Here is a 62,112-nt window from a genome sequence, read left to right as displayed (position 1 = left end):
TCACGATCAAGCTGCTTCTTTAAAATTCTTCCTTTTTCAAGGACTCAGTTAATTCCTCCTTAGCAATTCTACACTCAATTTTTAGTTTCTCAAACTCAACAAACTGAGACTCAAGCACATATTCCTCTCACTCAAAAACAAGTTGTTTTCTTTGATTTTAGCATTTTCTTTAGTGAGGGACTTAAGTGTAACACGCAAATGATACAATTCTGTAGACATGTCATTTATTGCATCATTACACTCAGCTTTAGATAAATGTGCAAGGTTTGTAGTAATTACCTGATTGCTTGAGGAACTTGTCTCTGTTTCATCAGATTTGGCCATAAGGGCTAGATTGACATAGCTGACATCCTCATCTTCATCCAAACCATCAGCTGCCCAGTCATTCTCTTGTGTAATAAAAGTCCTTTCTTTCTGTTTGAGTAGATCAAAGTATTCTTGCTTATAATCCACAGACTCAAATCTCTTCTTACTGGAATCTGACTTTTTACACTCATTTGCAAAATGCCCTGCCAAGCCACATTTGAAACACTTGAATTTTGACTTATCCACCATGTTTCTATTTGGCTTGGCAGCTCCAAAGTTCTTCTTGAACTTGAGCTTGGCAAATCTTCTTGAAAGGAATGCTAGGTGCTCATCAATGTCCTCCATGTCATCTTGACTCAAAGAATCTTCACTTTCTGCAGCTAGCCCTTTACCCTTGCTTTCACAGGCCTTTGAAGTTGATTCCACAGCTTCTATCTTCACTTCCTTCTCCTTTTCCAGTTCAGCCACTAGTGCAATGGATCCTCCTTTCTTCTTTCCTCTCTCCATTCTTTCATCTTGCTCTATTTCAAGCTCATAGGTCTTCAGAATGCCATACAGTCTCTCCAAAGTAAACTCCTTATAATCTTGAGAGTTTCTCAATGAGACTGTCATTGGTTTCCATTCCTTTGGAAGAGATCTGAGAAATTTCAGATTGGAGTCTTTAGTCTGATAGACTCTTCCATGCAATTTAAGAGCATTTAGTAGCTTTTGGAATCTACTAAAAATGTCAGTGAGTGACTCACTTTCTTCATTGTGAAAATGCTCATATTGCTGAATCAGGAGCTGCATTTTATTTTCTCTTACTTGCTCAGTACCGTCACAGATTATCTGTATTGTGTCCCAAACTTCCTTGGCAGTCTTGCAGTTGATGATGTTATCAAACATATCTGCATCAACACCATTGAACAGAATGTTCATGGCCTTTTTATCTTTCCTGACTTGTTCAAGATCAGGTTCAGACCATTCATGCCTTGTCTTTGGAACAGATGGTTCATTTCCTGTTGCAGCTCTCATTGGAACATGAGGGCCTCTTTCTATGCAGTCCACATAGGCCTCATCTTGAGAAAGCATATGAAGATGCATCTTTACCTTCCAATGATGGTAATTATCTTTATCAAGAAAAGGAATCTTGACTCCAACATCTTTCTTGTTCATCTTGCTGTATTGTTTTGATCTTTAAACTCTTTGTAGATTAAGAGCCTGCTCTGATACCAATTGTTAGTCCCTTAACAATATAGCAAGAATTACAGAAGGGGGGTTGAATGGAATTCTTGAACTTTTTCTTGAAATAAAAATGTTCAACTCGATTATAGATATATTTGTTTTGATTAGCACAATGCGGAATATAAACTTTAATGAATCAAAACAAGAGTAATTAAAAACAAGAGTCTTTAAAAACTTTCTGGTGGATTTAAACAATTCCACCAGAGATATATTTAATATATCGAGAGGACTCTGTGTGCAGAAATGCTCACAGCTGCTTATACAAAATAGAACTACTAAGAATACAGGAAATGCTAAAGATAATGCTTACAAAGATTTCTCTGTGTTTGTTTCTTAGCTCTCTTAGTTGTTTTTCTATTTGCTACTCTCTTGGTTTATATATTACCAAGATTACAAAGTCAAAAGAACTGAATAAATATAAAATCTAACAGTCTTGATCTTTGCTGCTTTTCATCCTCTATTACCCAGTTAATGGGCTTCCACAGTGTGTTTGTATCCAACTCGACGGCTGTGTGTCAGCTTTCACTATTCAACTGATGTTTGAATCTTGATATGATCATCCGTCGACTTTCATATCATCCGTCGATGACTTACTTGATCATCCGTCGACTGCTATTTTAAACATCCGTTGAAAGTCATTTGATCATCCGTCGAAGCTTTGTTAAGCATCCGTTGATAGCTATTTTGGCACTTGACTTCATTTCACTTATACAGAATTACAAGACATTGCTTATGTACAGTTAATCAACCTATTCTGCATATCTAGTTAAAGTCAACATGACTTATATACTACTACAGATTCTATACAAAGGTGCATACAACACTGTGCTACAAACTTATTATTACATAAGCTACTCACTCAATGGATAATAAGTTACTCATCCGTCGGAACTAAAACGAGTTATCTGTCGGGACTATAATTTTTATCCGTCGAGTGCTACATTATTTCACTAAGTAAAATTTACTTAGATGTTTTGTTTAGGTAATCATCAAGTACACAACATATTCACAACAACATATGTACCTTCCACTTCACAACCTACATACATTCATTTAACATCCAGCCCTTCACAACAACCATCTCACCTACTCCAACAGTGGTTACTAAATGCTCAATCCCAACCAACCATAGTAGATGACCTTCTGGTTGATCAACTTTCAGGTCTTGCTAACATCACACAACATCTGCTCACTACAGATATGACAAATCAAGATTGTCAGACAATTCTGATCACTTATAATGAAGATGTTGAGAAGCAAAAGCAGAAGATAGTAAATGAAGCTGAGCAGAATGGCACTGTGGATGCTTGGCTTTCTAAAGACTTCACATTGGAGATGGATCAGGTTTAGTAAGATTCAGAGAGGAATATGTTACCATTTTGGGGAGTAATGCCAATATCATCACTCCACAAGAAGTGTATGATGCAGTCAATGAAGTCTATAAGGCTCAAATCAAAGCTTTTCACATATTTGGTAAAGCACTGCAAGTGACTTTGACTGGTCATCAAGACAAAAACAGAAAGATGGTAAGGAAGAATATGGATGAAATTATCCCTTCACAAGTTGAGATCAAATCAAAATTTTAAGACCTTTGCAGAACAGATGGCAAGGTTTGATCTAACTACAGTGGTTGCAAGTGTCAAAAATTTAAGACAATCTTTTGTGGCTCTGCATGGAGTAGTTCAACAACATATTACAAATTCTAATGACACCAGACTCAAGTTGAATCAACTTCATCAGAGCATATATGAGCCTCCAGCTCTTTTAATGGAAGGAATAAAGGAAGCTGTGCAAGCCACTTTTGGCACTTCAGTATCTTCAAGCTCTCAGTCACAATTATCAACACCATCAAATCTCCAACTTCAATCTCTCTAATAGAAAGTTTTAACTCTACAGTCCTTAAATGATTCACTCACAGCTAAGGTACAAGCTCTCACTTCTTTAGTACAGAGTCAACAAAATGACATCAGGACCCTGGTGAACTCTCATAAACACCTTCAGATGTAAAACTCAGTAAATTTGGGAGCTATCATGGGTGCCTTAAATGTTCCTCTACTTTCTCTTCCTGAAGCTGTGAGGCCAGAAATTCCAACTCCACTACTCCTGCCTGCCAACAAGACTAAGGGGGAGATAGAAGCTAGGATTCAACAATCTAAGGAAGTTCGTAAATCTAAATAGACTGGAAAATTGACATCAACTCACACTGGTCAAAACTCTTCACAAGCTCAATTATCTAAAGATGTTGAGAAAGACAGACTTCTAAAAGCTGCAAAAGGACCTTATCAAGATCAAGAATTCAATGAACTTCTAACAGTCTTAAGGGTGTCTCTTCACAACAACTACATCATCTACAAAAGAGCATTGGCCAACAACATCAATTTTATCAGAGTTGTGATTGTCAAAGTTAATAACTTTCTAGAGAAAAGAATTGTTGTAAATGTAAATGGCTGTGGCTTGGACAGATGTCTGCCGATGTCTCTCTTAAATCTTCAAACTATGAGGGCATCCGAGATGGATGTAATTATTGACAGAGTTAATCCACTAATTTCAGAGGACACCCAACTGCTAAATGAACTCAAGAAAACTCAGATAACTATTTTTCCTAAAGCTTATCTTCATTCAAGTAAGGGGGTGGCCTACATCTGTTCACAATCTAGAAAATGCAAGATCTTCACAGTTCCAAAGAATTGTGTAAGAGGAAATGTGAGATTGATAATGTCTCTTGAAATTGATCTCAAGTCCAAAAAAACAAGAAAGTTGAAGATGAGGAGATGATCAGAATCTTGGGAAGATATCTTCAAAATATGGATACCATGTTGCCAAATTCACAATTCAACTTAAAAGATGACAAGAATGATGATGAGCAGAAACAAGATGATCAAAAACCTTCTAGCTCAAATCCAAGTCAATCTTCTAGAGCAAATGGTAGCAAAGAAAAGAAGCAAGGGGAGAAGAAGGGAGATAATAAGAAGAGAGGTGATGAAAGAAGAAGGAGGATGGTTCAGAATCAAAAAAAAATGTCCAGTCAATTCAAATCCAACCTGCTCAAATCACTAAACCTATAAGCTCTAACATTCAACTATCCTTGATCTCAAAGCCCAAGTTTTTGTACAAACCAACTGCAAACACCCTACTCAAAATACCAATCACATCCAGCCAATCCACCTTGAAGAAAATTACAAACCTACCCTCATTCAAGCCACCAGTCAAAACTCATTACAAATCTGTTGGAAGAAAACCAAAGAAATTGCAAGTTACTGAAAGAGCTATCTAGAACTGTTATGATCAATCTGATTTTCTGCCACTAAATTGGTGCATCACAGATGAAGAATACTTTCAACAGCTGGCTGAAGAAATACTCAGAGTATGGGTTATATCTTATACAGAAATCAGGATATATTATGATGATGACACCTTCACTCTAATTGGAAGTAACCTAATGGATACACTTTCAACCACAAGATTTCAAAAGAGTGATTAGCTTGATGAGCGATAAGGACAATATAACAAGAGCTTAGAAGGATGTATTATGTGTATGGGTAAGAGAGCGGGATGAAAGAAATGTAAGAGCAAAGGCTGAAAAGGAAGAAAAAGATAGAAAGTATGCAGAAGAACTAGCATGGCTTGAACAAAGATCAAATGAGCTCAAGGCAAAGGGGTTGAACATACTTTCTAAGGATGAACACTTTCTGAAAATAAAATTTGGCAGATACTCAAGATTTAGAGCTGGTTACATGAATGGTTATTCATTGGATGAGTGGCTCAAGCTTGTGGAAGCTCTAAGAGGTACTGAAATATAGAAGAACTTCAAGTGCTACTAAATTTTAAGGATCTTATTAGAAAAGAGCTAGGCTATGAGGATTTCATGTAATGAATGTACTTATCAAACTCATGTAATCACTTAATGTATAAAAGTTGTAATTCTAACAATTTTTATGTAATCTTTATTATTCCATTGTAACTTGGGGTTAGTCTTGTTACCAGGCATGAATTTGTGATAAGCAATCTTCTCACAAATTAGGAGAGATTGTTGTGCAAGACATGCTTGTATCATAACAAGAATAAGTCAAATTGACAGCCCTAAGAATTAGTTGTATGATAATCTAAATTTGTTGCCCGCAAGGGTTGGCTCAGTTGGTTAAAGATGGGAAAACTATCCTCTTGGTCACAGGTTCAAATCCCATATGAGGAGAATTTATGATTATGCCTCCTGAGTCAGAGCATGTCGCTTAATGCGGTTTACCTTGGTTCACGTGGTTTGCAAGCTATTGTGTGAGCCCGTAGGGTTTACCCAGTGTGCACCCGAAGGGTAGCGGCTGCGGGTTAACTACGATAAAAAAAGTTGTATTTTGTACTATATTATTTGGGTCTGTAAAATTGTCAAAGATTAGACTGGAGTATTTTTCTATAAACAGTCTCAAGCCTAAGAATAAACTCTGGAAGAAGATCAAGAAGATCATGGCTCATAGAAATTGTGAAGAAACTTGGAGTTGAATAATTCTATTTTGGAAAAAATATTCTAAGTCAAGATATCTACTAGTCACAGATCAAGTCATATAGAGAAATCATTCGAGAACTCCAGAATGACTTATCGAGAAGTCCAAATTGATCTATCGAGAAGACTTAGAGATATCGACAAGTCAAATGAATATATGAAGATTGGAGATATCTAAAGGGTTTTTAGCACATAAACGCAGCGAAAATGTAAATTTAAATCTTAAAAAAAACCGAAACCTTCCGCAGGATCCATGCGAAAAATAATATTTAATTCGTAGTTCAGTATGTTTACCTTAAGAAGCTTTACGTTAATGGAAAGATGGAGTTCTTTAATGGCGATCCAAAAATGATGAACGAAGATCCTTAGCAGCTGCTCCTCAAGTGTGAAGCACTCCACCGATATCCACCAAGAAAACGATGTAATGAAGGAGGAGGAGATGGAGAGAATTAGGGTTTTGTAAATCTTTTTGGTTGAGGCAAAAATAGGGTTTATAATAGTATATTTATAGGCAAAATTTTCAGCTGAAATTTCCCATAAAATATTATTATTATTAACCCTTTATTATTCTCACTAATAATTAAAACACCTTTTAATTATTAATCCTTTTTTCTAAACTCTTTAGAAATAATTCTCTCACTTGATTTAATTTCCAAAAAATAAATTCTTCTTAATTAATTTATAATCAATTAAATCTCATTTAATCAATTATTAAATTTGCCAATTAATTATTTATTTCATAAATAAATAATTATCAGCCATTATTAATTAATTCCTCCACCATTAAATCATTCTCTTTTATGGTGTGACTCTGTAGGTTCAATATTAAGCCGGTAGTAGAAATAAATAATAATAAAACTATTTTATCATTATTTATATAAATTCTCTAATTCATTAAATATGATTAATTAATTAATCATATTTATTCTACATCGTGATGGATACTTCTCAGCATATCGTGACTATCCGGATAATACGAATTCACTGCTTAGAATACCAAGAACCTATTCAGTGAGTAATTACCGTATAATTAATTCCTTCTACCCTGCAATGTCACAATTAAATACAAGGCATGGAACTTGTGTCATGCCTATCTTATTTAATCACTTGCTTTCTCATTCACTATGCTTAGTTTTATTTAATGTAAATTAGAAACTCCTTTCTAATTTCATTCACTCTGGCCAGAGATTCCTGAACTAACATAAGTGGATCAGCATTGAACATTCTCTTCCTACACTGGAAGGGGTAGATCCTTTATTGACCATACACTATCTTCGTGTACAAATTCCTATACCCAGTAGAGCCCTTATAATTGTCCCTTGAGACTAAGAACTAAACCAAAGCATAGTTCAGTGTACACAAGATGACTATGATGACCTCAAGTCTAAGGATACTTGTACAACTATCACTATGTGAACAACTGCTGATGTTCAGTGAACTTATTCTATAATAAGCACCTACATACTAGCTATAGTATCACCACACAAATGTCTATGAGAACAGACATCCTTCATAATGAAGCAAGCATAGTATGTACCGATCTTTGCGGATTATTAATTACCAGTTAGTAATCCTACGACCAGGAACTATTTAAGTTTAGAGTTATCATCTTTTAGGTCTCATTATTATGATCTCATCACAATCCATAAAAAACTTTACTCTAAACTGTGGTATATCTTATTTAAACATTTAAATAGATAGAGCCCGCAATAAAAACAAAACAAGCCTTTTATTAATATCAATGAAATCAAAACAGATTACATAAAAGTTATTTTAAAATCCTCATACATGATTGAACTTAGGACATATCTCTTTCAATATCGACAAGTCATTTCTACATATCAAGAACTAAAAGATATCGACAAGGAAAATGAAGATGTAAAGATTAGAGATATCGACAAGTTATTTCTACATGCAGAGATTTGGAGACCTCGACAAGCCAAGTTCACTTATAGAGAACTCAGAGATCTCGACAAGTCAAAGGTACCTATCGAGAACTCAGAGACCTCGACAAGCCAAATTTACTTAAAGAGAACTTGGAGATCTCGACAAGTCAAAACACTTATAGAGAACTAAGAGATCTCGATAAGTCATGATACTTATCGAGATGTCAGTTTTCTATAGATCAAATTGGAGATCTCGATATGAAACTCAAGTACAGAATGCAGACAAGTTAAATATTCAAGATTATCAATCAACAAACGATCTAATCACTTAGATTGAAAAGTCTACAGAAACAGCTTGAAGAGTACACGATCAAAGGTCAAGATTAACTGGCAAAGGAAAGTCACAGATTCACATGATTTGCAAAGATACACCAAGCCAGAAATAGAAAGTTTTAGAGATAATTTAAAGTAGGGTTTAGTACATTCTATTGCATGCTGTGTAAACCTGTGTTTCCTAATCTATAAAGTAAACACTGGTCATTTGTTGTTAAAATTGTATCAAACAGATCTAGTTTTCTTGTAACTCTCTCAAGGAAGAAGCTGAGTTCTTTATTTACAAAGAACCCAGGATTTGTAGCAAAACACTAACTTGATTTTAATACAAAATTAAGTGAGTTTTGAAATATCGTGTGCATTGTTTAATTTTAGTTAACATAATATAACTGCATTTCTAATCTGTTTTATTCACCAAATAACAAACATTCAAAAAGTCTTAAAATTATTTAAAACACATTCACCCATGTGTTGTATTCATTACCTAACATATACTATTTTTATTTTTAAAATATATATCTAACTATTATAACTAATCTCATTAAAATATAATTACTCGCAGACACAATTATAACCAATAGTACCGGAGGATATGCTCTATAATCTAAAAGTTAAATACATAAAAAGTTTCAATCTATCGTAATGATCGTTTATATTTCATCTGGACAAATAAAAAAAATCGCAATATTATAAATATCGATATTTTAAATGTGCAAGGAGTGAATCAATAACAAATAAATATTAAAAATTCCCCTGAAGACAACGAAAATTTATTCATTTACTGAAGCACTCTAAAACTAATATTAAAACTAAAAAAATTATTTAAATATCGAATATTAAACTTTCCGTAAATAAAATATTTGACGCACTGCTGGCTGCTGCTCTATTATTTGCTGCTTTATTATACACACGCAGAACAGTCCTCGTTGCTACAAATACACACGCAACTTATTATTTGATTTTTCTGACTTATTATTCCATTTCATTCACATTTTTCAAAACCCTAATTTTCAACAGATCCATGGCATCTCGACGAGCTCTTCCGATCCTCCGCCACCTCTCTTCTCGCTTCAACCCGACCCGATCCGTCACCTACATGCCCCGACCCGGCGACGGCGCTCCTCGCACAGTAACCCTAATTCCCGGCGACGGCATCGGTCCTCTGGTCACCGGCGCCGTTGAGCAAGTGATGGACGCTATGCATGCTCCGGTGATCTTCGAAAAGTTCGATGAGTGCCACGGCGACATGAAAGTGGTCCCACAAGAAGTGATGGAGTCAATTAAGAAGAATAAAGTTTGTTTGAAAGGTGGATTGATGACTCCTATGGGTGGAGGTGTTAGTTCCTTGAATTTGCAGCTGCGTAAAGACCTCGATTTGTATGCTTCGCTTGTGAATTGTGTCAATTTGCCTGGGTTGCCTACGAGGCATGATAATGTGGATATTGTTGTCATTAGGGAGAATACGGAAGGGGAGTATGCCGGCCTTGAACATGAGGTTGTTCCCGGTGTCGTTGAAAGCCTCAAGGTATCTTATTGTCTCTCGTCCTTATCGGATTTTTGAATTTGAATTCTATATGTTATTAGTTTGTTTTGTGCCTCGTTGTTATATATGGAATTGATTGATGTGCTGTTGTAAGTTGTATTCTGTCATTTGTTTCTAACTTTACTTATCATCCGGTGATTCGGTTTTTGTTTTTTTCGTGTTATAAGGAGGCTAGTACTAGTGTTTTGTAGTTTGATCAGCTAATAATCTTTTATTTTTCACATCCCTAAAAGAATTTTATTATCTCGGCACTTTAATACTTGTGTTTTGTAGTTTGATCACGTAATTATCTTTTATTTTTTACATCCGTAGAAGAATTAATTATAATTTTGCTTCTGATGTATTAGGTCGGCACTTTGAGGATTGCGTAGGTGGTGGGGATTGTATTGTTGTACAAGTTAAATTGTTATTTTTCTAAATGATGATTTATATATTATCTGTACAATAGGAAATTTAGTAGCTACATATGCTCTTGTTTGTTTGATAGAAAATGCCCCTATTTGTGCCTTCCTCCAACATCAAACATATTTAGAGTCTTATGGATTAATATTTATCAATTTTATCGACAATCCTCTGCTGCCCACTATTTAAGGTCGTTTCCCCCCAAAAATTGTGTGTTAATTTTTTTGTGCAATGAAGATTTTTGCTATATATATACATATATGTATGTACTGCGGTATAACGGACTTGGATAAATGTTGAATGTTTGCATCCTTGAACAATGAAATTAAGAAAAGATAATTCGCAGTTTCGTAAAATGCAAGCCATATAGCTATAACGTCAATGCACACAATGTGTAATACTTCAACTAATGATAAACGTATTAATTGATGTGGCAGAGTTGTTTTCTTATGGTTTTCACAAAATCAATCACATTGTATTTTTAGAAGCATACTGGTGTCTTTTCGTATTATTATGTTTGGCATCTGGGGCATTTTAGATTTCAAATATTTTCAGTTCCTCTTTCTTTCCCAAGGTTTCCTGATTCAGGGTTTTGGATCTATATTTCCATGCTTTTCTTCAACTGTGGTCATGTCTAAGTTGTAATGTAATCTGGAAAATAATTGTGATACAATATATTTTTTTCCCAAGAGCTTGAAAGTATGTTCCATCATCTTTATCTCATTAAGCCAGTATGCTAGGTGATTACAAAGTTCTGTTCAGAACGCATAGCAAAATATGCCTTCGAGTATGCTTACCTCAACAACCGAAAGATGGTGACAGCAGTGCACAAAGCCAACATCATGAAGCTTGCAGATGGTCTTTTCTTAGAATCCTGCCGAGAGGTTGCGAGCAAGTATCCAGGTATCAAGTACAATGAAATCATTGTCGACAACTGCTGCATGCAACTTGTTTCAAAACCTGAGCAATTTGATGTTATGGTATGTGACAGAAACAATTTTTATTAAGTATTTTCCTTTTTGATGTTACATATTATTATCACATGTAGGTTAAGGTGGTTAATCTATGTTTTGTAGGTCACTCCTAATCTGTATGGAAATCTAGTGGCAAATACAGCTGCCGGTATCGCCGGGGGAACTGGTGTTATGCCTGGAGGTATCCACAATTTACTAATTAGTTTATAGTTGTGATATGACTTAAATATATATGTCTGTAGTAAAGCCCTATCACGACATTAGTCCACTAGTGTAGAAGAATTAGCTTCGTAGTAATCCACTATCCATCATTAGATAGGAGCCAGCTCATTTAATATACTTTACTAGTAAGAAAAATTATTAATAATCTACTTGCCCTATATTGTCAAATTTCATAGTAACTTGCATTTTTTTGGTTTTAAATTAGTGACATAAAAGAAATATAAATCAATCTTTTGATTTCTTGCTCTTTTACAGTGGTTTATCTTCTTTTACTTCTCCACCAAATCTATCATGATTTTAGAGTGCCGTTCTTCTAATCACAATTACTATTACAACTAACCATTTAATGCGCCGGCGTTTAATGATGGTTCTGAATCAAGCAATTTCTTTCAAATCCTTTAATATTCGGTATTTTAGCTCATACTTATTGACTTCAAAATGACTAAAGCTGACTTGACTCTTGATGTAACAGGTAACGTGGGGGCTGATCATGCCATATTTGAACAAGGAGCTTCAGCAGGAAACGTGGGGAAAAATGAGTTGGTAGAGCAAAAGAAAGCAAATCCAGTGGCTTTGCTCCTCTCCTCAGCCATGATGTTGAGACATTTGCAGTTTCCTTCATTTGCTGATCGACTGGAGACTGCAGTGGAGAGTGTAATTTTAGAGGGAAAATACAGGACGAAAGATCTAGGAGGGAGCAGCACCACACAAGAAGTTGTTGATGCCGTTATTGCAAAGCTGGACTGACACACGCCTTCTAATCGATCGTACATGATATCATTTAAGTGGCCTTTGTTATTTCTATATATATTCATTTTCGTTCGTATACAACATCTCAGAACAGAGAAGAGTTTTGCAGGAAAACATCCAAGTTGTATTGGAAATCAAGGTTTTGAATAAGTACCGGTAAATTGAAATTGTACAAGACTAATTCGAATGTGTGCACCTGCTGTGACAATTTAACTGCATCAATTGTAACGATGATTAGAATATTCACTTGAGTTTATTCAGTCACAGCATTGAGTACGCAGAAACGTCATCCCATTATCTTGTAACTAGGATGCAATTGTTACTGCCTGCTTTACATATTTGTTGCATGTCAAGACAGTTTTACAATTTAAGCAGATGTTGGTTTGCTATGTTGACAATTTGGCCACAATGATCAAATTTTTATTTACTTTGTTGTATTCCAGGTCATTGCTATAATTTCTTCCTTTGGTTAGTACTAGTCCCGTCAATGGAGCGGGGATCGAACCGATCCGGGTCCTTTTTAATGGATATATGGATATGGACCGGCTTGAAAATTATCCGATCCGCAACCTGATCCGATAAGGAAGATGCGAATAATAAATGGATAAATATGAATTTAAGTCGATCCGATCCGGTTATCCATGCCCGATCCATTTAATTATATATATAATATTATATATTATATATAATATTATATATTATATATAAATATATAATATAAGAACATAATCTAATATATTAATAATAAATAGTATATAATCTAACATCGAAGTATCTAAGTAGTTGCCACTTGACGGGCCTAACACTAAACCTAATACTTATAACGTGATCTTATTTATCTGCAATATGGGGAAGTTAATGCTCTCAGATATGTGTGCATGTTTTTTCCAATTATGTACATGTATTTTCTTTTTAATTATATAGAAAAGGGCATCAAACTAAATATATAGTTTTCCAGGTGAAGTGATTGTAATGTTGTTCATGTCAAATAAAGGTGGGTGTTGATTTACTAAAAATTATTAATAAATATAAATGAATTAATGGATATCCGAAATCTGATCCGTTATTCATTAAATTGAATGAAGCGGATATGGATTGATATGTAAAATATCCGGGTTATGATCAGATCTGATCTGAATCCAATAAATTTAAATGAATTTGAATATAAATTAGACGAATCTGATCCGAATCTGATCCGGTTAACAGGCCTAGGTTAGTAGAATCTAGACGGACGAATTTGAAAGTAATTGTCATATAACATCATATAAGTTTTTCTATTTAATAATTAAGTTTATATGCCCTATATTTAGTAAAATAAGCTGTTTCCACTTGAAAAGAGATATTGCGTGTATTCCATACGTTTTATATAAGTTTTAACTGCAAATCCCTTGAAAGAAAGTATATGTTTTAGGTTTTATTTTCCCTTTAATCTCTGTTAGTTGCACTGTTTCCTCATTTAATATGACCCACCGTTTTCCAATACAGGCCAACCAGCTTAGCAAAAAGGAAAGAAGAAAAAAGTGACCAACTAAGCAGACAGAAATATATCAAAACATTTGAAGGAGACCCCATATTTGTTCAAGTAAATCTAGTTTGAAGGAGTCCATTCTTAAATTTAATATCCACAGCAAAACTCAGCCAACAAGAACATGCATTTAAAGGGAAGGGAAGATGCAATTTGCAAGAGTAATTCATTACTCTGAGTTGACACATTAATTTTCTCACCTCCGAACCATAAAATGCTGTTAGCTTGACTTGAAATTTGATTCATTCTGCTCGAGTTCAATTTAAATAAATATATAAAATATAAAATATTTATATAAACAAATATTTATAATTAAAAAAAATTATAATTAGTAGATACTCATTAAAACTCGAGAATCTTACTAACCCAGCAATTTGAAACTCTAACTCGACTCGGTAAATGATCCGAAAATTCGAGTTCGAACTCAACTCGATTATTATTGATCCAAAATTCAATATTTTACTATTTGAGTTTGAACCAAAGGTTTAACTCGTTAACACCCTTCGGGGAGCGGCCAGCGGAAAGGGCAGGAAAAAAAAGAGGTGATAGACACTTGAGTTGAGCACAGTTGGAAGAGATTAAACAATTTCACTTATTCCTACAATATATCTGTTTTGTCACATACTGAAATGAAGTGTCTCATGATTCATGAGTGAGTGGCAACTAAAGACTCGAGTAAATTTAAAGTAGTTTAACTGCAACTAGAATTTGCATGTTTTTATTATAATACCACATTACCAATGCACCCATTTTATCTATGACAAGATTCGAACCTTGACATCTCGTATAGGGAATTAGAGTGATACCAGTAGATCAAGAGATCATAAGTGGAAATGTACCGCAACTGCACAGGCAAAGCTCCAAGCTGCTTCAGAAACTTTCTTCTGTGGATCATTATGTATGGAGGCAAGTGGCAACTTCTTTGAAAGCATATAGGTTATGTGACCCCATTCTATTATTAACTACATCTACTTAATAACTGCGCCCACAGGAACTGGATCAACCAATTCTATATATACGTACATCTGCACTAATTCTAAGTTCATCTTATAATGGAGAGACAGGTTGCCATCATAGGAGCAGGCATTAGCGGCCTAGCTGCCTGCAAGTATTGCAAGTCAAAGGGTTTCAATCCTATTGTGTTCGAGTCTGAGACGAGTGTTGGTGGTGTCTGGAGGAAGACCATTAGTACTACTAGACTCCAGACTCCTAAAAAATATTTTCAGTTTTCCGATTTTCCTTGGCCACCTTCAGTAAAAGATGAATTCCCACCACAAGCCCAGGTGTTTCAGTATCTCGAATCCTATGCCGATCATTTTGATTTGTTGCAGCACATACGCTTTGGATGTCAGGTTGTGAGCATCAGATACAATGGTCCATCAGATGAAGAAATGCGAGCATGGTCACTCTGGGGTGGCAAAGGCGATCCTTTTAACAGTAAAGGGAAATGGCATGTCACTGTGAAGGATCAGAAGGCGCTTTCAACTGAGGTAAAAGATTTAAAATCTCCGGCACTAGATTTATGTTTACTCTCTGTTTATTGTTCTAAGTGATTCCTCGATACAGGTTTACCAAGTCAGCTTTGTGATTCTTTGTTTTGGAAAATTTAGCAGCCTTCCCAACATTCCTGAGTTTCCAAAAGGTAAGGGACCTGATGTGTTTCATGGCAAGGTGATGCACTCTGCAGATTATGCAGCCATGGATCACGCAGACGCAGTTAATTTGATAAAAGAAAAAAGAGTTGCTGTTGTAGGGCTTCAGAAATCAGCAGTGGACATTGCAATGGAATGTTCAACTGTAAATGGTCAGTACCACATCAAAACAACTATAAAATCTGGGTAATCCTAGTTCTTATCCTACTTAATTTGTCCGTTGTTTGACTCTCAGGGACGGAACATCCATGTACAGTGGTGTACAGGACTAAGCATTGGGGAATCCCATCCGTCCTTCCGATGGGAATTTCTATACCATTTCCATACGGTAATCGCTTTTCAGAGTTGATGGTTCACAAGCCTGGTGAAAGTTTTGCACTTTCTCTCCTGGCATCAACTCTCACCCCACTGGTAAGGACCGATTTTAGAAAGATCTAAAAGTAATATTATTAAAGTTATAACTACCCTGACATATGAACCTATTTTTGCTATATAACAGCGATGGGCAATTTCTAAATCTATCGAAATATACATAATCTCCAATTACAGTCTAGGTAAGTTTGATATGGTTCCAAAACATAGGTTCTGGGAGGGAATCATGTCGTGCAATAGTATCATTTGGCCCGAGGAATTCTACAACCGGGTTGAGAAGGGGAGCATAAAACTTAAGAAGTCCCAGGCATTCTGTTTTAACAAGAACGGCATCTTGTTTGATAGTGAGGTTGAATCTGCAGATGTTGACATGGTCATACTGGCTACTGGCTTCAAGGATTTTGAAAAGCTGAAAGACATTTTTGCGTCCCCAACATTCCAGCGTGATATAACCACAGCACCTGGGCTATATCGGTGAGATATTTGAATCATGAATATAGATCAGTCGTGAAGGCTGTATCACTATTCGGTACTGTAATAAAACATGTTTAACATTTATTGATATTTTCCCTTCATAATCAGGAACTGCATTCACCCGCGAGTCCCACAACTAGCTATAGTTGGATTTTCAGAGAGTTTTTCAAATCTACACAACTCTGAGATGACTTGCCGATGGCTAGCAGAACTTCTTGATGGCACATTCGATCTACCAAGCATTAAAGAGATGGATGATGACATAGAAAAATGGGATAAATTCATGAAGGAATACTCTGGTAAATACTGCAACAAATGGTGCATCGGAGGCTTACAGATATGGTACAATGATCAATTGTGCAAAGACATGGGATGGTTTCCTAAAAGGAAAAAGGGATTTTTGGCTGAACTATTTGAACCTTATGGCCCGACAGATTATGTTCAGCCCTACTGATGCAAATCCTGTTCTATTATATGCTAGCTTGCTCCGATTTGTTTTGAAGTTTTACTAAAAAGTTTCATAAGTAAATGCCTGCACACTGTGTTGCAATTATCCTAGTTTGTGCAGCAGGTTTGCAGATTAATGAACAAAACCTATTGTGCTAGCAACTAAATCTTGTTCTGTTGGAGGAATAAGCCTCTGGGCTAGATTGAATTATTAGAAGATAGATTTGAATGCATGTGCATCTGCTACAACAACTTTAGAGCTGCATCAGCTGTAGCAATGATAACAGTCTGGTCCCCCTGATGTTAACAGTCTGCTCAGTCTGTTATCGGTTTATTCTGTTCCATGCCGTTACCATCTATCCTATTCAGTAGTACTAATTATGAAGTAATTATCTATAGGAGACGTAGATTTGAGTACCATTAAGTATTAGTATCTATCGAAGACGTGTCTCGTGTTCATTTGTAACCAAAAATCAAGTCTCATTTTGTTAGACAACCTACAGATAAATAAAGTCAAGGGAAATACACAATTCAATCACACAGCATACGCTATCTCTAGATTCCTGATTGGCTATAACATAATAACATCTGATTATATAAACAAATACCATGTGCATGGAGATTTTCAAAATTAAAAAAGCTCAAATACCAATAGAGATATGAAAACCAAAGACCCACAGACTTGGCATCCACTGCCTGCTGCTGTAAACACACAGTAGAATATGTAGAGAGCTTCTGTGTACACTACAAAGAAACAACATATAAAATACTCGACGTTACACATCATGAAGATAACATCAAATTATGCCAAGTTAATATGCAGATTTAAACAAACTAAATATACTGGTTGCTTCTCACTTAGTCCCTAATTGTCTACCGAAAAAGAAATAGACCACGTTTCCTTTCCGCAAAGTAAACTTTGAAATACTTGTGGATCATGCGGTTTTGAAATACAAGGACAAAGACAAAGACAGGAGACATTATGTTAGAGAGGACCAAGAAAATGGTAGTGCAAATGAATTATAAACGTCTTAGAATAATAGGGAGCAGTTAAAGAAGGTTCGTCGGAGACAGCTACTGCCATTGTTACTTATTCAACTCCTTGGATGTAAAGATATGCTTATTCTACTCAAATCCCCCAAGGCCTCACCTTGCCGGCCGCTGAGTACATGTGTAACAATAGTTTATTTCATTTGTTTTGCATATATTATGCTTTCTGAACCTTCCAAGAATCTAATATACTCTGCGGCCTCACTAAAATGCAATTTAACTGGCAACTAATTAAATTCTAATATTTACTTTCTACAAAAACCCTGCCTACAGCAACTAAACAATTTTCCAAACGCAATCCAATATTTGAAGAACACAATAATAAAGTTGAAATATACGAAAAAGGTATCTACTAATATCTTTCCGGTTCACTCTTATTCTAAAAGATATTCATAGATTTATGAAATGTACATAAACATCTTAAAACTTTGGGGTATATCATAAACACATTTAGAAAAATCCTGTACAGACTGCAGACAGTATCAGAAAAGTTAGTATCTATCATTAAAACTTGGGTGCATCATAAATATTTTAATAAAATCCAGCACAGATTATAATAATATAAATTAATAATAGTATCTGTTAGGACATAAGTATGGGATCCGTCCATTGTAGTGTAATATTACAAAAGGATAGTGTTGTGTTTGTGTATATATAAGATTGCAATTCTTCTCCTCTGCAGGCCATTACATGATTTGTGAATGCTTACAAAAGTGAGGCATTCTAAATCATCTGTCATGGAGAGGCGGGTTGCCATCATTGGAGCTGGCATTAGTGGCCTAGCTGCCTGTAGGTATTGCAAGTCAAAGGGTCTTAATCCAATCGTGTTCGAATCTGAAAGCAGTGTTGGAGGCATCTGGAGGAAGACCATCAGGACTACCAAGCTTCAAACTCCTAAATTCTTCTATCAGTTTTCTGATTTTCCCTGGCCTCCTTCAGTAACAGAAGACTTCCCTACACAATCCCAGGTGTTTCAATATCTCCAATCCTATGCCAATCATTTTGATTTGTTACCACACATCCGCTTTGACAGTCAGGTTGAAAGCATCAGCTACGATGGTCCATCTGATGCAGAAATGAGAGAATGGTCACTCTGGGGTGGCAAAGGCGATACTTTCAACACTAAAGGGAAATGGAATGTCACGGTGAAGGATCAACAGACACTCTCAACCGAGGTAAAAGTTTAAAATTCTCTAGCACTAGATCTATACTCACTCTATTCATGGCTCTAAGTGATACCTGAATATAGGTTTACCAAGTGGGCTTTGTGATTCTTTGTTTTGGAAAATTTAGCAACCTTCCCAACATTCCTGACTTTCCAAAAGATAAGGGTCCAGAGGTTTTTCATGGCAAGGTAATGCACTCTTCAGAGTATGCAGCCATGGATAACACAGACGCAGCCAATTTGATCAAAGAAAAAAAAGTTGCTGTAGTCGGGTTTCAAAAGTCAGCATTGGACATTGCAATGGAATGTTCAAGTGTAAATGGTCAGTAGCATATTAAAAGTACTACATAGTAACTTCGTAATCAGTTCTTTCCCTACTTACTTCATCTATCTTTTAACTCTCAGGGCCAGAGCATCCATGTACAGTGGTGTACAGGACTAAACATTGGGGCATTCCGTATTTCCTTCCATTTGGAATTCCTTTACTCTTTCCATACCTTAATCGCTTCTCAGAGTTGATGGTTCATAAGCCTGGTGAAAGTTTAGCACATTCTCTCCTGGCATCAATTCTCACCCCTGTGGTAAGACAATCTTGAGAAGATATTAAATTGAAAATATGTTACTGTAATTACTTCATTTCATAACTAATACTGTAACCTGTTTTTATTATACAACAGAGGTGGGGAATCTCTAAATATATAGAAACATACATAACTTCCAAGTACCGTCTGGCAAAGTTTGATATGGTTCCAGAACATAGTTTCTTGAAGGAACTCAATTCTTGCAGCATTGCCATATTGCCTGAGGATTTCTACAACAGGGTTGAGAAGGGGAGCATAAATCTTAAGAAGTCCCAAGAATTTTGTTTCAGCGAGAAAGGCATCTTGTTTGATGATGAGGTCGAACCGGAAGATGTGGATATGGTCATACTAGCTACTGGCTTTAAGTATTTTGAAAAGCTGAAGGATATTTTTGTGTCCCCCACATTCCAATGCTACATAGCAAATGCAGCTGGCCTTTACAGGTAAGCTTCTTGGGTTCACATGGACAAAGATTTCTCAAAATTTCTCATGAAGCTTCTAATTTTTTACTACTTGTATTATGAAAAATATGGCGGTGATCTTTATTTATAATTTCCCTTTTCTTATCAGGAACTGCATTCACCCGCGAGTTCCACAACTTGCTATAATTGGATTTTCAGAAAGTATTTCAAATCTACATACCTCTGAGATGAGCTGTAGATGGCTAGCAGAACTTCTTGACGGCACATTCAATTTACCAAGCATTAAAGAGATGGAGGACGATGTAGAAAAATGGGAAAATTATATGAAAGTATACTGTGGTAAATACTCCACAAAATGGTGCATTGGAGGCATAAAGATATGGTACAATGATCAATTGTGCAAAGACATGGGATGGAACCCTAAAAGGAAAACGGGGTTTATGGCTGAACTATTTGAACCTTACAGCCCGATGGATTATGTTCAACCCTGAATATTACAAACCCCAAGTCTATTATATGTTTGCTTGCTCCGCTAGGTAGTGAATTATATTATTTACCAGTGTTGCACTTATATGATTCAGAGTAGTCCCCGTTTTAGAAAACAATTATGTACTTGATGTCCAGCAGGTCTGGCAATTTAGACATTAATGAAAACAGTGTGACTTGAAGCTCAACTCACCAAAGCTCATTACCTATTGTATTTGCAACTGAACTTGTTCTGAACTGTCAATCAATCTAGCATTGCGAGGAAAAAAAGATTGAAAATTAAGGAATTACATGTCTATAAAAGTAATGACTGTTGACTAATAATATAAGCTTACTTCAAATTTAATAAATTTTTGTAGCATGAGCATATCAGGTTCCCACAGTTGAATTCACATCAATTTCAATCTCAACTGCATAGCTGCATAAAATTTAACAGTTGTTAGCCTTAATAAAATCAAAGTGATTGCATAGTATCCCACTAATAAGCACTTAAAAACATCTTAGCGGGATATACTGAGTATGTTGATTTTGGTTTGGGATTCAAAATGATCTTGTGATAGCAGAAAATATTACTTGGGGAAGTAAGATTACCTAACCCTTAATAAAAAAGTAGGATGCTAATTTGAATATTCAATTTTACAAACCTCGCTAAACTCAGACCTCCGAGTGTCTGCATGCAGAAACCACCACGGACCATCTTTTGATAATAATCTGAAAACACATTACAAAGGTTTTCATGAATCACATTGAGATATAATTACCTCCGCATGGAAATCATGAGTTAACTAGTACAGCTTTAGTGTCATTAACAAGAATTGAATTAAAGATACCAAAAGATAATGATACAAAATAGTACTTGCTCAGTCAAAAACTTAATTTATCTTATACCCGGCAACTGCCAGAAACTACAAAAGTAGCATGTATAATTGGAAATGGTATGAGCAATGGTGAAAATGTGAATGATGAATTCTTAGATCCCAAATCAATCAAACCTATTTGCTACCCACGCTGATCACAAGAAACTTTGACTTAAAAATCACCAAAATAATTAAGTTCCTATTTCGTATATAAGACTCAAGATCAGAAACCATCACCCTCTAATTGTTGAAGCTCTGTAAGCCGAAAGAGTTTCATCTCCAACAGAAACTTCAAATCATCTAAAAGATAAAGTAAGACCTTTTTAATGCCAGAGTTTTCATATATGATGGTCAATTTTACCTGCTAACTCCTGCCAGTGTGCGCAATACCATAAAGAGAGTCAATCCTGCCCAAACACCAGGTAGCCCATAAACTGAGGGAGCATAGTACAAGAATGTAGAAGATATTGCTCCGACCACCATCTGTAGTTCATGACAGCAACATATATGAGAATGTAATTTGCATCATACCATGCGTAGTGGAGAAGGAATGCAAGTATAGTACTGTGTACCATTGAAGTAGCTGCATATTTGAAATCTGAAACACCGTAATGGAGGCCATCCAAAATAAATGCTAATGCATTTATGGGTTGACTGGCACTGACAAACTGTATCAATAATAAGATAATTAGAAGAACTATAATATTCCAATTTAACAAATATATATATATATATAAAGGAAGGAAGCACTTACCAATACCCCAGTTCTAACAATCGCCAAAACTTCTGCATCTTTGGTAAACAAGGTAGCTATAGAACTAAAAGATACCCCCAAAATCAAAGTCAATAACACACCTATACCAAATCCTATCTGCAGAGAAGGAACACAATCAAAATTAAATAAAGAGAACTGTGTAACCTGATGTAGAACCTAGGCATCAAGAAGTCAATTGCAATAGGAACTGTTATAAAAGTACATGACAATCACAAAACTGCTATACCTTCAACACAGAGTACGTGACTTCCTTCACGGCTTTATAATTACCGTTTGAAGCTAAACCACAAATTAAGGCCTGCAGAAAACATATCCAGTAAGTTGAAGGATATCTTGAAGAGGGCACCTTTGAGAACCAAGATCAGCATGTTTTTAAAATCTTAGTAGACTACTGACTGCTACACCTATAAAATGTATCCAGGAATATAAACATGAATTAAAGAACAAGCTTAAGTGGGGTTAATCTAGTGAAAGCAACTTCCAAGGAAAAGATTTGACCGTTAAGGTCAACAATCCACAAAACTGCAGATCTCAAATAAAATTTAGTTCACACCGGCTCAATAGGTGTTTGTGCAAATGGGGCACCGTGTGCAGTCGTGACTGGAACACCATTTAGAAAATACAAGTCAGATAATATTAATTTGAGCAATAACATAGATGAGAACGAGCTCATAATAACAAACAAAACTCCAGCAGAAATAAGTTACCTGACCAGATGCAGCAAGTGCATCTGTCATAAGGGATACAGCTAACCATACTTGTATGCAAATTTGATGAGCAGCCATTGCAACCGGACCTTGACGAGTAGCCATAGATGTCCCCATTGTCGTAGTTATGAGGACTGCAAGAGTTCTCCCGAGCAAGAAACCACCTAGCATTTCCCAAATGATTACAAATAGAAAGTTAATATCGATACACACAACATATAGACTATGGAGATAGAGCAAAACACGCAATGGGATTTATTACACAAGGGAAAAAATTGGCAAAAAACCATGGGTGCTTGGAAGCAAAATGCTTAGAACAACCAAAATATGCGACAGGACAAAAGCCCATATACTTGGTCCACCTTATAGCATCCAACATAACAGACATGCTTAAAAGTCGAACCTCACAATTTACAGTTGTAATTATACAAAACATCAATTCAATACTAACCAGATTTCAAATAGCCGGAAAATTGAAGTGATCCCAGTTTTGGTGGCAACAATACAGCTCTCTTATTGAGATTCCAGATCATTAGACAGGTGACTAGATATCTGTTACATATTTTATATAATTTAATCATCTATGCATGGGATAAGTTCTCTAGTGAAGAAACTGATGCGGGAGGCACATACTGTGAAACAACAGTAGATATGGCAGCTCCGGTTACACCCAGCTCAAAAAAATACATAAGGATAGGTAACAAAAGGATAGTTGAAGAACTGCCGATACCTGCACATCAATAAGAGTGGACTTGTAAGTTGATTAATTAGCTATATTATATTAATTAGTGTTCCAATGTAGGTTATATAACTGGTCAATACTATCAATGTAATTCAGCAAGCAATGCAGAATTGCAGAATATCCACCAGTGTCATTTAACAAATAAAATATGGTTATTTACCATGCCATAAGATGGAACAATTTTCCTTAAAGCATCAAAGCCCTTACGGGCATATATAATTAACAGGGCCTTGACGCACTTCTATTGTTATGAAAATCGCGACATGACGTTCCATATTTGACTAGATATCATGTTGAGAAGTAAACATGAGAGATAGTCCCCTTTTATGTCTAGTATATAGGTCAACAAAAATAGACATGCCTACACATATTACAGGTGTTTTTGTGTCCTTGAATCCACGATAAATGCCTTGAAGAGCCAATGAAACAACAATGGCAGGAGCACCAACGGCTCTAAGAGATAGAAAACGTCGTGCTGGAGCATGCATAGAGGAAGCCTGTCAAAAAATTATAATTTAGCAAATCATATGCACAATATAGACAACAAATTCGAAGAGAATCTCAAGGCAGATGTTCACAAAACTTGATGATATGTTTGTCCCTAGATAATCTTTAGCCAATATAATCTCGTTTTTAGATTTTTTTTAGTTAGATCTGCTAGCATCACTGATTAGATCAAAACAAAGCAGGTGGATTACCACACTATGAACATAATGTTATTCTCCATGTATGGGAAATGGGTTAATTAGTTGCACAATACAAAATCCGGAAATACAGTGGCAGCAGCAAAAAGTAAAGCAACGCTAAGAGGTAACTACACATGAATGGTGCACTAAGATAATACCAACCTCTATAGATGGCTGATGGCATCAAATTTCTAGGGATCCGAACTGAAGTGCACATGATTTACATATAAATACATACATTACATCCAAATTTGCAAAACCAGTTGCGTACACAGGAGATGAGGAATCAATTAATGTGCCCGTTTGGGAAATCTTATAATAAGTAACTTATGACTTAAATTAAATAATTGACTTTATAAGTGATAAGTAAATGAATCATTATAAGTTATATAAGTGTTGGGATAATCTTACTTATAAGTCAGAATTTTTTTTACTTAAATAAATAAAAATAAATAATTTTTAAAAATAATTAACTTATTTCGTGAATTTTTGATTAGATTAACATTTAAAAATATATTTTATAAAATTAACGTTAATAAAAAGGTGAAAAATCAAAATAAGTTGAGAAAAAGTACGTCATTACCAACATTCAACTTATCAGCTTATAAGTTAAAAATTCAACAGGTTGACAAACACTTGTCGATAAGTACTTACGGGCTTATAAGTCAATAAGCTACTCAACTTTTGGATGTAAAAAGCTCACCGATGATATACCCATCAAATTGAGAAAAACACCAGATCCCAGCCACAAGGCCATAGCCTCAAATAAGCCTATGCCAACTGCTAATGTTAAAGCTGTTGACACAGACGACAACTGCTCTCTTTCGGTCACAGTGTCACTGCCATTGCTTATTGCTTCATGGCCCTCCTCTGCATGGCAATATTGAAAGTTTCAGTTGAAACTTATCCAATCATAAAACAAAAAAGTGAAAAAACACATGCACCAGATGAAGCTTTAAAGATTCAGTTTGTTTCACCTGAAGTAGAGATTGAATGTGCATTTTTTGAAATGTCTTCAGCCACAAAAGAAGTTGCAACACTAAGAAGAGGAATATTAAAAAGCTTTGAGACAATATTAAAGATTGATATGGACACACCAGCCGAAGCCAACTCCACAGGCCCTGCGATAATACAATAAAGCAAGAGCATCAGATATCACAACAAACTCAAATGAACTGAAGAGAATCTGAAAAAAAGCAAGAGCATCACATATCACAACAAACTCAAATGAACTGAAGAGAATCTGATCTATGTGAAAGCCTACAAATTTGACCTAAAAAAATCAAACATAGAAAAATAAAGAAAGACGAGATTTAAACCATACCAAAAACATTCGATATTTCCTACTCGTAGATGTGATCTGGAGTAAAGAAAAGGATATATAATAAAATTTATAATGTATAATGTAAAATCTGGAAACATTCTAAATTGCACCTGTTTTTTTAATATCAGAACAGATGTTTGTCAAAAATCATGTTATTTCTCTTCATCTTAAACAAAGCGTGCTAAACATATCATCAAATTTTCAGATCCAATTTCCTAAATACATATGTTTTTGGGGCCAAAGTAGGAACTGAGACAGCTATAGAAGCCAAGAGCAGAAGAGCCATCCTGATCAGAATGAAGAAATGCTGCAAAAATTAGCTACTTTCATTACAATTAAGTGTAGCAGTGTAATATTCAACTTACGTTACAGAAAGATACTACACCATTAGCTACTTTCTTAAAAGAACCACGGATCCTACTGAAAACTAAAACATCAGCAAAACATTAATAGAGACTATTAAAAATACTGAAGTCTCTTAGATAACCAACAAGAACATATATGACCAATAAAACAACAGAAAAAACAACCGAATAGAAGTCACGCCAATCCCGAGGACAAACCCAATGTCACTAGATGTATTATATTTAAATAATGAGAGAGGGGGGATGGGGTAGAGAGGGAGGGCATAACTAATATTGGCAGTGGAAAATATTTATTTTGGAGGATCTTCACAAAAACTACTTCTAAAGAAATCTGAATCCTATATTACCTAAGCGACCAATAAAAGCTGTCTCCATAAGTTGTGCAAATGGATCAATAGCCTGCCCCAGAATTGCTGGCAAAGACAAAATGACGAGTTCACGTGTTACGCCCTTGAAACTTGTTGAATTAGTAGCCTCTCCTGTTAACTCAGCATTAATTATATCTGCTGATGTAGAAATTCCATTCAACTCACTGTAAACAAAAAGACCCAATCTAAACATCTGACAAAATCAACGTACTTTCTTACTCCATACTCCCATGCAGAAATTCTGAATATGAAATTTATTTTTAAGAAGAGCTAGAAAATAGAAAGCCATCACATTCTGTGATTCCATGAGAGGTCACTATGACAACCTCAAGCTTTCTACAACACAAAAACTAAAAGAGAGCGAAAATATCGTTTCACTTGATTTCTAAAAAAATTAGATGAATACTATAAGCCTATGATGTTTCAGAAGCTAGTGGTAAACATCCAGGTCTACAAGAGGGTGAAAAAACATAAAGCTAAACTATGCACTGAAATGAATAAGTTTCCCCATAAGAAAGAGTAAGATCTTTAACATAGAGAAATATGTAACCTTCTCATGAATAGACGACTTTATTCTACATATCAGATTCTTATACCCCAGTTAAAAGAACGAAATCCTTTAACAATATTTTTTAATTCCAACAGGAAGCACCGGTAAAAAAATAGGATGTGTAAATTTTTAATTATAATTAATAAATACATGAGCATTGCCACTCGCCTTTCACAAAGACCAAGAAAAAAAGAATAAATCTCTCTGAGAAGTGAAATACATAACATGATATTATGGAGTAAATTGTCAGTGGTCTTACTGAACAGTTTCCTGTGAACTTAACGGCACAAACTCTTCTTCTACTGAAAAACTGCCTTCCATATCAGAAGTTTGCACACTAGAATCTGACCTCAACTTATTATGAACCTCGGACACCAGGTGCTTTCTTTGGCGCAAAACAGGCAAGGGGGACAGCATCCGTATGTAATTTGTGAACGATGAAGAACGTACAACATCCGCATTTCTCAACCTCCTTCCATTAAACAATGCATAAGAATTCCGAAAATGACTAGACTTTGGAAGTAAAAGTGACCTCCCAATATCTTTACTAGGACCAAGTTCTCTACTTGCGGTAAACAGTCTAGTGGAAACCACACTACTAGTCAATTGAGAAGTAGCCATTTCTACCAAAATTTAATTTTTCTTGAGCAGACAAGTGGAATCACCCTGTGAAAGGTAAAAACCAAGTATGCAATGAAAAAAGTTAAAAATTAAGAAATAAACACCATAAAGAACAGATAAAAGAAGTATAGATATGCGTAGGTAAATTATACAATGAACTAGTGAGAAAGAATAGAAGCAAAAACATTATACCCTGTGCTGACAACCCTAGCAAGAAAAGCAAAATCATAGTATATATACAGAGATATTGAGTTGGTGCACAGTGGATTTAGTAAATAGTGGGTATTCAGGATTAGGCGTACGCTTTTAAAGACGAAATAAAAACTTATGATCAATATGCAGTACGTAACAGCAGCAATCAAGCCATAACACGAAATGAAAAAAGAAAGTAAAAATAATTCGTATATTATTAGTACTCTCATGTAATAAGGCAAACAGACAAGAAGAAGGAAGAAGAAGAACCTTAAAATAAACTATGAAGAAAACACTGACAGAGCGTCCGTGTACAAACTATACGACTATACGAGTGCAACGAAAGTGGGATCAATCCTTCTCTAAGGTTTCGAAGTAATACAAACGTGCGGGAGTTGTAATTAATAACGTCCCTTTTTTAAACAAATAATATAAATTTAATATTTTACATGCCAAATCACTCGGTATATTCTATATCAAATAATTAGTTAATCTTGTTGGGGCAAAAGGATTTTAAAATTATATTTTTAAATAGGATATAACTGTAAATATTAAGTCATTAATTTAATGCACAATTTCGCTCAGATTTCATCAAAATTGTTAAAATGAAGTTGCGCTTTAACAAATCTACTTTCAAACCTCATGAAATTTATTTTGTCCGACATGATTACAAACATGAGATCATGGTGAGATTGATTCATGGAAATTGAACCCCGTTAAATGGGAAATGAGAGTGAAATTCTAATGAGTACATTCTTTCGCTCTCAAATCTCGTTTTCCTGGAACAGATCTCCCATGATCCAATGGTATCTGAATAGCTGATAATATGAGAGTTTGGTGATGCAAAGAACACCACTAGACAAAAAAAAATAAAATTCTCACCATTTACATTCCGCAAGAAACCTTGACAATTCCATTTACCTCAATCTCTGAAATAAGGCAAGTATTTGATATAAATAAATCCTTTATTACACTATCTAATAGAATAAAATACTGCTATCCAGATGTTCTATTTTTCTTCTAAGCGGCGGAGCACTGATTCCGCAAAGCTTTTCTGCCTGCACGTAGGAAATGATCATAATTCTTAGGACATATTCAAATCTCTTCATAATCATTATACAAGGATGTTTAATCTTTAATGATGCAGCCAACCAGGTCCAAGTAATTACTTAGAGTACGTATATAAGTACAGAATTTTATAAAATCTACCTACTATAAAACCATACTTTGATTGTTTCCATTACTGCAACTTGATGATTAGAATGTTTGTTATAAATGTCAACATTGTTATGATGAAGCAGCTAATAGAAGTTAAAGCAACATAAATTACGCAAAATGTTATATGCTGTTAAGGTGCCTGTCTTTCACAATTTAATAGAAGTAACCTTCGCCACAACTATATACCACCATGAACCCCTTGTCTACATCTTTGCCCCTTATCTATTTCAGCACTTGCACCTAACCCCCCCCCCCCACCAAAAAAAAAACCAACTCTAGTTTTGGTAGAAAAACCTGTTTTGAGAGCTAAATTGCCTCGTGTTAGTGGCAGTTGTTTGCGGGAAGTCTTAACAAATATTTAATCATTTTAGCTTGGAAGGTTTCATATTACATGTAAAAATTATGCTGAGTGAATTATTTATACGACTTTATTGTGTGTAAGAGAGAGAGCAAGTAAAAGAAAATGAAACAAAATGAGCCAAACATCCTAATGCCAACTTACTTTTGTTCTCTATGTTTGGGGCTAGGTCGAGAATATTTCAAATATCCGTCCCAAGGAACCATCTTAAGGCCTGCACGCGTTGAAATGATATTCCTGACCCTGAAAAGGCCACAATTTTTTTTATAAGTTAGGAGCACCATATTAGGTACAAAAATTAAGAATAGTAGAATACAAGTCAAAGGTATGTATTATTTATCCAAAGACACTTGCACGCTAAGTGATACTAAAGTTTGCAAATTTAAACATATATTCACCTCTCCGCAAACTCAATGGGTGTCTCTCCAGGCTTCAGATTTTGGGGCTCCAGGTACCACACATCACAGACAACAGCCCATGATGTCATAAGCTGCAACAGGTGCTTTGTAAAAGACTGCCTGCATTTATAATACGCAGATACAAATTACTCACTAAATTCTAAATTCAGTATTGTCAAAAAATGTCATGCAACATTAAAATTATTAAATAATATGCAGATGATCACTCAGCACTATAAAACATGGTACTAGGAATAGAATACTGCTATATGGTATAAGGTGGCACCATCCACAATAACTAAGTTCCAGAAAATTAGAGATGACAGTTAGGATTTTTTCAGTCAAAATTAGCAGATAACTTCCAGTCTAAATTAGCAGATAACTTCCAACCCATAAGAGAAAATCACAAGACAAATAATATTTAAAAGTAACAGGTAATAGTACTGTAAAGAATCAGTCTATTTGATACAGCAGTGAAACAGCAACTTAATACAAGTGTGTTGGCAAAATATTAGTGCATTTATAGGAAATAGAGGATAGGGATAACATAAGAAAACCGGAACCTAATACTGAAAAGAAGTAAAAAGTGAACATAGCAAGCAAGACTGCAAGAGCAATCTAGTAATTTCAAAAAAAAATATATAAGTGTATAATTTTCAAAAAGTGGCATTTCCGGTCCATGATAAAAATTGGTTACATGATATTAAAAGGATCATCTTACTTTCTGCTATTCCAAAAGGCATCTACGAAGATTTTGTTGTACTTGATTGCTATCGGGCAAACGGTGCTGCCAAGTTCAAATGCACCCTAAGCATAAAAATATTGGTTAAAAATTATTTGAACACTGATATGACTGCAAAATTAAATCAGAGAACTTACCTTTTTAAACATAACACTGTAATGATTATTTACACAAGTTCCTTCAGGAAATATAAGAAGTGGGTTATTGTCTGCACCTTCCACATGTTCTCTTAATCTGAAATTACAGATGCAGATATTATGAAGCATCTTAAGCGATACAGTGTTTGATCACTTAATTTTAAACATACTTTCTTGCTACAATTTCACGATCTTTTGCTTCTGTTCGGTTAAACCAGATACATCCTACACTTTCCAATATGGTGCTCTGCAATAGTCCTGCACATAAACCAGTTTAAATTAACAACTTTCAATCCACAAGCAAATTTTAAAACAACCAGTTGCTATTTACACCATTTCTCTGTCCACCTCAAATAATCTTATTACACTTGGAAATAGCAAGTCTACAAATTAATTTGTTTTCTGAACTTGACCAGTCAAAAAGTAAGATTTAGGCACCTTCTTCATCACTTTATGACCTTAAAAGAATTCAAGAAAGCAATAGAACCTCTTATACATTTCAGGACAGATGAAAACCTTACTGATGTTCTCTTGTTCCCTATTGTTAGAGTGTATTAATTGGTTGAACTATTTTCCACCTTATACATGTATATTCCAACTTGATATTCATACACAGGCCATAGAGACTTACCAACCCAACCAGGATGTTTTTGCATAATAACAGCAAAAGCAGTCATCTGCTCTAAAATGATGAAATCAATCATTGATGTGTGATTGGCTACGAAAACCTGTTAACATCATTGACATGATTGTCAGATATTCCCTCAAACCTGAAAACCTAAGTTAGATGAGAGTATTAACAAGTCCATTATATGATAACTCAACTGAATGATAATTATTACCAAGACTGACCTGCTTTGGCCGAATGCTAGGTCGTGGACCATGGTACTTGACAACACCAGTCCAAGATGCAACAAAGAAACTGCAAATTAACTCTACCAGACTTCTCTGTAAAATATCAATAAAGGAAATACTAGTCAATTAATCTTAAACAAAACCGATTTCTTCCAAAAATAACAAGGCATATATGTAACAAAAAAAAGTGCAATTCTCAAAAAAATTGAGACAGCTGAGCAGTTTTAGAAACTGATCTTGTGAAATTAATATAGTAAAAAACAAACTTTTAAAGGTTAAGATTATATAACCACCAAAATACACACCTCCAAGTGTTTCCTCAATTTCTCCTGCCCTTTTAATAGGAAATGCACAGAAAAGTAGGATGAGAGGAATATTATCCATCCTATGGTCAATACTAGAACTCTGCAGTTTAAAAAAGCTACATCAAATGGCTATCAAGCAATAAATATGACAAAGCATGCAATACATGGCAATGGAGGTGTATGTGTAGATACTCTCTGCATTTGTATAACTAACTTAAAAAAATAGGATACTCACAATTGCATCACTCCATTCTTTCCATCTCAGTGTTTCAATTAATAAATTTGACCATTTATTTTAAAATTCTTAGAAAAAATCAAACTATACACTATGAACTAGATGGAAAGTGCAGTAAATATCAGATTACAGCGCAAATTCTATGCTACTTGTTATTAATTAGAAGCCATAAAAACTAACCGAATTGGGAAAAGAATCCCATATCTGATGACCACCCCCAAACACCACATTGGAAATAAATATATATTCCAGTTCCAAGGTTCTGGAGGATTAGACTTGAAACATCTTGTAAAAGAATCCTGCAGATACATCACAAATTTCCTCAAAAACATTTTAGGTGAAGATAAAGATAACTACAAACAGCAGAAGATACACATTTTAGATTAAAAAAATATTGAGAGAGAGATTGAATTTTCTGCTAACTTGGACAAACAAGTAGGACATATCCTCACATAGTGGACCTACTTTGAAGCTTAAGATTTTGGGGACATGTAATAAGGTTACAAGAGAGTTGCTTACATTAGGTCATACTTCGAGGTAAGTACTATAGGGTTATGACTTATGAGGAACAACTTACATCTACGGACTTATACTCCTGCATCTGAAGTCTGTTTACATCATATCCTAATTAATTCATAAAAGTCAGGATTATGTAAGTTTTCCTGGAGGGGTCTGCGTCTGAACCTAAACATTTTAAAGGTGTAGTCTTCCTTCAAGAAAACACACAAGCATGGAATTTTTCTAGTGGGGAACAACTGGAAACGGCTGCTAATACCCTGTAGGCTGAGGAGCAAAAATGAGGAATCCGGCCGAGCAGGGGCTCGCGTTTAGTGCCACCATTACCTATTGAGTAGCGTCACCTAAAATGTAAATCTGATTCTTATGAAAGCACTTTGATTCTCTTGCATGATTTAGATAATTATAGACTTTGTCAGAGACTTTGTCAGAGTGAGATAAACCTTCAGAATCCCGCTATCTTCTCAGATTGCTCAAGCAACAATAATGCCAAGTAACTTCTATACTTGACCTAAGTATAAGTTTACAGCTAAACATTGAGCTATATGAGTTGTCATTGACTTTGACATCAATTCTCAGTTATCTGCACGCCTGGTCTATAAGGATCCTTGATAGTAATTTTCACCAACAAACTAATCGTAGTTTTTAAATAGCTGTTTATGACTTTTTCTTCAACTTGTCAGAGCACTCCAATGTTGGAGCATACTATTAATTCTACTGAATCAAGAATATATATGGCAAAGTCTCGCCCAACAAAAATGCAAAGGGATATAGCTGCAAACCATGTTCTAGTATGGAATGTGGAGTTGAACAAAGATACTTCTTGTTCTTGATCACAAAATTCATGAATTCTTTTTGACCAATGTGTAAGCTCGTGAATTATTCCTACATCTGTTTCTCTCAAATATATAAATTTTCTTCCATTCAGTTCACACTATAAAACTTCTCTTGATTCTCGAAATAACTGTACAGTTCTGGACTATATTAGTAAAGAACCAGACAGAAGCAACCCATGACAACATTGTAGTTGGCATGAACCCGTGAAAGAAGCAACCAAAATGTGTGGATAAATAAAATCATTTAATTATATCCAGCAGGTGCTAATTAGGAAAAAAAGGAAAAAAAATCATACTTAGTAAGCTACAATTAAAATCTAAATATCTATAACAAAAACATGTGATGACTTTATACATAAGTTTTATAGGGTGTTGGCCCCAATTGCCACTTTGAGGTAAAAAAATGGTACAAAATGTCACTTCTGAAAAAAAACCCAAAATGTCACTTCAAGACGTTACATCGTGTAGCGTTTGGAAAATAACCCAAAACGCTACATGAGGTAGTGTTTTGTATCTTTTTTTTTTATTTCAAAGGCACACGCTATACTATGTAGTGTTAGTATGGTTTTAACTTTTTATTTATTTATTTAATAGCCAAAACGCTACATGATGTAGTGTTTTGGCACCAAGACACTACATCATGTAGCGTTTTGATCCCAAAACACTACTTCATATAGCGTTTTACATAGATTATTTTTTTTAAATAAATTTTTTTTAACCCAAATAAAAAATTGTTAAATCCTAAATTAATAAAAAAAATATTTTAAATTATTTCTAAAACCCAAAATGGGATTTGTAAACCCTAAAATTTTAAAAATTATTAAATTAAGTTACACCCTTAAATTTTAAAATTATTTAATTTATAGTTTACATTTTTGGTTTCGGCCCTAAACCCTAGACTAAATTAGGGTTTAGACTCTAGAGTTTAGGGCTTTTACTCTAAATCCTAAACCCTAAATCGGTGTATGTTTTTTTTTTAATACTTCTAAAACCCAAACGGGGATTAGTGAACCCAAAAATGTTAAAAATTGTTAAATTAGATGTGTTTTTATTCAATTATTTAATATTTCTAAAACCCAAAAGGAGATTATTGAACCCTAAAAAATTATTTTTTTTTAAAATAGGGTACATCTTTAAATTCAAAATTATTAATTTGAAATTGACTATTAAAAACGTAACATTAAGTGTTATTTCCGGCCCTAAAATGATGCACAATAAAAGCTTAAAAAGTAAAAAGCTATGTTACTCAGACTCTTCATTTTACCTCCAAGTACCCGTGTCGGACACTCGACGCTTCGGACACTCGACGCTTGGACATGGACACTCGGACTTGGACACTTATTTTAAGCCAAAAACATGTTTTTCAAAATATTGCCGAGTCCGATACCTGGACACGTGTCCATGTCGGACACTTCGAGTCGAGTCCGAGTAACATAGGTAAAAAGAACAAAAAAAATAAAAAAACGCTACTTTAAGTAGCGTGGGTGTACTTTCTCAAAAAGAAAATAAGGTGAGATAACTACTTCGTGTAGCGTTTTGTCCTATTTTAAAAACGCTACACGATACCCCGTTATAAAGTGATATTTTGGGCCATGATTGCGCATTTTTTACTGAAATAGTGACATTTTGGTCCATTTCTCAGTTTTATATCCGTTTACACTTGAGCTAGACATTAAATTATATGCATACATACATATATATATGTGTGTGTCGGTGTGTGTAGTTAGATTTAAAATTTATTAATACCACACTTAAAAGAATAAGGGGAAAAAATTATATAACTCGAACAAGATTTGTATCCACATCAATCTTAGGTGATTTTTTCTATAACTATTTGAAACTTTGAGTTGTGAGTAGGTACAATAAGCCAAATAAAAAACTACTGCTAAAAAAATTTCATAATTTGCCACTGAATTCAATAAAGCAAGACATGCATCAAGCAAACTGTGAACCAGCATCCAGAGTCGCTGCTAACCAGCTATTATTAAAGTGAGACTTAATTTAACCCGAAAAAGTAACTAGTGTGAGACTATAGCTAGTGAATTGTATAAAAAACAACAAAGAACAGTTTAGGGCACAAATTACGCAATTATAAGCATAGGATTGGATACATACATCAATAATAGCTCCAGCAGCCTCAGTAAGAGTAGGTGAAATGTCAAGCAAATCGCGGCTGTAATCATATACACAAACATAATGACAATGAGTAGTAATAAATAAGCATAGAAAATTAACAAGAGCTAATTTTTTTGAAGTAAATCAGTTAAAGAGAAAGCAGGAGCAATTAGCAGAGAGGGAAGGGAGAGAGATGAGAGAGAGGGAGAGAGAGAGAGAGATGCATCATACAGATGAAGAAGGTGAGTGGGGGAAGTAGGGGAAGTGAGAGTGTCAGTAGGAAGATAATCTTCAATGTTAGGGCGATCAAACTCCAATTCCGAGCTCGATGACTTCATCGCCGATTTGATTCAATCCCTGCACACACTCCAACACTAGTATGATATTATTTAGTACTTTCAATTTTTTATACTTTGCAATTAATTGCTATAATTCCCTCACCTGTATGTATATGGTCAGGCTTTACGCACTCCGATGCAATAAACTGTTTTATCTATGGCCACGCATCACGAGAATGTTCACAGTAGCCTCACCCGCAGCGATAAAGCCCATGGACCAATTCCCAACTACACAATCTAACATCATCTATATGTATTATAACCTGACAATTCGTATAATCGGTTCGGTTTCGGATCAGATCCGTTTTCGGATTATGATATATTTGAAGATCATTCGGATCGGATCGGATCGGATCGGATCGGATCGGATCGGATCGGATGTGATTCGGTTCGGGTCTAATTCGGATTAAAATCGGATAAAATTTGGATTAAAATCAGATAAAATTATGTTCGGATTAAATTCGGTTATGATATTTTCGGATTATAACTTATTTATTTTTTCAATTTTTGAGATTTAAAAATATCTTTTTTTATAATTTAGTATTTTTAATATAATATAATATACTTTTACAAAAGAATATGATTAAATAAGTATGTTATCATAAACATAAAATTGTTTAAAGTATAAATTTTGCTTATTTCGGGTCATATTTGGTTCAGGTAATATATTATTCGATTTTTATTGGTTCCAAGTAATAATCAAATCTTGTATTTCGAATCATTTTCGGTTAAATTTTCGGTTCGTATATTTTTTGGATCGGTTTAAATCGATCTTCAGATAATTATTGGATTATATGATTCCGATCTCGAATCGGATCTCGATTTCATAAATTTCAATTCGATTCTTCGGATACAGACTCATCTTATCCGGTCTACTATCTGTCATGTATGTGTTCGGGTCCAACACTCTCTTTAATAGTTTATCAGCCCAAATATAGTCAACTTCCCGAAACCAACTAAATTGTTTGAGCTGCCTTAAGTTTGGACCTTAAGTTTAGACCCAGTTCACTTATACTCCCTCCTCTGCTATTCTCACGCACCTTTTTTTTTAGGGAAACGGAGATCTATACTATTTATCAATCTATCTGTACTACTAGTTCTATACGTGCACTATTTATAATTTTCTATTTGTGAATAAAAATTTAAACATAAAACTTTTATTCAGAAAAAAATATTTTAAAAAATAATTATGAAATTATACTTTAAACGAGTATTGAAAAACGTGCCAAAAAGTAATGTATAAAATTGAATGAGACAGAGGGAGTATATATATTATAATAAACGAAACATTAAAAGTATGGTAGTCGATCGATCGGTACTTGCTGAAATTACTTAATTACCCTTAGTTAATTATTTTAATTCTAATTAGTCAGTTAATGGATTAGTTAATTTCAATTCTAATTGATATTATGCTCAACATCCTCTAACAATATAAATTCAATTTCATATCGAACTATATATCATTAATAATTAATATTAAAGTCAAATACTTCCGCAAGTTTTAAATTATAATTCATATTTAGTTCTATATTGTTCTAATTAATATTTCAGGCAAAAACTAATTTAAGCAAACTAAATATAATTATCGGGTTAAGTAATTGCGATATGGCTTTTTGGGGCTTTTCGCGGGTATGACAATTGGTTATGGAACAGGAAGACATACTGCAGGCACTTAGTTGTTGACTTCAATATCTATTACAAATTAGAATTGATCGACCCAATAATTAGAATTAAAATAATTAAATAAGGGTAATTAAGTAATTTTATCAAGTACCCACCGACCGATTACCAAACTTTCAATATTTCGTCTATTATAATATAGTATAGATTAGAGAACTCAGTGATATGAAGATGTGAAGAATTGGAGATATCGATATCTCCAGTTCTCTGCATTTGACTAAATCGCTAAGAAGCATTCAACATTTATGTTGATTCCTCTCGAACCCCTGGACTACAAGAACAGAATATGTTTTCACCATTATTTTATGACTATGCAACTGTCGTTTTTTAACCAAGATAAAGCCTCGCGAGCTCCATTCGTCTCTACTATAAAGATGCAGATGAGGTCAAGTAAAGTGTTTTGTTGGTTTAAACAGTGTCAGTGTTTGTGCACCGGAGGTAACACTATAATGTTCCATAATATTTTAGTTTAAAATATTTGGATTATTAGAGCATATGCACCAGTTGCAAATTTAAATTGATTAAAATTGAGAATATAGCGGGTCTTTTTTAAAATTTTGATGGAACATCAATTCATTAAGCGGATCATTAATTTTCAATGGAGTAGTTGATGGTCGTCAAATGATGGGGCCAACTAATTGAAAGATCTACTACTATTCTCCTATTTTTTTTTACTAAAAGACTATATACTGCAATATTTTTAACAACTATAATTTCAGATTTACCTTACATTTTTTTCTTATAAATAGCAAAATTAGGTATTTTATTTGTAACACCAACTTTTTCACTCATATTTTACTACATATTTCATGATTTTTTTATATTTATAGTTAAGAAAATGGGTTTTAATTGACTTTCCTCCGAAGAATTTAATTATAAGTTTTTTGGATTCGACAATCTATACCGGGAGATATTCAAACATGAACAACGACGAATTTACTGTCAATTATTATTGTCAAGAATACTATTTGTGATATCATTAAATAATAGAGTTGAAGTTAAATATATGATATTTAATCTATATTATTAAGTAAACTAGCTAATATTATGTATTATTTACTTGATGAATAGTAATTGATAAATAGTTGGAGTTTTATGGGTGTACAAAAACTGTGAAAAAAATTGATTTAGTGTAAATAATAATCAACGCCATTGATTCAATTGATGAATTGATGAATTGATCGAGGAAATGAGTTGTTAGATACTGAATTCTAAGAATATAACAAGGGGTGAATGTGTTTCCTGAATAATTTTATCTTTTAAAACTTGTTTGGATTTTGGTGAACAAAGCAGTTAGTAATTTGTAGAGATATTAAAGTAAGCATAAATAACACAAACACACAATATCAAAAACTCACTTAATTGTATTAATTAAGTTTATCTTTCTACAAAATCTGTCTTCTTGTAAATTAAGAACCCAGCTTCTATCTTGAGAGAATACAAGAAATTCTAGATTTGTTTGTTACTTGTAAACTAAGGACCCGTGCATGCTTTATAGACTAGCAACGCTGTTTTACAAAACTTGCACTAAAATGTACTAAACCAATTTCCAAAGAAATATTTTTCTATTTCAATTTCTGGATTAGCAAATCCGTGCAGAATCTTGTCGGTCTGTGACCATCCTTTGTTAGTTAATCTTGGCCCTTGATCTTGTATTCTTTAGCTGCTTTGTAGACTTTCCAATTTAGTGAATGAATTGTTTGTTGACTGATAATCTTGAATCTTGAACTTGTCTGCATTTTGAGTTTAAGAAGTATGTCGAGATCTCCAATTTGTTCAATAGATAATTGATATCTCGATAAGTCTAATGACTTATCGAGATCTCTAAGTTCTCTATAGGTATATTTAACTTGTCGAGATCTCTAGATCCTTGCATGTGTAATGACTTGTCGATATGTCTGAGATCTCTACGTGTAGAAATGACTTGTCAATATCTCTGAGATCTCTATATACACAATTGACTTATCGATATCTCTGAGATCTCTATATGAGAAATTGACTTGTCGATATCTCCAATTCTTTACATCTTCATATCTCTGAGTTCTCTACATGCAGAAATGACTTTTCGATATCTCCAGTTTTCTACATCTTCATTTGACTTGTCGATATCTCTGAGACTTCTCTATAAGCCATTTTGGACTTCTCTACAAGTCATTTTAGACTTCTCAGATGACTTCTCAATATAACTTGATCTGTGACTTGTCGATATCTTGACTTAGAACATTTTTCGTATAACTGCTTTATTCACCTCCAAGCTTCTACATCTTTTCTCTGAGGCATGATCATGGCTTGATCTTCTTCCAGAGTTTGTTCCTTAGCTTGAAACTATTCACAGAAAAATCCCCCAGTCCAATCTTTTAACCATTTTTACAGACTCAAGAAATATAATACGTAATACAGATTTAGATTATCATACAAGTTAATCTTATGGCTGTCAATGTGACTTAGCCTTGTTATTATACTTATTATACATGCATGTCTTGCACAACAATCTCCCCCAATTTGTGAGAAGATTTCTTATCACAAATTCATTCCTGGTAACAAGACTAACCCTGAGATATAATCAAATATATGAAAATTGACAAATACAAATTTTTATACATTGAGTAATTACATCAGTTCACAAATTACAGATATTAGGTGAATTTTTCATAGTTTGGTTCTTTCCTAATGAGGTCCTTGAGATTTACTAGTACTTGAAGTTCTTTAATTATTTATGTCCCTCTTAAGACTTCCACCAGTTTGAACCATTCATCCAATTTGTAACTGTTGAGGTAATTGACCTTGAACCTTAAAAATGTGCCAATTTGAATATTTAGAAAATGTCCATCTTTTGAGATTCTACTCATCCCCCTTGCCTTGAGCTCATTTTATCTTTGTTCAAACATTTCTATCTCCTTGGCATACTCCATTTCCCTTTCCTCCTTCTCAGCCTTTATTCTTGCATGCCTTTCATTCCTTTCTCTCAGCCTCTCTGCTAGCACAGCCTTTCATATTTTAGTACTTGAATCCCTTGCATTCATCAACCTAATCACCCTCATCAATTCTACAGTAGAAGTATTTTCAATAACATCTCTATTCAGCAAGATAAATGAGCCATCCTTGTAGTAAATTCTGACTTCACTTAAGGAGATAACCCAAACTCTGACTCTTTCTTCAGCTTATTGTTGGAGATACTCTTCATCTGTTATACTCTTTAAGATTGGTAGAAAATCTTCTGGATTAAAACAATTCCAAATAACTCTATTTTGTGCTGTGATTTTTCTAGGTTTTTTTCCTGTAGTTTTGAAATGAGTTTTGATTGATGTTTGAACGAAAGAGGTTTTGATATTTTCTTTAATGTGACTTGGCTGGTTTTGATAGGTATCTTGAGCAAAGAGTTAGCAGTTTTCTTAAATAGGTACTTGAGTTTTTGAGGTTGGATTAGTTGAGTGTTTGTTTGGCTTGGCTTGGAGGTTTGAGTTGGTTGGATTTGTGACACTTTTATTTCCTGGACATTTTGCTTCTTTGTTTCCCTTCTCCATATCTCATCTTCTTTTCATCATCTTTTTTCTCTTCCTTTCCCTTTTTCTTCTCATACACCTTGCTGCCAGTTGCTTTAGAACACTGACTTGGATTTGAGCCAGAAGATTTTTGCTCATCCATCTTCAGCTCATCATCATCCAAGTCATCTTTAGTGTTAATTTGAGTTCTAGGCAACAGGTTATCAGCATTCCTCAAAAATCTCCCCAAAATCTTGATCATTTCTTCATAATCTACAATCTTGATCTTCGTGTGCTTCAAGTCAGTCCCTAAGGTCATTATCAGCCTTAAGTTCCACATGACACGGTTCTTTGGAATTATGAAATGTTTTCACCTTTTGGTTGATGAACAGTAGTAAGCCACTCCCTTTCTAGGTTGAAGATATGCTTCTGGAAAAGCAGCTACTTGAGCCTTTTTGAGTTCATTTATCAAGAGAGTGTCCTCTGGAATCACCCTGCTAACCTTGTTGATTAGGATGTCCAGCTCAGATGCTCTTCTATATTGGAGATAAGTAAGAGACACCTGCATACATCTATCCATGCCTTAGTCATTTATATTTGCAACAATCCTCTTCTCTTTGAAGTTCTTTCTTGTCACTATTATCACCCTTAGAAAATTGATATTACTGTCCAAAGCCTTTTTGTAGTAAAAAAAGTTGTTGGTTAAACAAACTCTGAGAGCCCTGAGTAATTCATCAAATTCTTTGTCCAAGAAGGGTCCCTCAGCTGCTTTTTGTAGTCTTGCTACCCCAACATCATCTTGACTTGTTTGAATTGTGGCTTGGCTGGATGATTTGAGCAGTCTAGCTTCTATCTCCCCCCTTAATCTTGGTAGCAGGAAGGATTAGAGGATCAGGAAGTTTAGGTCTAACTGCTTTTGGCAATGTTGGAAGATGAATGTTTAAAGCTCCTATAATAGCTCCCAAAGATATAAAATTTTGCATCTGAAGGTGTTTGTGGGAGTCTACTAGGGACTTTATGTCCTGCTATTGACTATGCACCAAAGATGTCAATGTGGAGACTTGAGTCGATAAAGAGTTATTTGAAGACTGTAAAGTTGAGATTTGAGCTTGCAAGTTTTGGATTTGTTGGTTGGTTGATGTAGACATAGGTTGTGGTGAACTTGATGCTGCCAAAGTACCAAAAGAGTTCTGCACAACATTCTTGACCTCCTCTATGACCAATGCTGAAGGTTCAAACCTAAATTTATATAATTGATCCAGTTTGACCTTTGAGTCATTATTCTGAATGATTTGGTTCTGGATCACTTCATACAAAGCTTTGAAGGACTCTCTCAGCTTAGACATATTTTCTTCTACTGGAGTTAGAGAGAGGGCTTGAAGCTTATCAGAAAACTTGTTGAACTTGGTCTTATGTCTTGAAATGTTGGCATCAGCTCATCAATTCTATCATTCACCAATTTTATTACTACAATATGATGCTTTCCCAGAGTATTTTCCATAGCTCTTCCAATATGATGAAAGGCCTTCAAATGTGCTTTATACACCTCTGTCACAACATCATATACTTCCTGTGGAGTGAGGAACTTAGAATTACTACCCAAAATGGTTACATATTCTTCTCTAAATTTTTCTAAGGCCTCCTCCATAGTTGTTGTGAAGTCTTTTGAAATCCATGCATCCACATTACCATCTGTTTCATCTGCAATTTTCTCCTGTTGCTCTTTAACATCCTCCTTGTAAGAAAGTAATATGGCTTGACAGTCTTGGTTGATATATCTATAATGAGGAGTTGTTGGGTGATATTAGCTAGGCCTGCAAGTTGCTCAACCAAAAGATCATTGACAGTTGTTGGTTGGGCTTGAGCATCTTGCAGCCATTGAGCTAGGAGGTGAGATGATTGAGTGTTGGTGTTTGATATAAACGGTTGGTTAGTTGTGTTTGAGGTGGTTGGGATAAGTGTTTGGTTAGATGTGTTTGAGGTAGGGGGTATGGATAGAGAAACATCACATGTGATAGATGCCACAGTTGTACTCACAGTTGGAACTGTAGTTGTGACAGTGTATTGTTCACCAAGAGCGGGAACCTCCATTTGAATTGGAGGGGATTTGACCAGGTTATTGTCTTGTACCATGGCCTCAAACCCTTGTTCTTCTTGCAAAGAACTGGCACTTGAATGTGCTATACTTTCTTCCCCAATAGCTGGATCACTGGCAATTTTACTCCCAGCTTCAATTGACAGAGCAATTTTAGCTAGGCTTGTGAGGGGAGTTGTCCCTACTAAAGAAATCTCCAATTGAATTGGAGATGATTTAGATAGATCCCCGTCAGGAGTACTACCCTCAAACCTTTCAATCTGTGAAGATTGATTTGCACATAAAGGTTCTAAAATAACTGTCACAGGGTCTTCAGTTAAAACTGATAAAACCCATGTATTTGTGTTGGTGTCATCAAGGTGTACCCCAGCTTGTAGCCTCTCACCAACTACATGTGGTTCCTGGGTGGTGAGCACAATTTCTTGAACTGTCACTTGATTTCGGAAACACTTGAGAAGATGATTCAAGTGTTTCATTGTAAGAAGAAGAAATTTGAGATATAAGAGTTGTGATATTAGGATTGAGTGTTGGCAACTCCCCCTGAGTAAAGGAGGGAGTTTCAAATGATGTGCTTTCTTTGTGTGTGCCAACTATATTTTTTCTTTCACCAACTTTAGAATGCTCAAATTGGGGTGCAGACTCTTTATAGGTTGCATTTGGGTGAATGCTTTGTTCAGTGGAGACACCTTGTTGAGAAGGTGCCCCTAGAGTCTGTTTAATTCCCTCTTTTATAACTGCATCATTTTGGGAAGATGCAGAGGTGGCTACTTGAGTGGTCAACTCAGCTTTCTTAGTCTTCTTTGGTTTCCTGACCAGGTTAGACTCAATTTGTGTTTCTTCCTCACCACTCTCAGCAATTACATGCAATAGTGCATTATTTCTCTTCTTTTTACTCACTCCATCATTTTGGGAGGATGAAGTGGTTGATTTCATAGCTTCTAATGGTAATGAAGAAGGGGTCTCAGTTATGGAAGGCTCCCGTTGGTTTTTCTATGTTTGTACTTCCACAGGTACAAAAGCCATAACTGTACTAGATATGGCACTAAACCTCATCTCAAGCATAGAGTATGGGTAGGTTCTAAATCTCTCAAACATAAATTTAGTGACTTTTAGACCTATTATTACATTATTCTTTATAATTAGTGAACCAAATAATATCTAAGAGACTTGTTTATAATTGTCTATTTTAGTCCTATCAATACAATTAAGTAAATGTATGTCTGTAACTTTATAATTTAAAGTAGACATAATAAACCTAGGAAAAAAAATTTCCTTACCTCTGTTGGCCAATGTCATTGTGAGCCTAGTGCTTAGTTCTTCCAGGATCAATAGCCCCATATTAATGTGTCTGTTGTGAGCCATAGAGAACACTAACTTTTAGACCACACTGGATATATTGTTATACCCAGTCTTCCTGCAGGTGAATGCTCTCACTATTGAGTCAAATAGGAATGACCATTCCCTCCCGAGATGCTTCTTGTTCAAGCTGGCAAGGTTATTCTTCTCACTGTAATTTATGAAGTCCATAAATTCAGCTAACTCCTGTTGAGTTAGTACCTCCACCATGCAGTCAGTAGGGATTTCCAGTGCCTTGTTAACATCATTCTCATCAAATTCCACTTGTTGGCCTTGAATTGAACAACTTATCACCAAAGACACAACTTGATTCTCATGCACAACAGTCCTAGCTAAAGCTGAATTCCAGAAGTCATTGAGAACATCCAAGTACAAAATATGATTAGCAGTTAAGGCACCTGCAAAGTAAGTCTCAGATAAAAACTTAACAAAGCTCTTGAAACCAGCAGGAGCTTGGTTATCATCAATGAAAGCTAAGTAGTTGGCACCGTCCTTTAGGATAACAGCTCTAACAATGTTTGAAGTCATTATAAGTGTATAAATTTGAATGGGTAATAGATTTAAGAGAGAAAGAACTCGAAGTAAGAGAGAACGATGAAGATTAGTAAAAACTAGGTCCCTTGAGATCTCGAAAGCGTAAAGAGGGTTTATGTCGAGATGTCTGGGTATTTATAGAAAAAAGATAAGTGACTTGTCGAGAAGTAGGAATAAATGCTTCAGATTTGCTTATCGAGAAGTCACGTGAATTGCAAACTTATATCGAGATGTCACTTTCCCGACTCTTATCAAAACTAGATAGTGACTTATCGAAATATAATATAAATACCCAGTTTGTCCTGATTGGACTGAATTATAACAATTCTTATTCTAATAAATCAAAATAAAATTAGAACAATTTTATATTAAAAGTATTTTACTAAAATAATTTATTAAATTAAATTATTTCTGCTCTAAATTATCGAGAGGTCTAAATTCATACTTGTAGAGAACTTTATGAATAAGCATATATCGAGATCTCTACAATACTTATCGAGAAGTCACAAAGAAGCTTGTCGAGAAGTCCATCGAGAAGTCATGAAACAGACTTATCGAGAACTCTATCGAGAAGTCTTAAAGTGACTTGTCGAGAAGTCAGTTAGATTCGTCGATAAGTCATAAAGAGGCTTGTCGAGAAGTCCTTCGAGAAGTCATGGAAAAGACTTATCGAGAACTTTGTCGAGAAGTCTCAAAATGATTTATCGAGAAGTCTTTTAGACTTATCGAGAACTCAGTTCTCTACATACTTTTGATTCTGTTCAGCTCTGTCTTATTATCAATTTCACATATTAAAATTGTGAATTAAAATTTAGACAATTTTCTCAGAATTTGACAAATTCCAAGTTGACTAATAATAAAAATAAAAAAATGAAAAATAAATATGTAGAGAATTCTGAAATATTTATAAATCATATTTCAGTTAATTTCCAATAAATCAAATTAATTTTTATTTACTAGAAATTAATCCGCTGCAACATATTAGCCGAGTTCTTGCCTTTAGGATAAAGAATTTAACATTCCAATTTCACTAACAAATCTAGTAAAAGTTGCTTCATCCAAAGATTTAGTGAAAATGTCAGTTAATTATTTTTCTGTTGGAACAAAGATGAGCTCAATAGTACCATTTGCAGCTGTTCTCTAATAAAATGGTACCTGTTAGGTCACAAAACACTGTAGAAGGGGGTTGAATATAGTGTTTATACAATCAAATCAATTTAACACAAGTATGTAACAAAGATCAAGTATATTGAATAAACTCTGTTACAATAAGAATTGTTGTTCTCTCTTAGTGATGAACAAATATCACTAAGAGCTTCTAGGTTACAATGTATAATATTCTCGATTATGATAACATATATAGTGTAAACCCTATGTCTGTGTTTATATAGTACACAATTACAAGATAACTTCTAATTGATATGGAATATAATTCTGTCTCCTAAAATATATCAATCAGATATCTTCTACAAGTCTTCCAGTCTTCTAACTCTTTCCATGCATATCTTCTTTTATTTTAATCTCGATCTTCTAATGTAAATCAACTTCCTTCCTTATATGAAAGTCTTCCTGCACATAAGTTCTGACATGACCTTAAGTTCTGGTATTAAGTTCTGACTTCCAGTAAGTCCTGATTTCAGTAAGTCCTGATTTGTCCTGTTGTTAAGTTCTGAAAACTAAACACAAATCATATTAGACATGACATCTCAAATATATCTAACAATCTCCCCCAACTTGTAAATTATGCAAAATATACAAGTTAATAGATTTGATGATGTCAAAAACAAGTACAAATGCAAATAAGAGTTTAACTAGATAACTAACTACAACTTACAGTCCTTGTAGCTTTTACCAATCTCACTGAGTCAATCTGAATCCATAATGATTCTTGACAAAGCTTGATATCAGCTTTTCTTCTTTAATCCTCAGGACTTGAGACATTGTACCTTTAACTTGCTTCATCTTGACTCCCAATCTGGTAGATTACAGTCCTTAAAGCAGAGATATGGTTTCTTTCTAAACCATCATTCAGTCTTATTATCCTAGGATGAGAAGAATCTTCATTGTAGCACATACATTTCTCATTCAGTAACACTTCAAGCTTAGCAGAATCCTTCTTCATTGGAGTTTCACTTCCATCATCTTCAACAATACTAGGAATGAATTCTGTAACTCTTGAACCAGAAATTCTTGCTTTATCTCTTATGGTCTTCATTATAAATTCTAACCATCTTCTGGTAATATCAGACTTTACCTCTAAAAGGTAATGAAAGAATTGAAGTTCTTTCAGTGATTTGTTTAGCACATCTGATTCTGAAATCTGATATGTCCTTCCATCTTCAAGAAATAGAATCATATTTTTCCTTGACATTGTGCTTGTCATGAACATCCATTACCACTTGAATAAAGATAACCTTATCAAGGTGTTTCTGTGTAACATCTTCAAGAGGTTGGTCAGTTAAAAGAAATGGATCTCTAGTAAGCACTTCAACTCCTGTTTTTATCTTAGCTTCATCAGAACCTAGCCCTGCTTTGTCTCTTGATTCTCTGGCTTTCAATCCAACAGTCATGAAATCAGATAACAATTGGCTTTTCTTTGGATCTGATGGTTTGATATTTTTCCACAAAAGTTTCTTTTTGTCAGCTACTTTCATCTTGTCTAAATCAACTTGAGCACTGTCAGAGGTTGATGTCTTGATGACTTTATCAGAACTTGTTGTTTCTGTTATATCTTGCAGTTCTTCACTCTGAACAACTTGAGCCTTGTCAGAGGTTGTCTTTGATTCTTAAGAAATCTTCCTTCTTTTCAGAGTTTGAACATCTTCATCTTCAACAAGAGTGTTATCAGTAACTTGAACCATTTTACACACTGGTTTTATCAGAATTTGAGGAATTTTCATCTCCACTGACTTGATTGGTTCATCGCTTTTCCCTTCCCTTTGTCTTTGGGATCAATCTCAATCTGTGATCTAGTCTTGGGCTTTGATGCCTCAGTATTTGACTTCTCCTTGATCACAATGCCTTTTTCCTTAGGCCTTGAAGGTTTCTTTGCAACAAAAGCTTTTGGCTTTAGATTTTTCTTTTCAGCTTTAAATCTAGCTTCTTCCTCCTTGGGATTTTCTAAGTCCATTCCTGGATTATGCTTCAAAAATAATCTTCAAGCAATTTCCTCATCAAGTGTCTGAATCTTGGGATCTTTGTAGTAGACAGTTGTCTGCTTTCCCTTGAGCTTCAGAGTTTGCATAAAATTTTTAGAATCTTGACTTCCACCTTGTATCAGAACATCAGGCTTTGTCATCAAACTTTGCTCATCAGAACTTGATATCAGATTTTGAGTTTGAGCAGCTTCAGAACTTGTCTTCTTTTGAATAGAAGATTTGCTTGCATCAGTAATTAGTTTCCTTGAAGAAACCTTGATGCTGTGCTCTTTACCTTGAACTTGACCTCTACCCTTGCTAGGGTTTCCCTGGTCATCAACTTCATCATCTTCCTTCTTCAGTATTTGATCATTAGAGCATTTGGACTTAACTATCTTCTCCCCCTTTTTGGCATCATCTAATAGTAGGAATGAGAGAAGAAGTTCCACTGAAGATTGAATATCATTCAATTGAGCCTGTTGAGAAGCTTGATTAGTCAGAACCTCAGAGATTTGGGCCTGTTGCTTCTCTTGAGCTTTTTCAATTGCTTCTACCTTTTCATAAATAGGTCTGATAAACCTCTTTTTGTCAAGCTTGGTCTCCATATCTAGCTTTTCAGCTTTTTCAAGAAGCTTATCAACCTTTTCTTGAGTTTGTGAGTGTAGACCTTGAAGGTTCTTGGTAGATAGAGCAGTGATCTTAAGATGTGTCTGTTGGGAACCACGGACTTAGGGTGTTATTATGTTTTACGATAAAGATTACGAAAAGAGGATTACCTTGTTAATGGTTGATTCCACTCTCTTCTATTGTATTCCCAAATTCCCTTGAGCGAAGTGTGGCCTCCGTCTTCTCAAGTTATCCTCTCTTCTTGCTCCTTGGTGGCTACAATATGTTTTCACACAATTTCCAAGCAAGAAGAGAAAGAATATATATAGGCTATAATAGGGACCATGGATAATTAGGTTGGGCCTTCTAATTACATCTTGAGCCTAGCCCAATGTAATTAAATATTAATTCAATCCACTAAAGAATTAATATTTGCACTACCTTTCCTAATACCGTAATTTAATTAATTCGGTTCCAATATTATTTGCTTATTAAATTCCCCATGTTTAAAATATCATATGTCCATTAATTAAATAATTTACTGATAATTTATTTAATTAATATCTTTTATCCTTGATCATCCACTCAACCTTTATTTAATTATGCCAGAATAAATTCCACATGCAGGGTTTCACATAATTAAATCTTTTTGAGCTTTCAAGGGGACATCATTAACCCGAATATTATCAGGACATGGATTCCTTCAATAAATAATATCCACCATGTATATAATTCCATCATCCAAAATATAATGATATAATTCAAAAGAATTATTTCATATATAAATCAAAACATGTAAATAATATACACGTGTCAATTACTATTTCCGGATTAAGAACATAAGCATTAATAATAACATAGAATCTTAGTTCTCCTTCTTAATCAGTATTAAGGGAACAATTCTAAATTTGATCCTGTTCAATATACACAAAGTATACTAGTATTATTTATTAGTCAATATAAACTAATCTAAATAATACTACAGCCATACCAGTGGATTGTCCAACACCACCCGTGCTGTGAACCTTATTATATTATATAACCGTATTTAACAATCTAATATTCTGTATCCCATTTGATACTAGATTGTTCACAATATATAATATTAGACAACATGTAAACATTCAAATGATTCTCAAATAAACTGGCCAGAAATAAATGTACATACTTCAAATAAATATTTTCAGTATACACTAACAATCTCCCACTTATACTCAAAATATTCTATGTGTACATCAGTGTTTATTTAATCCACTATTACATAAAAATCTATGTGTCCATCCATCTGACTCCTATCGCTTCCACATGTTTGTCAAAAACCTTGGTTGGCAAGCTCTTTGTGAAAGGATCTGCTCGGTTGTCTTCTGATGATATGTGAGCCACAACTATATCCCCTCGCTTTACGATTCCTCGTATGAGATGATACTTACGTTCAATATGTTTAGCTGCTTTGTGGTCTCGCGGTTCCTTTGAATTTGCCACAGCACCAGTGTTATCACAATACACCGTTAAGCTCCTAGGCAAATTAGGTACCACATCTAAGTCCAAAAGGAAGTTCCTGAACCATACAGCCTCCTTGGCAGCCTCAGAGGCCGCCACGTACTCGGCCTCCATGGTGGAGTCTGCAATACATTTCTGCTTTACACTCCTCCATATAACGGCTCCACCTCCCAAAGTAAAAACATATCCCGAGGTTGATTTCCTCTTATCCCTATCTGATTGGAAATCTGAATCAGTATATCCCAAAGGAAATAGATCTGAGGCCTTGTAAATTAACATATACTCCTTAGTCCTTCTCAGGTACTTGAGTATAGTTTTTACCGCACTCCAATGTTCCTGACCTGGGTTCGACTGATATCTACTAACCATGCCTACAGCAAAGCAGATGTCGGGCCTCGTACATAACATAGCATACATTAAGCTTCCACATGCTGAAGCATAAGGAACTGCTTTCATGCTCTCTATATCCTTAGGTGTCGAAGGACACTGCTTCTTAGATAGAGCAACTCCATGCTTAAAAGGTAAAAAACCTTTCTTGGAGTTCTGCATGTTAAAACGAGCCAATACTTCATCAATGTAGGGCTCTTGAGATAAAGCCAACATCCTTTTCTTGCGATCCCTTATAACTTTGATCCCAAGGATGTATGCCGCTTCACCTAAGTCCTTCATGTCAAATTGTTTGAACAACCATGCCTTTACTGATGACAACATCTCAACATTGTTTCCAATGAGTAAAATATCATCTACATATAGTACTAGAAAAACCACTGCATTACCTTCACTTCTCTTATACACGCACGATTCGCTTGGACTTTGATCAAATCCATATGACTGGACTGCATGATCAAAACGAATATTCCAGTTTCTAGAAGCTTGTTTAAGTCCATAAATAGACCTCTTAAGCTTACGTACCAGATGCTCTTGGCCTTCCTTAATGAATCTTTTTGGTTGCTGCATATAGATGGTTTCTTCAAGACTTCCATTAAGAAAAGCTGTCTTGACATCCATTTGCCAAATCTCATAATCGAGATGAGCTGCTATAGATAAAAGAATACAGATTGACTTAAGCATGACTACCGGTGAAAAGGTTTCCTCATAATCGATACCTTCTTTCTGAGTATACCCTTTCGCAACAAGTCTTGCTTTCCAGGATTTCACCTTTTTATCTAATCCCCTCTTTTTCTTGTAGATCCACTTACATCCAATAGGGTTTATACCTTTGGATGGTTCCACGAGCTCCCAGACCTGATTAGAATACATTGATTCTATCTCAGATTCCATCGCCTTTTGCCAAAGATCTGCATCTTTGTCTTGTACTGCCTCTTCGTATGTAGGGGGATCATCATCATGTTCACCAGGGACCAAGTCTGAAGACTCTCCCAAAAACATGAATCTATCAGGCTGTTGAACAACCCTCCCACTACGACGAGGCACTGGTGCGGTATTAGTGACAGGTTGTACATTATGTTGTGGTTGTTCTACTTGTACTACAGCTTCATGGGTATTATTTGTCCCTCCCACTAGTTCCTCTAAAATGACACTACTCATGGGTTTGTGATTCATTATATATTCCTCCTCTAAGAATCTTGCATTGGTGCTAACAATGACATCCCGATTCTTCGGACTATAAAATAAATATCCTTTCATTCCCATGGGGCAGCCTACAAACAACCTTACTTCTGTATGAGATTCTAACTTAGTCGCGTTCTTGTTCAGCACATGTGCTGGACAACCCCATATTCGAATATGTCGTAGACTCGGTTTATCCCCGGTCCACAATTCTAAGGGAGTTTTAGGAACCGACTTAGAAGGTACTAAGTTCAGAAGATAAGCTGATGTCTCTAAGGCATGTCCCCAAAATGACTTAGGTAAATCCGAATAACTCATCATCGATCTAACACTCTCTAAAAGAGTCCGGTTCCTTCTCTCTGCTACACCGTTCTGCTGGGGTGTGCCTGGTGCAGTTAACTGGGATTCTATCCCATTTTCTGATAAATACTCCCTAAATTCTCCAAGCAAGTATTCGCCACCACGATCTGATCGTAGTGACTTGATACTTTTATTAAGTCGCTTCTCCGTTTTAGCTTTGTACTCTTTGAACTTATCAAAGCACTCAGACTTACGGTGCAACAAATAAACGCACCCATATCTAGAATAATCATCAATGAAAGTGACAAAATATTCATAACCACCTCTTGCTTGGATATTCATGGGTCCACATAAATCAGAGTGAACCAATTCTAATACTTGTTTGGCTCTATTCCCCTTTGCCTTGAAAAGCCTATTAGTCATTTTACCTTCCAAGCAGGATTCACAAACTGGAAATGGCTCCACTGCCAATGAGCTTAAAGGTCCGTCTACTACCAGTCTTTGAATCCTCCTCAACTTAATATGACCTAATCTCAAGTGCCAAAGATATGTTTGGTTCAAACTAGAAGGTTCCTTTCTTTTAGTAGAGTTAGAAGATGTGTTGTTCAATTCCCTAAATTGCAGTTGCAGTGCAGGTTGACTAGGATTAATTATATACAAATTGTCTTGCAATGTACCAGAACATATAATTCATTTATTCATCATAATAGAAACATTACGATCCAAACAAACATTATAACCATCCAAAGCAAGTTTAGAAACCGAAATTAAATTCCTTCTAAAAGAAGGTACATAAAGACAATTGTTCAAAACCAAAATCCTATCAGAACCAAAAGATAAATGAATAACTCCTACTGCAACTACTACTACTTTCGTAGCATCTCCCATGAACACGTATATCTCACCATCTCTAAGCATTCTGGATAGTTGGAACCCCTGCATAGAATTACAAACATGATCAGTGGCTCCTGTATCTACACACCAAGTGCTCGTAGATATAGCCGCTATAAATGTTTCTGTAACTAGAGAAAGAGACATACCAGTATTGGTTGTCTTCTTAGGAAGAGGACAATCCTGTTTTCAGTGATCTGACTGTTTGCATCTGAAGCACTTTCCCTTAGGCTTTTTCACACCACCCTGAACTCCCACTGCCTTCACAGCTTTCTGTGTCTGAGCCTTTTTCTTCTTCTTAATACCTTTCGGTTTAGAGGAAGAACCTTTCTCAGCCACATTCACTTGAACACTCTGCCGAAATAATCCTTCAGCTGCCTGAAGTTCTGTCAGCAGTTCCGCGAGACTATACTGCCTCTTGTTCATGTTGTAATTTAAGCGGAACTGCTCAAAACTCTTGGACAAGCTCATAAGGATAATGTCAATCTGGGTTTCCCCGTCAAGTTCAGCACCAAGGATCTCTATCTCATTCAGATGCGACATCATCTTGAGAACATGATCCCTTACAGGTGTGCCTTCAGCCATCTGAGTGTTCATTAAAGCCTTCATGGCTACTTGACTAGTAGCCCTATTCTGATCTCCAAAAAGTTCCTTGAGATTAAAAAGCATATCCGAAGCAGTGGCCATAGACTGATGCTGATGCTGCAAAACACCCGACATTGCTGCCAGAATGTAACATCGCGACATCTCATCAGCCTTAATCCACCGTTTATAATACTCTTTCTCATCTTCAGGAGCATCAGCAGCAGGCTGTTCAGGCTTGGGTTCATAAGTGCAATACTTGTACTCCTCAGCAGTCAACACAATGTACAAATTTCGTTTCCATTCAATATAGTTAGGTCCGGTAAGTTTGTTATCCTTAAGTATGGTGAATAGTGGATTAAAGCCCATTTTATCCTGAGAATCATGCATAAAAACATCACATAAATAAGGGTGCATTAATTATTAAGATCTAAATTATTAAAATTTAATGCACTAACATCTAAACACCATAAGCTTCTGGTACGCCACGATGTGTGACATGTATACCACCTAATTTTATTTAAATGTTACTTCGGTCCTATTACTAAACAATATGCCACGTTGGGGTGGACTATATTATTTTTCATAGCTAAGTGTATACCATCATCAAATCTTAAATTATTCGAAATATATGGAACTTGGTACGCCACGATGGGTGGCGTGTATACTTTCCAATATTCGTAATTTAGCCTTGAATATAATACTTCAATTCAATATTCATCAATGGTTTGATTTCCAGGTAGTGGAGGAGTCACATCGGTCTCGCTTAAAACCCACAGCCTTACAAGTTCGATGAACCCGTTTTTGACAAAATCGCCCCAAATCAGAAATAAAGAAAATCCGTATTTATTCCTTTCAAAATTTATTAATTTAAGAAGTTTGTTCTAGTAATTTCTATAACATTCTAGACACCACAAATTACATGCCACGATGGGTGACGTATATATAATTTATATTCGTCTTTATGTTAAATTACCTACAACCAATAATGGAGACCATGGGATTTAATTTCATATTAATTCCCTCTCCCACTTAGAATTTTTTTTTATTAAAATTGAGGAATTTTAAAATTAAATGGGGCCCTATGTTGTTATATTTATGTCTAATCATGCATTCAAAATACACACATAATTTTAGCAACATATAACATTTAATTAAAGCAATAAATAAATTTTATGTCCATGTCGTCCTAATTAAGTTAAACATGCAATTTTAAAAGAATTACACACATAATTAACGACACACATAATCAATAAATTAAAGCAATAATTAAAATTTAATGGAAAAAATTAAAATAAATTTTCCACTATTATGGCCCTTGAAAAAAAAATCCAGCTCTAAAAAAAAATCTGCCCCAAGCGCGCCCCGACGCCCCCAACAGCCCCAGCAGCCCTAGCAGCCCCAGCAGCCCCCGCAGTAGCAGCCCCAGCAGCCCCTTGTAATCGCACAGCGGAACAAAAAACTACCGGAATTGATTTCCGATCGCACATAACTATTACAAAATACCCGGAACAATTATAAAAAAAAATAGATCTAATACAAAAGTAATTTTGTAAAATCTATTCTAACACGATCAACCCTTGTGTAAATTACAACCACGATTAAACCACGTGGAAACCAAAACAAAAATTAACCACGATTAAACCACGTGGGATCCAAACACATAATTAAAATATACATGGCCATAATAGTGGATTAACAACCTGCATCAAAACCAATACAAGCAAAACACTATATACACGCATATATAATTACGACATGGACATTATATCATAAAACGTAGAACCCATTACCAGGCTCTTGATACCAATTGTTGGGAACCACGGACTTAGGGTGTTACTACGTTTTACGGTAAAGATTACGAAAAGAGGATTACCTTGTTAATGGTTGATTCCACACTCTTCTATTGTATTCCCAAATTCCCTTGAGCGAAGTGTGGCCTCCGTCTTCTCAAGTTATCCTCTCTTCTTGCTCCTTGGTGGCTACAATATGTTTTCACACAATTGTCAAGCAAGAAGAGAATAAGAATATATATAGGCTACAATAGGGACCATGGATAATTAGGTTGGGCCTTCTAATTACATCTTGAGCTTAGCCCAATGTAATTAAATATTAATTCAATCCACTAAAGAATTAATATTTGCACTACCTTTCCTAATACCGTAATTTAATTAATTCGGTTCCAATATTATTTGCTTATTAAATTCCCCATGTTTAAAATATCATATGTCCATTAATTAAATAAATTACTGATAATTTATTTAATTAATATCTTTTATCCTTGATCATCCACTCAACCTTTATTTAATTATGCCAGAATAAATTCCACCTGCAGGGTTTCACATAATTAAATCTTTTTGAGCTTTCAAGGGGACATCATTAACCCGAATATTATCAGGACATGGATTCCTTCAATAAATAATATCCACCATGTATATAATTCCATCACCCAAAATATAATGATATAATTCAAAAGAATTATTTCATATATAAATCAAAGCATGTAAATAATATACACGTGTCAATTACTATTTCCGGATTAAGAACCTAAGCATTGATAATAACATAGAATCTTAGTTCTCCTTCTTAATCAGTATTAAGGGAACAATTCTAAATTTGATCATGTTCAATATAAACAAAGTATACTAGTATTATTTATTAGTCAATATAAACTAATCTAAATAATACTACAGCCATACCAGTGGATTGTCCAACACCACCTGTGCTGTGAACCTTATTATATTATATAACCGTATTTAACAATCTAATATTCTGTATCCCATTTGATACTAGATTGTTCACAATATATAATATTAGACAACATGTAAACATTCAAGTGATTCTCAAATAAACTGGCCAGAAATAAATGTACATACTTCAAATAAATATTTTCAGTATACACTAACAGTGTCTTGATATCAGAATTTATCACAAGCTCATCAGCTTTAGCAATGTGCTCTGTGAGAACTTTAGAGCTTGGAATGAAATCAGAATCATTCCACTTCTTGGTCCACTCTACTCCTCTATGAGTTTCATCCCAAGGTACAGGAGCATCCTGTTCAATAAATTTCTTGACCAATGCTTCCTTTCCAAGTACAGGAGCTGGAGTATGTACAGAAACACTGTCTCCAGATCTGGAAGAAGACTCATTATCCTCTGATAACACAATAGTGTGTGAGGCTATAGGAGTTTCTGATTCAACTTCATCTAAATTCCGATCTTCAGGTTCTTGATCCAGAATGGGTGTTGTTGGAGTAGATGGTATCTCAGCATTTAAGATTGGAGAGTTGACTTGAGATGGCTGAGCTGTTGTTGTTGGAGCTTCCAGATAAAGAACAGTTGGTAGATTCAGATTGTGAATATCTATTTCAGAACTTGCAGCTTGTTCTTCAGCATCAGCTGTTGCTTTTATTGGAGAGACAGGAGGTGTTAGCACAGTGTCTTGAGCTTGAGTAGGGGATGACAGAGCTTTAATTACAACATGTTCTGATGAGATCAGAGATTCCTGATCCCCTTCCCGAGCTTCAGTAGTATCCTTAGATGGAGGCTTAGTCGTGTGCCTCTTATCTCTCATTTTCTTCAATCTTCTTGCTAGTAAAGGAGTTGCTTTATCATCAGAACTAGCAGTTCTATTTCTCTTCAAAGTATCAGAACTTTGAGCTTCAGCATTTACCTGTTGGGTTGACCCTACATCTTCTATTTCTTTCTGAAAAACCACAGTTTCAGCTTCAATAGTCACAGGTTCTGATGCATGAACCTGTACTTGTTCCTCTTCACTGTCAGATTCATCCCTGACAATCATCTTTATTCTCTTTTGTGGAGGTTGAGGAACAGACTTTTCCCTCTTAGGCTTGGAAGATGAAGGTCTGATGGTATGTGCTGATGGTTAGTGTTGTGAAGATTGAGCTGATGGTTGGAAGTAAGTTCTGATTGTTGGTTGAGTTGGTTGAGGTTGAGAGGTGGTTGGTTGTTAATAAGTGGATTTTATATCCACTTGGAACGCTTCATTACAAGCTTAAATTGGTGTTTTGGACTCAAGTTGTTGGTATTTTGATGTGTTTTTGTGTCAAGTATCAATTATATGAAGAAATGAGCTTTTAAAGGAAATATGATAAAAAGTGATCATATTTGGATGCCAAGGCCATTTTCAATTGTAGAGAATCTCGTAGCTTCACGTGGGCAGTTGAATCGCCTAATTATGACGAGTAGAACTCAAGTTATGGCCAAAACAAGATTCATCAGAATTTTTCCAAACAGGCTTCAGGCGCCCGCCTGCTGGAGGAGGCGCCCGCCCCCGCTGGTGGAGGCGCCCTCCTGGTGTGCCGCGCGGCTAACTTCGCTGATTTCGCTGAAAAAGCCTTTTTTGAGTGGAATTTCACGATTTTAAGGGTCCAGGTCCAATATGGGCTTATATATACTTAAAAAAAGGGTTTTCATCATCCGGGAAGATTGAGATACCAAGGAGAAGACCTAGAAGCACAAAACAACTCCGAAAAAGAAGATCTTGTTTTCAACTTGTGATTCTTTGAATTAGTTGTAACTTTGGATGCTCGTTTTCATTCTTGTTGAACCTAGATCTCGTTTATTTGTACTTTAATTATTATTCATTTTATTAAGACCTTGTTTATATCATGCTTTCATTGGAACCCATGGTGACGATGAGTTTGATTATGAACTAATCGTTGTCATGGGATTCTAGCGGATTTACTTATGGATTTCAATAGTTAATTTGTTTCGATATCTTGGTGTGTGGTGATTGTATGATATCCTAGTATTGGTTTTGCTTATTCGTCTTATGTGCGTAGCTAACATATAAGATAATGTGCTAATCTCTTTTGAAGCGACAGTGAATCTTGAGATTTAGAACTTGCCATGCTAGCATATGTTCATGTATTTGTTATACATGATTCGTAGGTAATTTTAACCATCTTACTTGCCCTATGCAATCAAGATAGATAACTTGTGCTTAAACCGTTATGTTGTCAAATTTTATAGACATATAGAGTCTCAATATAATTGGTGTCTATTCAACTTCTATCTCTTTTATGGATGCTTAGTAGTAGGGTATTCGTACAACGAAAGTTGACGTTTACTAGTTTCGTGTTATCTAATTAGTGTCATCACCATCACATGCTAAGGTTAAGAACAATGACTTTGAATGAAGTAGTAATGAAGTTAGAATCCCATGTTTGTCATATATATTAATTCAACCTCAATTCTCTTAGTTAATGTTATTTAGTATAATCTCTTAGTTTAATAAAAACCCAATTTGTTATTTGTCTTAACATTGAATGATAACTATAAATTGTTGCATAAGTACATAAATTGAACTTAACCTAAACCAGTCTCTGTGGGAACGAATCTGATTTATATCTTATACTACTTGCGAACGCGTATACTTGTGTGAATTTTAGCGCGTATTTTTGCCCTAACAAGTTTTTGGCGCCACTGCCGGGGACTCGGTGTTAATTTTTAGTTTATGTGCTTGTCATCAGTGGTCCTTAAAGTTCACTGACTGAGATTCTTTTACTTTTACAGTTTATTTGTTTATGTTTCAGGTACTCATTACAATGGGAGATTCAGCAGCACGAACGAAAGCCTTGATGGATTTTTCTCAACCCAAGATCAATGACATTCAATCTAGCATTGTCCGGCCAACTATCACATCTAATACCTTTGAGATCAAGACTGGCATAATTCAATGGGTGCAGAATTCAATCTAGTTTGGGGGTCGTCCAACTGAAGATCCCAATATGCACATTAGGGATTTCATTGAGATCTGCGACACCTTCAAGTTCAACGGTGTTTCTGAAGATGCTTTGAAGCTGAGACTGTCCCCATTCTCTCTGAGGGACAAGGCTAAGAGCTGGTTACACTCTCTACCAGCTGGTTCGATTACTACTTGGGAAGATCTTGCTCAGAAGTTTCTTACTAAATTCTTCCCTATGGCGAAGACAGCTGCACTCAGGAATGCTATTACTCAATTTACGCAGCAAATGGGAGAATCGCTATGTGAAGCTTGGGAGCACTACAAGGAGATGCTTAGGAAGTGTCCTCATCATGGAATTCCTGATTAGATGATCATCACTTGTTTTTACAATGGGTTGGGGGCACAGTCCAGACCCATGCTCGATGCAGCATCAGGAGGAGCATTATGGGCAAAGAGCTATGAGGAAGCTTATGATCTAATTGAACTGATGGATGCTAATGAATATCAGTATCCAACCCAGAGATGTCCACAGGGCAAGGTAGTAGGAGTTCTTGAAGTGGATAGAGTTACGGCTATCACTGCTCAACTAAAGGCATTGTCTATGAAGATCGATTCTTTGGCTAACTATGGTGTTAAGCAGATAATTAGTGTTTGTGAGCTATTTGCAGGTTTGCATGCGATGGAGCAATGCGCTATATCTAGTGAATCAGCTCAGTTTGTGAGCAACTTCCAGAGATCGCAACAACCAGTTCCAGACACTTATCATCCTGATAACTGGAATCATCCTAACTTCAAATGGAGCAACAATCTGAATGCGATGCAACAGCCGTTCCAGCAGTTTGGAGCAAAACAATTCAACCCTCTTGGTTTTCAGCAACAATTTGCACCAAGACAACAACTCCAACTTCAACAACAAACTCATGATGCATGTCTATCTTCGAATGAAAAATCTGAATTGGAGAAGTTGCGGCTTATGTGCAAAAACCAGGCTCTTATATGCCAAAGCCAGGCTATTTCTATCAAGACTCTGAAGAACCAAATAGGGCAAATTGCTAATGCCTTATTGAATCGACCACCAGGAATGCTTCCTAGTGATACAGAAACATATCCAGGCAAGAGGCCTTAAGGTATGAAAATGTCGCAAGCCCCCAAATTCAGCAAGACGAAGAACCTGAATAATCTCAAGTTTCAGAAAATGCAGTTGTGGTTGAAGAAGAAGTGCAGAAGGAAGAAGAGGTGGAACCAAGGAAGAATATTGTGGAACACACTCCTCCTGAGGGTAATACAGGGGAGAAACAGATCTATCCTCCACCTCCTTTTCCTAAAAGGCTGCAGAAGCAGAAGTTGGATAAGCAATTTGCTAAGTTTCTGGAGGTGTTCAAGAAACTTCATATCAACATACCTTTCGCTGAAGCTCTTGAACAAATGCCTAGCTATGCGAGGTTAATGAAAGGTATTCTCTCTCGGAAAGTGAAGCTCGATAACTTAGAAACCGTTGCTCTAACGGAGGAATGCAGTGCTGTGCTGCAACAGAAGTTGCCTCTGAAGTTTAAAGATCCCGGAAGCTTCACTATTCCTGCACCATTGGAAACTTGTCGTTCGACAAGTGTTTATGTGATTTAGGAGCTAGCATCAATCTGATGCCCTTATCTATCTTCAAGAAGCTTGGTCTGCCTGATCCGAAACCAACATACATGTCATTGCAACTAGCTGACCGTTCCATCGCTTATCCATGAGGTATAGTGGAGGATGTCTTGGTCAAGGTGGATAAACTCATCTTCCCTACTGAATTTGTAATTCTTGATTTTAAGGAGGATAAGAAGATTCCCATTATCTTGGGGAGACCATTCTTAGCTACTGGCTGAACTATGATCGATGTGCAAAAAGGAGAGCTTTCCATGAAGGTTCACGATCAAAAGGTCACTTTTAATTTGTTCAAGGAAATAAAGTTACCCACAGCTAAAGAGGAGTGCTTTAAAGTTAAGCAAATGTAGGTTTTGAATGCACCTCCGTGGAAGAGGAAGTTGGATTTGCCATTCGATTCTCTTGGGTTAGTAGAGCTGAAAATTTCTCAGGAGCGTTTTGAACTATTTATTCAAGAAGCTCCCACACTTGAGCTCAACCGAATGCCAGATCACTTGAGTTATTCATTCTTAGGTGCAACACATGATAAGGGCTTGTGATATATTTTTAATGATGTAGAGAGTGGCTGGACGGATATTCCCGTGCCTACAGAGGGTTCTTCTCATGTGCAATAGGTAGTTGATAGGACTGGTATTGGTGATGTACAGTATAGAAGATTGACTAGGCGTATTGAGGCCATACATGTCATCCACCGATATTTTGCTGAAGATTTGACACACGCTTTCGCAACTGTTGTTCGAGACACCGGTGGCGAGGTTGATTGGCCACCCGATCCTCCACCCGACGAGGGTGACTCTCCCGCTAATTAGGTATGCCTGAAATCCTTATTATTACCTTCAATGAGGACATTGAAAATTTTAAGTTTGGGGGTGATAATGTAAGGATTAGTAGTGTATGTGTCCATATAGATTCATATTGCATGTTTAGTTGTAGTTCATTCATATGTTTGTATGATTTGTTCATTTAGGACATATTTGTTGGTTTTTATGTGATTTCATATAGTTGCATTTGCATGCATATTTAGCATGATCCCATAAGATGAGCTATGATATTTGATAAGTTGATGTTGATTTAAGTGTGGTGATGACGAATAGAGGGATGTTTAAGTCCTAATGAATTGATTTGCATGCCAGAAAAAAATATTTTCACAAAGTCTTATAGGGTTGCTTTTGATCTAGATCATGATCATACTTGTTTGTTGTTGAGATTTAATTACTTGGTTATATTTAGAATTTGTGATATTCTTGTAATGACGTAAAAACACTAATTTTTTTTATCTGGAGAAAAACTTGGATTTCATTGCTAGTTGTTGTAAGGCTGAGTGTCAAATGGCTAGTACCGGCTCATATTTTTATGAGTAGTCTAGGGTTGAATGAGATGGAGCGAAACACACTCATTCATAAATTATTGAAAAAAAGAGAAAAAAGAAAAAGAGAAAAAAAGAAAAAGAAAAGAAAAAAAAGTACGTGTTTATGCA

General features: G+C 35.3%; 5 protein-coding genes and 1 non-coding gene across 14 annotated transcripts; 3 read left to right on the top strand and 3 right to left on the bottom strand.

The window, feature by feature from the left end:
• Positions 1 to 9,164: 9,164 nt before the first annotated feature.
• On the top strand, positions 9,165 to 12,582 carry LOC141689880 (isocitrate dehydrogenase [NAD] regulatory subunit 1, mitochondrial). Its single transcript, XM_074494384.1, has 4 exons — positions 9,165 to 9,769; positions 10,930 to 11,169; positions 11,266 to 11,344; positions 11,858 to 12,582. The coding sequence occupies exons 1-4, from the start codon at positions 9,266 to 9,268 to the stop codon at positions 12,130 to 12,132; spliced, it is 1,098 nt and encodes a 365-aa protein (XP_074350485.1). The 5' UTR covers positions 9,165 to 9,265; the 3' UTR covers positions 12,133 to 12,582.
• Positions 12,583 to 14,696: 2,114 nt separating this feature from the next.
• On the top strand, positions 14,697 to 17,140 carry LOC141688982 (putative flavin-containing monooxygenase 1). The gene is made up of 5 exons (XM_074493134.1): positions 14,697 to 15,150; positions 15,227 to 15,464; positions 15,548 to 15,723; positions 15,812 to 16,158; positions 16,267 to 17,140. Exons 1-5 carry the CDS (start codon positions 14,713 to 14,715, stop codon positions 16,610 to 16,612), a joined length of 1,545 nt encoding a protein of 514 aa, XP_074349235.1. The 5' UTR covers positions 14,697 to 14,712; the 3' UTR covers positions 16,613 to 17,140.
• Positions 17,141 to 18,356: 1,216 nt separating this feature from the next.
• Positions 18,357 to 20,314, top strand: LOC141689825 (putative flavin-containing monooxygenase 1). Its single transcript, XM_074494245.1, has 5 exons — positions 18,357 to 18,830; positions 18,905 to 19,142; positions 19,226 to 19,401; positions 19,498 to 19,844; positions 19,972 to 20,314. The coding sequence occupies exons 1-5, from the start codon at positions 18,357 to 18,359 to the stop codon at positions 20,312 to 20,314; spliced, it is 1,578 nt and encodes a 525-aa protein (XP_074350346.1).
• Positions 19,260 to 28,217, bottom strand: LOC141689824 (protein DETOXIFICATION 45, chloroplastic-like). Of its 8 annotated transcripts, none has more exons than XR_012562527.1 (16): positions 26,943 to 27,745; positions 26,113 to 26,297; positions 25,054 to 25,197; positions 24,780 to 24,946; positions 23,752 to 23,887; positions 23,282 to 23,378; positions 23,100 to 23,200; positions 22,649 to 22,812; positions 22,168 to 22,239; positions 21,921 to 22,037; positions 21,739 to 21,834; positions 21,528 to 21,649; positions 20,954 to 21,020; positions 20,645 to 20,727; positions 20,503 to 20,558; positions 19,268 to 19,396 (listed from the first exon to the last, which is right to left on the bottom strand). XR_012562527.1 is itself a non-coding variant. In XM_074494243.1 (15 exons), the coding sequence occupies exons 2-15, from the start codon at positions 27,302 to 27,304 to the stop codon at positions 20,716 to 20,718; spliced, it is 1,842 nt and encodes a 613-aa protein (XP_074350344.1). In that variant the 5' UTR covers positions 27,305 to 27,349; positions 27,767 to 28,217; the 3' UTR covers positions 20,554 to 20,715. The 8 variants fall into 8 exon arrangements, 3 of the variants coding, with proteins under 3 accessions (XP_074350344.1, XP_074350343.1, XP_074350345.1); XR_012562528.1 differs by having other exon boundaries at positions 19,323 to 19,396; positions 20,516 to 20,558; XR_012562529.1 differs by lacking the exon at positions 20,503 to 20,558 and having other exon boundaries at positions 19,260 to 19,396.
• A 142-nt stretch (positions 28,218 to 28,359) lies between these two features.
• LOC141689826 (glycerol-3-phosphate acyltransferase 9) lies at positions 28,360 to 35,797 on the bottom strand. 2 transcript variants are annotated; one of them, XM_074494246.1, is made up of 13 exons: positions 35,653 to 35,797; positions 35,443 to 35,568; positions 35,212 to 35,269; positions 31,925 to 32,043; positions 31,510 to 31,609; positions 31,202 to 31,297; positions 30,981 to 31,077; positions 30,520 to 30,607; positions 30,350 to 30,446; positions 30,192 to 30,277; positions 29,471 to 29,590; positions 29,217 to 29,315; positions 28,360 to 28,554 (listed from the first exon to the last, which is right to left on the bottom strand). In XM_074494246.1, the coding sequence occupies exons 2-13, from the start codon at positions 35,547 to 35,549 to the stop codon at positions 28,506 to 28,508; spliced, it is 1,116 nt and encodes a 371-aa protein (XP_074350347.1). In that variant the 5' UTR covers positions 35,550 to 35,568; positions 35,653 to 35,797; the 3' UTR covers positions 28,360 to 28,505. The 2 variants fall into 2 exon arrangements, with proteins under 2 accessions (XP_074350347.1, XP_074350348.1); XM_074494247.1 differs by having other exon boundaries at positions 35,443 to 35,585; positions 35,653 to 35,792.
• Positions 35,798 to 59,241: 23,444 nt separating this feature from the next.
• LOC141694237 (small nucleolar RNA R71) lies at positions 59,242 to 59,348 on the bottom strand. Its single transcript, XR_012563558.1, has one exon. It is a non-coding gene; the product is annotated as a small nucleolar RNA R71 (small nucleolar RNA).
• Positions 59,349 to 62,112: the final 2,764 nt, after the last annotated feature.

This window comes from Apium graveolens, chromosome 10 (assembly GCF_009905375.1).
Source record: "Apium graveolens cultivar Ventura chromosome 10, ASM990537v1, whole genome shotgun sequence".
In the NCBI taxonomy this organism is placed as follows: domain Eukaryota; kingdom Viridiplantae; phylum Streptophyta; class Magnoliopsida; order Apiales; family Apiaceae; genus Apium; species Apium graveolens.
This window is presented reverse-complemented; position numbering and strand designations above follow the sequence as displayed.

Excerpts from the sequence above, each read along its gene's own strand:
- LOC141689880 (XM_074494384.1), top strand. The coding sequence starts at position 9,266 with ATGGCATCTCGACGAGCTCTTCCGATCCTCCGCCACCTCTCTTCTCGC. Across the intron at positions 9,770-10,929 it reads GTGTCGTTGAAAGCCTCAAG|GTGATTACAAAGTTCTGTTC; the intron begins GTATCTTATTGT and ends CCAGTATGCTAG. Across the intron at positions 11,345-11,857 it reads AACTGGTGTTATGCCTGGAG|GTAACGTGGGGGCTGATCAT; the intron begins GTATCCACAATT and ends TTGATGTAACAG.
- LOC141688982 (XM_074493134.1), top strand. The coding sequence starts at position 14,713 with ATGGAGAGACAGGTTGCCATCATAGGAGCAGGCATTAGCGGCCTAGCT. Across the intron at positions 15,151-15,226 it reads AGAAGGCGCTTTCAACTGAG|GTTTACCAAGTCAGCTTTGT; the intron begins GTAAAAGATTTA and ends TCCTCGATACAG. Across the intron at positions 15,465-15,547 it reads GGAATGTTCAACTGTAAATG|GGACGGAACATCCATGTACA; the intron begins GTCAGTACCACA and ends TTTGACTCTCAG.
- LOC141689825 (XM_074494245.1), top strand. The coding sequence starts at position 18,357 with ATGCTTACAAAAGTGAGGCATTCTAAATCATCTGTCATGGAGAGGCGG. Across the intron at positions 18,831-18,904 it reads AACAGACACTCTCAACCGAG|GTTTACCAAGTGGGCTTTGT; the intron begins GTAAAAGTTTAA and ends ACCTGAATATAG. Across the intron at positions 19,402-19,497 it reads CATCAATTCTCACCCCTGTG|AGGTGGGGAATCTCTAAATA; the intron begins GTAAGACAATCT and ends ATTATACAACAG.
- LOC141689824 (XM_074494243.1), bottom strand. The coding sequence starts at position 27,304 with ATGGCTACTTCTCAATTGACTAGTAGTGTGGTTTCCACTAGACTGTTT. Across the intron at positions 22,038-22,167 it reads TCACGTACTCTGTGTTGAAG|ATAGGATTTGGTATAGGTGT; the intron begins GTATAGCAGTTT and ends CCTTCTCTGCAG. Across the intron at positions 21,835-21,920 it reads TTGTTAGAACTGGGGTATTG|TTTGTCAGTGCCAGTCAACC; the intron begins GTAAGTGCTTCC and ends TTATTGATACAG.
- LOC141689826 (XM_074494246.1), bottom strand. The coding sequence starts at position 35,549 with ATGAAGTCATCGAGCTCGGAATTGGAGTTTGATCGCCCTAACATTGAA. Across the intron at positions 32,044-35,211 it reads CTGCTGGAGCTATTATTGAT|GATTCTTTTACAAGATGTTT; the intron begins GTATGTATCCAA and ends ATGTATCTGCAG. Across the intron at positions 29,591-30,191 it reads GCCTTTTGGAATAGCAGAAA|GCAGTCTTTTACAAAGCACC; the intron begins GTAAGATGATCC and ends TTATAAATGCAG.